The following is a 60,948-nucleotide window of genomic DNA, read 5'->3' on the forward strand; positions in this document are numbered from 1 at the left end:
AGTGACTCGGTCCCATTTCCATTCAGGTATGTTTATGGGCTGCAACAAACCTGATGGAACTTGATGTTCTGCTTTGACTTGTTGACATGTCAAACATCTAGTTACATAGTCAACTATGTTCTTCTTTATACCTGGCCACCAGTATCGCAGTTTCAGGTCATGGTACATTTTTGTGCTTCCTGGGTGCATAGCATGCACACTGTTATGTGCTTCTTTCAGAATATTAGTTTTCAACTCTTTATCATCTGGTACACATACTCTATCTTTATAGTACAGGCACCCATTTTCTTTCACTTCATATTCAGTTTCCTTTCCCTCAGTGATTTTGCCCATAACAGCCATTAATTTCCCATCTGTCTTCTGCCCATCCTCAGATCTGTCAGAATGATTCGGCTTCACTTGCAACTCAGCCAAAATAACTCCATCATGAGTTAAGGATAGTTGGGCATTCAGAGATCTTAATGCTACAATAGATTTTCTGCTTAAAGCGTCAGGACTATATTTGCCTTCCCAGGGTGATAGTAAATCACACAATCATAATCTTTCAGGAATTCAATCCATCGCCTCTGTCTCAAATTAAGTTCCTTCTGGGTTGGCAGATACTTCAGACTCTTATGGTCTGTGTATATGTAACATTTTTCTCCATATAAGTAATGCCTCCATATCTTCAATGCGAAGATAATTGCTGCTAACTCTAAATCATGAGTAGGGTAATTTTTTTCATGTGGCCTTAATTGCCTGGAAGCATATGCGGCCACTTTCCCTTCTTGCATGAGTACACACCCTAACCTATTGTGTAAGGCATCACTGTAGACTACAAAGTTTTTTCCAGATATTGGCTGTGTTAACACTGGTGCCTCTGTCAACATAGCCTTGACCTCTCAAAGCGGCTTGACACTTGTCATTCCACCAAATTTCATATTCTTGTGTAGTAATTTGGTCATTGGAGGCCATTTATCGGGAAAATTCCTTTACAAATCTTCTATAATATCTAGCTAACCCCAAGAAACTTCTGATCTCAGTTGTATTTCTGGGAGGCTTCCATTCCATCACTGCTTCAATCTTCTTGGGATCCACTCTAATCCCTTCAGCTGATACTACATGTCCAAGGAATGCAATCTCATTCAACCAGAACTCACACTTGGACAATTTAGCATACAATTTCTTCTCTTTTAGAGTCTGCAGAACAATTCTCAAATGCTCATCATGTTCTGCTTTATCCTTGGAATACACCAGGATGTCATCAATGAAGACCACTATGAACCGATCTAAATATGGATGGAAGATACGGTTCATAAGGTCCATGAATGCTGCTGGAGCGTTTCTTAACCCAAATGGCATCACCAGGAATTCATAATGCCCATACCGGGTTCTAAATGCAATCTTAGGCACATCTGCATCCTTAACCCTTAGCTGATGATACCCTGATCTGAGATCAATCTTAGAAAACACACCGGCTCCCTTCAACTGATCAAACAGATCATCAATTCTAGGCAATGGATACTTGTTCTTCACTATTACTGCTTAATCGCCAGAGTCAACACATAACCTCAGTGTCCCATCTTTCTTCTTTACAAATAGTACCGGAGCTCCCCAAGGCGACACACTGGGGCGTATGAACCCCTTGTCTAATAATTCTTGTAGCTGGATTTTTAACTCTTTCAATTTAGCAGGTGCCATCCTATACGGAGCAATTGAAATCGGAGCTGTACCCGGCATAATCTCAATGGCAAATTCAACTTCCCTTTCTAGTGGTAAACTAGGCAATTCCTCAGGAAATACCTCAGAGAAATCCCTTACTGTGGGTATGTCAGACAAGTTAAGTTTACCCTGTCTAGTGTCAACCACGTGTGCCAGATAGCCTTCACACCCTTTTCTCAGCCATCTCCTTGCAACTGTAGCTGAGATGACATTGGACAAGAAATCTGTCCTTTCACCCACTACTATTATTTCTTCGTTCTCAGCAGTTTTCAAAGAGATTCTCTTCAATTTACAATCTACTATTGCCTGGTGATGGGATAACCAGTCCATTCCCAAAATCACATCAAACTCATGGAAAGGCAATTCGATTAAGTCTGCTGAGAACTCTTTCCCTTGAATCTTCAATGGACAGCCCTTATACACCTTGTTTACTACCACACTGTGGCCTAGCGAATTTGTGACCAGGATGTCTTAGTCACTTTCCTCCACTGGTATTCCCTTTTCTACGGGCTTAATACAAATATATGAATGAGTAGATCCAGGATCCACTAATACATGCACGGAAGTATTATAAAGGAGGAACGTACCCTTGATAACATCTGGAGCATCCTGTTCCTCTTGTACCCTTATAGCATAGGCTTTGGCTGGTTTTACGCATACGCTCTCTCCACGCACTCGACACGTGTTTCTGTGAAGTACCGTGCCTCGGCCTTTACCCTACTTTCTACCCTTTGAGCTGGAGGGGCAGGCCTATCAGTTGATATCAGAGTGGATGTAGCAGTTCTGCGTGGACAATCTCGGACTAGGTGGTCTGTAGATCCACACCGTAAATAAGCATCTGTCATCCTCCAACATTCACCCTTATGCCGTTTTTGGCAATGTGGGCAACCAACAGATACCGTTGGGGCTGGTCCCCTGTACCCTGTCCCTGGAGAGCTAGCCATTGAAGGGGTGGACTGGCCTCTCCTTGGTGCAAACTGATATTTGGGCCTCTGTGACTGACCCGGACTTGGTGCTCTACTAAAACTCTGAGTAGGCGAACCTCTGAATTTCTTACTAGCGTAAGATGTACTAGTCGACTCGACCTCTTTTCTCATCTGTCCCTTCTGCTCGCTCATTCATTCTAACTTTTTCAACCTTCGGCAGCTTCCACTAACTTGGCAAACTCTGTAATCCCCAAGGCTGTAATCATTACTTTAATGTTATCATTGAGTCCTTCCTCAAATCTCTTGCATCTCTCTGCCTCATTAGGGACTATTTCCCGTCCATAGCGGCTCAGTCTGACCAAATCTCTTTCATATTCAGCCACTATCAGCTTTCTCTGGCGTAGGGTAATAAACTCCCTTCTCTTCTCTTCCAAGTATACATTGCCCACATACTTCTTTCTAAACTCAGTGAGAAAGAAATCCCAAGTTATCTGTTCTGGTGGCACCTCACTAGTTACTGTATCCCACCACTGGTATGCATCATCTTGCAATAGTGATACAGCAGCTTCCAAATTCTGCTCTGGAGTACAATGAAGTTGTTTCAAGACTCTTCCAGTTCTGTCCAACCAGTTACCATGATGTAGAATCATCTTCTTTTTGACCGTAAAGTCCACCGCTCCAAACTTCCGAGTCTCTCCATATGAGATTTTTGATGTGGAGGTGGTGGCATAACTCCCGCCATCTGTCTAAAGAACTCACCATTTGTCAAAATGTGGCTGATGCATTTGGTACTGGTGGAACAGGTTCCCTCCTGTCTCCTGGTTCAGTCATAGATGGAGCATTACTTTCCACCTCCTCATCGACCGCTCTCTGCGATGTGGAGTCCATATTCTGATCAAAACAACAAAACAAATCAAAAGATCTGCATTAGAGTCATCTTAACACTTACAATGCAATGCATGATGTGCAATCTATCTAGGTCCAGAAACGCCTAAACCGTGCTCTGATACCACTAAATGTAACACCCCTCACCCGTCTATAGTATAGCCGAGCAAGGCATGCTACACGGCGTGCCGGAACACCTAGTCTGTGATTATCTCATTTCTTGAACTCAATTTGATTTTAAGAAGTCATTTATGTAATATTCATATCATGTTGATACTATTGTCATACTTTGTTAAGATCAGTGTTTCAAAACTGGTAATAAAAATTTGGCAAGGTGCCGTCTATATTTAGGACAAACTATCCTTCCAAACCTGTTGAAAATAGTTTAATATTATGATATCAAAATCTCAAATATTTCACAGTCTCTATTTCTCAGTAAAGTCAATAGACTTTTACAGTCATTAAACAGTTCCATAATACAGTCCATAATAATTTAAATATATACAGAAAATTTTCATGTTATTTAATATGCACAAAATATTACAAACCGTAGAGCTTTCATAACATTATAAAATACAGGGCTGAATTTCCAATATACAACAAAAGTACAAAATACAAGATATCCTAAGTCCTACCATGTATGCAATGCAGTGCAGATGACTCTGGACTCCTGTGCAGATCTGATGTCCCACCCGGTCGTAGGTCTGCTGGGCTCCCCAGCTGTATCTCCAATATCTACGCGTTACAAAAGCAACGCGCTAAGCAATTTTGCTTAGTGGTGCCAAATATAAAGAAATATATACTAAAATAAAGTAAATAAAGTTGTCGCAGGGGATTTTGCGGTCGCCTGAACGATCCCTCACCGAAGTGGGAAAGAGTGAGGAGTCGCCACTTTAGTTTTGAGGGAAACTAAAGAAAACCATTTGTGAAAATAGATTGAAATGAAACCACTTCAAGACAGAGATTCTAGGTTCGGGGTCCGTAAACAGGTGGGGAAGGTGTTAGGCACCCCACCTCGTCCCTCAATAAGAGCAAGTAGATTTAACTTCGCGTTCTTCATAAATTAGTTAGGAGGGCTCGGATGGAAATGTTAATCCTTTTGTCAAAAGGAAATTTTAATTTTTTCACTAAATTCGGATCACCCAGATACATGAGTAAATGAGACAACCTTAGTGAGTTATTATTGTATGTTAATTTTATTTGAAAGGAATATTTTATTAAAATTTAATTTAAGAATCGGATAAGAACTCTTCTCCGAACTCTTTAATATTTGTTAAAATTCTGAGTTGAGACCGGATAAGGACTCTCCTCCGATCTCTTTTAAATCATTAAAAATTTTGAGTTGAGACCGGATAAGAACTCTCCTCCGATCTTTATTTAATGTTTATTAAAATTTTGAGTCGAGACCGGATAAGAACTCTCCTCCGATCTCTATTTAACGTTTATTAAAATTTTGAGTTGAGACCGGATAAGAACTCTCCTCCGATCTCTATTTAACGTTTATTAAAATTTTGAGTCGAGACCGGATAAGAACTCTCCTCCGATCTCTATTTAACGTTTATTAAAATTTTGAGTTGAGACCGGATAAGAACTCTCCTCCGATCTCTATTTTATGTTTATTAAAATTTTGAGTTGAGACCGGATAAGAACTCTCCTCCGATCTCTATTTAATGTTTATTAAAATTTTGAGTTGAGACCGGATAAGAACTCTCCTCCGATCTCTTTTAGATTAACAGGAGCCTAAAAGGGATTTTTCCAATCTCCCGAATTTTAATTTCAGCTACATGTCATAAGAGCCTAAAGCTAAGGATTCTGGCATTCAAAGATGCAGGGGATAAGGCTTCTTGATACCTTGTGACTAAACGGGGGATACTAGACTTGATTTATCGACCTTCCATGTAGTCATCTTACTAATACCTATTAATGTCCGATCTATTCTGTTTACTTTGGTTTTATTCCACTTTATGGCATCTTGCCAAATCGCTAATAATTTGGCTATTTTCGACGTGTTATTCAGCTCTCTTTAAAAGAGACCCTGTTGCGATTACCACGCTTTACCCAACCACTTACACTCTAATAGGAGCTAGAAAACTTGAATTAAGAAATGACGAAGATTAATAAAATGATGGACTAATCACTAAAGAGATAACTCGAGAGTAACATTCTTTGGGGTCCTTTTGCACAAAATGAACTTGGAGAAAATCGCATACGTAAGAAGAACAAAGAAAGTGCGAAAAGTAAACGTAAACACTTAATAAAAGCGCAATATGAGCTCAGCCAAATCTATTGAAATAACTACGGGTGACAAATAGTGATAAGACAATGATTGATTAGCCCGAGGGTGATGTTTGTCGTGAATCAAGGGTGCTTAGCTAAAATGCAATCGATTAAGATAAAAGAGTGGAAAGAAGTTGAGCTTGGACAATGGGAATGAAAAAGAGATGATAAATGAAAGTGAGAGTGTGACCAGATAATGAACAAGAAAATGTAGAGTTAATCCTTTTCAAGAAAACACTTAAAACTAGTTTCAAAAGTCTTTCTAATCAACACTTCTAAATAGAGTAACAAATGAATGAAATTTGAGTTCTTCCGCTATAATAACTACCTCTTTTTTTTGCCCGCCCCTTGAGCTTTTTCATGCAGTATTTATAGGAATCGAGTGCTCCCCATGAAGGGTCGATTTATTTTGAGGAGATGGAGGGTCAAGATTTGAAGGACATGATCGGATGTTCAGGAATTAAAGAGAATCAAAATGAATGGTGAGATCACTCTTAATATTTGTCCTTTTCTTCTTTCAAGGTCCCAAATCTTCTTGTCCGAACGATCCGAGGGCTAAGAGCGAAAGGTCTTGTCGTCTTCTCTCTTGATCCAAGGGTTCGTTTATCCTTACAAGTGAGATCAACGGTGGAGATTAGGATGTCATGACATACGGCGATTCTTAGGCGTGCGGTGGAGATCTCGTCTGCCACGCTTTAACTACCTCGGCTCTGATTCTAACGACGGTTATTTAGGATTTGTCTTATTCTTTTTGCATTCCAATCCCTCCCACGCTCTTATTCCGATCTCTCATGCTGATCTCCCATCTTCCGATCTCTTATTCTGATCTTTCCTTTCTCGAGTTCGGTCAAAGCATTAATTTCCCTCGATTCCAAGGCCCGTAGCAATAAATGCTCGTTTTCCAACTATATATACCCCTAACAAAAGAGACTTCACTTCATCCGATTCTACTCTCTTCCTCTTTACTTTTCGATATGCCGGTGGTCGTTAGGCCATGATTGTGGTTTTGATCCCTCTCCGATAAACTCCTTTGTTCCTCGACTAAAAATTTACGATCCGGTGATCGAATAATAGCAATAACCTTATCGATGATGGCGAGAATCAATTAACCGACCGATTGCGGACCTCGATCGTGCCGATCTCGAGTTGTTCCACCGCATAATCGAACCGATCTTGGCCAAGCAAATTGCGATGTTTCTTGGCGGTTGCTCTTCCGAGTTTATTCGGCTTCACCACATTGGGTGTTCTTCCCTCCACATTGGGTGTTAAGCTCGTCGGTGACACCCTTTGGATCGATCATAATGTTGACTATTGACATGGGCCTCTTTAGATAGGATGTTGGTCTTTAGTGATCGGCCTTTTGATGTAATCGATGTAATCCGATCTTCGACGCCAAATGATGTAATCGACTTTTGGAAATGTATTAGATCTCTTGAGATCGCCCAAATGATGTAATCCGATCTTTTAGAAATAAAGATTTTATTTTGTCAATTATTATCTTATTAATTATTTTTCGAGCTCTAATATGATTATCCGATTCGATTCTTTACGAATGACACTTATCCGACCGTAATGCTCTATAATTAACCGATCTCTTTATGGAATCTTGGGAATATTCGTGAGACGTGTCGAACATCAAGGAGTCCCGCTAACCGATGCTTGGAACCTCGTGAGCATTAAATGCTAGTATAAATAGGGGTGGGGTTAGCCATTTGCTCGTATGTCATTTTCAATCTCTTGCTCACAACTTCAAAGTTCTCTCGTTTTCTCAAGTTCTTGGGCTTTGATCTTCTTTTTAGTTTAAGTTCTTTGTTTCTTTGAAAATGAGCGGGCCGAGGGTCAAAGCGGTGAGTCCTCCTTCCATTCGAAGAAGAGGTGGTCAACCTCCTAGGGCTCGGGGCGGATCGGACCATCAAGGCACCTTCTTGGAGGAGAATCTCCTATGGACGAGCCGCCATCGATCTTACAAGAGTCCGATCTACAATCGCTTAGCCAGAGTACAATATTAACTAATCCGGTGCACGGCGATCACCGAGCCGATCACTTCTTTGAAGAGAATGACCGTTATGGTATACGAGAACAGTTAAAGGCTGGTCTTCGGTTCCCTCTGGATGACTTCTTCAAGGAGGTACTAAAACTTCACCGGGTGTGCATTGCTCAAGTTCATCCTAACTCGTGGCGGATCTTAGTAGCCTTCCGAGGTCTATGCCGAGCTAAGGGAATGGCTAAGGTGTTGTTCTTAAGCCTCATCTCTTCACCGACCGCCTCCTCCCTTAAAAATTGGAAGAACCGCTTCTTCATTCGAGGAGCAAAAATCGACTGCTTTGAGGACTTTCGTGGCACGCGCATTAACAACCAAGAGGAAAGCTGATGGATCTCAAGAATCAGCCGCCACTCAAAAGTATTCTGTTTAGATGCGGTGACCGCCGGCACCATTGGACCATACGTGCTCACCGGCCAAGATCGCGATCTTCCGCTCTCTGGTATTTTCTACATCTCGGATCTCGGACCTTAGCGATCTCGACTCTTCTTTGTGCGTATGGCGGGTGATGAGGGTTCTAGGAAGCGGAAGAAAGAAAGAGAGATCTCCAAAGTAAAGGAGATGAAGCATTAAATGCTTGAACTCCCGCCATGAACCAGGAGACGCAAGGAGGCCCGATCTCCTCCTCAACAGAAGAGGCTCCACCCCTCTTGCTCCAAGCACGTAAAGGGGTCCTTCTCAATCTTACGTGAGATCCTCTTCTCGTGGCGCTCAAACGTTGATCGAGTCCTCAAGAATAGAGAACCGGTTTTGCCAAAGTCTTGGGGTCTTCCATCGGAGGATCAAGACAGCTATCGACGATATCTTGACTCGTGCCATGAGCACGAACATTGAGTGCACAGTGAACCGGACCATAGTTCGAAAAGGCTCATCGCGGGCAAGGAGGTTGAGAAGAAGAATCGAAATGGCTTCCTCCGATCCCAACTCGCATCCGCTCGATTACATATCTCAAGTTGAAGGGCGGGCGGTTCTATGAAGACAGGTGGAATCATGTTGAAAGGGATCGTGCTCTGGGAAGTCCAGTGCTCCGCCAACGATGCTTCTGTCGCCCAACTTATCGAGGAGCTTAAGGCGAAAGACGAAGAAATGGTGACAGGATAGTGGTGCCTATGTGAATGCTCACAAGGACCTCTTGGCCGAAATCAAGAGGACTTCTCTTGGATGGCAGCGGCGAGGGTGAGGATAGTGAAGAGGAGGGAGAGGATGAATGAAATGTAGATCAGATCCCCCAGCCGAATAACTTGTACAAATTTTGCAATGAAATGAAATGAAATGACTCTTTTGTTCAATGAATGGTTGTGATCGGAAAATTTCTAAACACTTGATTGTCTGAGTATATTGAAATAACTGAAAGCAATTATTATCCTAAGTGTGAGAGATCGGAAAACACGACATGCATGAGACTGGTAAGGAACCAACGCTAAACGGAACTTAATTGAAAATTTGAACATCTAAGATCGGGATCTTCATTAAACCGGATTGGAACCTTAGCTGGATTATTCCTAAACTTTTAAAAGGGAGACCATGAATGTTCTAGTGTTAATTCGATTTGGTGACAAGAGAGATCGAATATAGTTAATCGTCGATATTTGACAATTGGCTTGAGAGATCGGTAAATGATTGAGAGACCGGTAAGGCTTAGCATTGACTCAATTCTCTGTGAAGAGAGATCGGAACTGTGGTTAAATAGCAAGGAGAGACTTAGTACTAGGGATCAGTTTCGAAGTTTATAGACTTAGTACTAGAGATCGGAACTGTGTTTACAAATTTTTGGTGGTGCTGTATGTCAGTAGACTGGATTTAGGTATTTGAATTTAATAGTACTTGAATTACTGCCCGTGTAGCCTATATACTGACCAGACTGGATAAACGGATATACTAGCACTGGGTACCTAGTACCTCGGGCCGTCACACCATCGGTCACAAAGTGTCTCCCGGTGTGCAAATAACGTGGCTAAAAAGCCATATAGTCAATCTGGCGATAAGCCAAAAATAAATACACAATATGTATAGCCGTAGGCTATTAAAGTCACAGTGCGGCATAATAAACCATACAAACACAGTATGGCATGAAGCCATTTACAGAACAGCTGTCAGAATCCTATTGGCATGCCAACCTATCCATACTAGTCAACTAGGCAAACTAGGGCACATTATAAATTAATTGTTTAATTCTTCAATTTTTGGAGTTTACTAACTATTATATAATTCACAAGTCAATGCATATGTTGACCCTTTTTTTTTTTTTGTAATATGGGTAAGTTGTTTCTAGCATCAATATGTCAAAATTTATATCTCAATATGCTGCCAATATAGTGCAATTTACCATTTTTACAAGTTGGTATTCATTGCCAAAATACTTCAAGCATCACTGTATGCAAAATGTCAAATTCTCAATTTTTGTGTGCTAGATTGGTCTAGCTTAAAGTCCTATTTCCCTTGGTTTTTAGCTTCTAGTCAAAGAAGAAAAATTGTAGCTCTATGTCTTATTGCACGCGGGGCAAAATTTCAGGTCATTCCGAGTTGTGTAGACCAAGATATGGTCAATTTGTTAAAGCTGGACAGATTGTACTTTTAGTGCACAATTTGGTCAATTTTCAGGTCACTTTTGGTTAGGCAGTTTTTGTGCCCGAACTTGTGCAAGCCATTTGACTTGGTTTTGGTCATTTATGGGCTTTGGTGTCTTCATAAGACTTGTAGATATAGGTCTTAACTATTCATGGTCAAAATTTCAGGTCAATTGGACCTGTTTTGAGTGAGTTATGGCCTAAACACTAACTGCTGCCCAAATAGTCAGTTTTCAGGCCTCAAATGCACTAATCCGGATTTGGTCACTTTTTAAGGTTCGTTTCTAGGTAGAATTTTGGCAACATTTCTACATGAAAGTTGGCCTATTTGGTGTCTAGTTTCACCCCATATTGGCCTCATACCAATTGGGTTCATAGTTTGGCACTTATGGCCTAATTTAGGTGTTGCCTCTAATACACAACCTGCACAAAGCACATACACTCCCAATTTGATGTTCCTTCTCCTCCTCATTACTACAATATTCAATCAATAACATTTCCATACATATATTGTACATAATTCCAGCAAAAATTCTGGACAGAATACTCAAGTGCACAAGGCACACAATACACCATTAAACTTCAATATTTACATCCACCCAAATTCAACATACTTCAATGTTAATATTACACATATACTTCAACATATTCATACTTCAATATCACTTACACTTTCTGCCCACAATTTAACATTAATATATATCATTAATAACCACATGTTCACACACAAATTCATGCTATTAGGGGCTGCCAAACATGGCAGTTTGCTCAAGGCATCAAGGTTCCATTTCACACCTTTAATCTAAACACTACATGCACATACTTAAATACAAACTTACTACAATTTTCATTTGAATTAATCAACCTTCATTTTAATTCATTAGAAGTAAAAATAACTCAAGCTCAATAAGGGTTCATGGCTGCCAAAAATGGACAAGTCCATTTCTCACAATTTCTTTCATTTCTCTTTACCAAAACACTCACCTCAACCTAAACACAAGCTTTACTAAAGCAAGGGAGAGGTTTTGGACACTTACCACTTGAAAGCTTCCTTCAAACTTCACCAAATCTTGCTTTTCTTGCTGCCAATATCTTCCCCAAGGTGAGTATGCAAGCTTTAATGAAGGAAGGAAGTAGAAAGGATGGCTAGAACATGCTTGCATGGAGGTGGAGCAAGGTGCGGCAATGGAGTCCTCCCATGGTGGAAATTCGGCTGGTTTGTGTTTTGGTGAAGAAGAAGTGGTTTCTGCCCACTAATGGCTTAGATAATGTCCCAAGGATTGAGTTAGTGGAGCACTAACTCTAAACTAATTGTTTAATTAGTTAAACTTTCATTAATTGCACCTTTAGCTCAATTATTTTACTATTTACATAATGTATCATCATTTAATTTTTCATGATATTTCTAAAGTTTAATATCATTTATTTTTAATGGAAATTGAGGTCAAAAGGCAACACTAGGTGTCAAATGACCAAAATATCCCACTTTGGGTTATATTCCTGATTTTTCGGTAACACCGATTTTTATCTGTTTCTCGATTTTTCATTTTTCTTTGTACTAATCTATTAATTTTTCTTTGATATTTCTAGTGTCAATTACATTTCAATAAACCTTTATTTATGTCTCAAAATTAAATTCAGAGGGTTCCCCGCTGTCCTGGGGTCGGCAACGGCCTTCCCGGTGCGGTCACCCATCGCTGTGGTGCCGGCTCGTTTAACTTAGCATCATTTTCTCTCTTTCATTTTTGTTTGATTTTTCTTGTATTTTCTTTTTATTTATTTCATCATTATATGTCTGTTTACTATCACCGAAGTGTAGTTCCAGACATACTGACTTGTCTGGACTGTTATTTGACTACTGGAGCAATAGAATGTACAAAATATGTATAGTGGGGATGTTACATATGGTATGTAGTATGATGAGCTATACTGATATGCCAATCTCCTTTTGGGGATTTGCATTAGAATCAGCTTTGTATATTCTGAATAGGATTCCATCAAAATCAGTTTCTTCCACACCTTATGAGATATGGCATGGAAGAAAACCAAGTCTTAAGCATGTTAAGATTTGGGGTTGTCCAGTTTATATCAAAAAGCTGAACACTGATAAATTAGAAACCAGATCAAAAAAGGGTCGATTTGTTGGATATCCAAAAGATAGTTTTGGATATTATTTTTATTTGCGTACTTCACAAAAGGTTGTGATAAGTAGAGATGCTACATTTCTTGAACAACAGTTTGTTCAAGAAAGAGGCAAAGGAAGGCAAATAGAGTTGGAATTGGAGAATTCTGACCAATCAACGGATCAGATGGATATAGATCCATCTAGTCAACCTGTACCCATTGATAAAACATCTATAGCTGTTCCTCGTAGAACAACCAGGGTATCTCACCCACCAGTGAGATATGGTTTCCTTCATGAAGAAGAACAAGAGTTGTCTACTCATGAAGAAGTAGATCATGGAGATGATCCACTCACCTATGAAGAAGCTATATCAGATATAGACTCTTTAAAATGGATTGATGCTATGAAATTCGATATTGATTCCATGTATAAGAATCAAGTTTGGGATCTTGTTGACCCACCTGAAGGTATTGTACCTATAGGGAACAAATAGGTTTTCAAGAAGAAAATTGGTTTTGATGGAAGGTAAAGACCTATAAGGCAAGGCTAGTAGCGAAAGGGTTTCGCCAAAGGCAAGGAATCGACTATGAGGAGACTTTCTCGCCTGTTGCCATGTTTAAATTAATTAGGATTCTATTATCAATAGCTGCATACTATGATTATGAGATTTGGCAGATGGATGTCAAAACAGCTTTTCTCAATGGATACATTGAAGAAAACATTTTTATGGAACAACCTAGGGGTTTTGAATCCCAAGATGGTTCCAAGGTATGCAAGCTAAAGCGATCCATTTATGGGTTGAAGCAAGCTTCGAGGAGTTGGAACATCCGTTTTGATGAAGCCATTAAATCTTTTAGTTTTATCAAAAATGAGGATGAGCCATGTGTATATAAGAAGGTTAGTGACATTGCTATCAATTTCCTTGTCTTATATGTGGATGACATACTGTTGATGGGTAATGACATAGGTATGTTGACAACTGTAAAGTTATGGTTGTCAAATACATTCTCCATGAAAGACTTAGGGGAGGCAACCTATATTCTTGGGATTCGCATCTATAGAGATAGAGCGAAAAGAATAATTGGTTTATCCCAAAGTCTATACTTTGAAAATGTGTTAAAGAGGTTTAACATGCTTGATTCCAAGAGAGGATTATTACCAGTGAGACATGGTATCCATCTTTCTAAAGAGATGTTTCCAAAGACACCTGAAGAAAGAGATAAGATGGCCAGGATTCCATATGCTTCGACTATTGGAAGTTTAATGTATGCAATATTATGTACTAGGCCGGATATCGCATATGCTGTTAGTTTGACTAGCAAGAATCAATCCAATCCAGATTTGGAACACTGGATAGCTGTCAAGAATATCTTTAAGTACTTGAGAAGAACTAAGGTTTTATTCTTGATCTATGGAGGTGGAGACTTGCGATTGGATGGTTATACTGATTCTGATTTCCAATCAGATATCGATGATAGAAAGTCTACCTCTGGATATGTGTTCATTTGTAATGGAGATGCAGTCAATTGGAAGAGTTTTAAACAGAGCACGATCAGAGATTCCACTCATCGAGGTCGAGTATATTCTCGCATCGATGTCGCAAAGGAAGCTGTTTGGATAAAGAAGTTCATGACAGAACTTAGAGTAGTTTCTTCTATTGAGTCAGCAGTTTCACTACACTGTGACAACAATGAAGTAGTCATACAGGCTAAGAAACTAAGGTCTCACAAAAAATCCAAACACATAGAAAGGCGCTACCACATTATCAGAGAAATAGTTGGGCAAGGCAATGTAGCCATACAGAAAATAGCATCAGCTGAAAATCCAGCTGATCCATTCACTAAGCCTATATCAAAGACTCAGCTAGACCGTCATCTTGAGAAGATGGGTCTAAGATATTGTAATGAATGGCTCTAGTGCTAGTGGGAGATTGTTAGTAGTATGCCCTAGAGCATATCATTTAGTATGTATCTTGTACATATTTTTATTAATAAAAGACATTTCCACTTTTCTGTTTACATAATATATTTATGTGTAATAGAAAAGGTCCATTGATATTTTGTTAGAAATTCTATTCTTAAGTTATTAAGAATATGAGTGACAGTATTTCTAGTACAAAATATCATAAATAGGTTCACAATCGAGGATACTTCATAATAAGGACATGACTTATCAAAAAAGATTGTATTCATGATTGTTACCAAGTTATTTATATGAGATATAAATAAGATGGAATGGTGAGTTTCATGCCATATAGCAAACATGATAGGCACTTATAAATGATAAGTAGGCCGAACCAGTGACACTTATGACAAGCACATGGAGTTTACTTTTGTCAATGCGTTGTCATAAATTATATCAGTGCATATAATCTTTAGACCTGAGATAGCACAGTTATCTTGTATATAGGTAGTTTGAGTTTGATACTGCTTTCATACTTGTACTGTGTATGGGTATATGGGCATGTGTTGGCTCCTACTAGTTATATATGAAGGTAGGTGTTGATCAAAATGGAATCTGTTCCTCTAAGTAAATAGAGATAAAATCCTATGTTCATTTAATTGTTCTTGATGTTTCAAGTTCCTGGCCAGGACAGATAGATTTAATCAGAAAATAGTTTCTGATGAGAAAATCATTTTAATCAAGAACTGGAATTAAAAGAGAACATAATATTCATAGCAAATGGAGTTTGACATGAACCATGACTCCAGCTTGAGTTGGGATTTTGTAACAGAGAGATTCTAGTACATGGTAACATATGATTATAGGTTCATTTAAGGTAAACCTTATTACTAATTGGGTGTCCATGGCATGTTATGCTAGGTGTTAACCATGGTCTATGAGGTGCATAAAATGATTTAGAGAAATCATTTATGGTAAGAAAGAGTTCTGATGGTATTAAGAGTTGATATCATATCTCATTGTCAATTAGTGATGAGCCTAGTAAGTCACACACATACACAAGTTATCACCTAATTAAATATGATTTAATTAATTATTAAAGAGTTTAATTGATTAATTAAATAGGTTTGATTTATAATTAGATTGCAAAGTCCCTAGCATGACTTGAAACCAAATCTAGATTATTGGAAGTACAGTATAAGTTAAATTTATATTTAAAGTGTTTAAATATGAATTTAATTAATGAGAAATTAATTAATAAAGATTAATTAATTAATTAATTTATATTTGATATAAATTAATTAGAAGAAGAGAAATAATTATTTTGGGTTAAGAACTCAAAATTAAGACACAAAGGTATTTTGGTCATTTCGCAGTGTGACACGTGGTACCATGAGATGGTGACACATGGCATTATACATAAGGTTGCCAAATGTCTTTTAATCATGTAAGATGATTAAAATTAAGATTAAATATAGGTTTGACACTTGGCACAATGTGATTGGGTCGCTTAAACCTAGAGCTAATCAAAGGGTGACATGTGGCAAGGGTTTAATGTGTTAACTTAGCTATATAAGTGTTGTTATGAGAAAAATAAAACACAAACAGCAACCACACTCCTTTGTCACGCCATTTTGAAGCTCTCCCTCTCTTCCTCTTCATCTCTCATCAATTCAAATAGATTAGCCATCAATCTCTTGAATTAAAAATACTAGAAATTATTTCTAGTGTCCTGTTTACATCTCTAATCTCTTAAAAGGCAGAACTTGAATTTCTAATTAATAGAAAAAGCTTTAGAAGCTGTTCAAGGGCTGCCATAGGTGTTCTTGGTATGGACAAGCTAGAGGGACAACATTTGGTATCCTAAAGACAAATCTCAAAGGCACAAATACGCTGCAGTGCATCAAGAGGTTAGTGTAATCATTCTTGATTTAATCTAGGGTTCTAAAATTAATCTGATTAATTTTAAAATCTTAAATGGCAAAATACAGATCCAAAAACATATTAAAAGAGTTTTAATATGTTGTTTATCATTGAAATCAAATAGATAAAAATAAATCTTGCATGATGCATGTGACCCTAGGTGAAATTTTTTTGAATTCAATGGTATAAACTTGTGTTTTTCATGCTTCCGTTCTTTCAATTTGATATCCATATACAAACTGAAAAGGTGAAAATCCTGTGGAAGAATGCACAACACGGTTATAAGCAAACTCAACAAATGGCAAACAAACTTCTCAGGATTTCAAGTTCTTTTGGATCATAGCACGCAATAGAGTGGTTAGTGTCCTATTCACTACCTCAGTTTGTCCATCAGTTTGTGGATGACAAGTAGTGAAAAATAGAAGTTTAGTGCCTAACTTACCCCACAAGACTTTTCAAAAGTGACTTAAGAACTTAACATCTCTATCACTAACTATCGTCCTAGGTATGCCATGTAATTTGACAACCTCCCGAAAGAACAAATCAGCAATATGAGTGGCATCATCAGTTTTATGGCATGGAATGAAATGTGCCATCTTAGAAAATCTATCAACAACCACAAATATGCTATTATATTTTCTTTGTGTCCTAGGTAACCCTAATATGAAATCCATGGAAATGTCAGTCCAAGGTTCCTTAGGCACAGGCAATGGTATATACAACTCATGTGGCATAACTCTAGACTTAGCCTTTTTACATTGCACACAACTAGAACATAATTTTTTAACATCTTTTCTCATCTTAGGCCAAAAGAAATGTTCATGCAAGATGTTCAAAGTTTTTACCACGCCAAAATGGCCCATTAAACCCCTACTATGTGATTCCAACACAAGCAAGTCACATATAGAATACTTAGGCACACAAAGTTTAGTCTCTTTAAACAAGTACTCATCATGTCTATAATATTTTTGAAATGCACCCTTCTCACAAGCATCAGTCAAACCAGCAAAGTCAACATCATTAGCATATAAATCTTTCATGAATTCAAACCCAAGCAACTTTACATCAAGTGTAGACAAAAGTGAGTACCTCCTAAAAAGTGCATCAACAACAACATTTTCCTTTCCTTACTTATATTTAATCACATATGGAAATGAATCAACGAAAGCAATCCATTTAGCATGCCTTTTACTCAACTTATTTTGACTCTTAAGATGCTTCAATGATTCATGATCAGAATATATGATAAACTCTTTAGGCCACAAATAATGTTGCTAAGTTTCCAAGGCTCTAACAAGTGCATACAATTCTTTGTCATAAGTAGAGTAATTCAAGGCGGCACCATTCAATTTCTCACTAAAATATGCAATAGGGTGTTTCTCTTGCATCAGAACCACACTTATACCTACACCACTAGCATCACATTCAATTTCAAACATTTTATCAAAATCAAGTAAGCTCAACAATGGTGCAGTGCATAATTTTTTTTCAATTCAGCAAATGCATTTTCATGCTTCTTTTTCCATTCAAATACAACATCCTTTTTCACAAGTTCATTCAAAGGAGCAGTAATAATACTAAAATTAGGCACAAATCTCTTATAGAAACTAGCCAATCCATGAAAATTCCTAACCTCATATGCATTTTAGGAGTTGGCCAATCCTTAATGGTTATGACCTTTTGCTCATCTACTTCCACACCTTTGCTACTCACAACATAACCAAGAAAGACAACTATATCTAAGCAAAAAGAACACTTCTTCATATTAGCATACAATTTTTCAGATCTCAACACATCAAACACATATCTCAAATGATGTAAATGCTCATCCATGTTTTTGCTATAGATGAAGATGTCATCAAAATAAACTATCACAAATCTGCCAATGAATTGTCTAAGCACATGGTTCATTAACCTCATGAAAGTACTAGGTGCATTGGTTAGCTCAAATGGCATAACCATCCACTCATACAACCCATATTTTATCTTGAATGCAGTTTGCCATTCATCCCCCTCTTTCATTCTAATCTAATGGTAACCGCTTTTCAAGTTAATCTTTGTAAACACACATGCACCAAACAACTCATCAAGCATATCATCCAATCGAGGAATGGGATGTTGATACTTTACCATGATTTTGTTGATAGCACGGCAATCTACACAAATTCTGAATGTCCCATCCTTCTTTGGTACAAGGAGCACTGAAACCGCACATGGACTCATACTTTCACACACATGGAGTTCCTCCACTTGCCTTTGTAGTTCTTTTGTCTCATTAGGATTACTCCTATATGCTGGTCTGTTTGGAATTGGAGCACCCGGAATGAGGTCAATTTGGTGTTCTATCCCCCGAATTAGTGGTAAACCCGAAGGAAGATCATCTGGAACACATCCTCAAATTCCTACAACAAAGAAACAACATCACTAGGCAAGTTTTGATCAATGTCAGATAAACATAAATTCACCTCCCGGTACATAAGCATACAATGAGGTCTCCCCCCTTGTAAGGCTTTCCTCACTTCTTTTCCTCTCACATACAAACTCATTTTCTTCTCTCTACTCTCCTTTTGCCCCGAGCCCTCACTCTTTTCTTTTTCTTTTACTTCTTTTGCTCTCACTCTCCTCTCATTTTTCCTCTCATCAAGCTCGGCCTCTTTCAAATTTTCTCTCCAATCTTTCTTTTCCTCAACTGATTTTAAGATCCTCACTTGGTCTTCACACACTTGAGATGGTGATACAAGAAGCAAGGTGTAGGTTTGGCCATCTTTCAAAACTGTATACTTGTTCTTTTTCCCATCATGAACCACACTTCTATCAAATTGCCATGGATGGCCCAACAACAAATGGGTAGCTACCATAGGCACCATATCACAAACTACCTCATCATTGTACTTGCCAATGCTAAAAGACACTACAACCTATTTGGTAACTCTCAAATTCCCACAGTCATTAACCCATTATATGGCTTTGGATGCAAAGTGGTGGGCAACTCCAATTTCTCAACCAATAAGCTACTAGCAATATTACAGCAACTACCACTATCCACAATCACACTACATAGTTGCTCATTCACCAAACATCTAGAATAAAAAATATTGTCCCTTTGCACCTCATCTCCATCACCCAAACTGACTTGTGCACTCAAGGTGCACATAGTGACAAGGACATTACCATCCATGGGAGCTTGCTCTCCCTCATCAAGATACTCATCATCACTATCATTACTAACACTCTCTTCGGCCTTTTTTCACCACTCTCCCATTCTCCATCTTCTCTAATAAACATCACTATCATGTTTAGACACTCATTGGAATAATGCCCCCTTCCCAAACACTTGAAGCACTTCACATTTCTTACTCTATTTTTCACCTTCTTATTTTTCTCTTCTACCTTTCCTTCTGTCTTGCCTTTTCCTTTCCACTCCTCCTTTTTCACTTTCGACACATCTTTTTCCGCTTTAGGTGTTCCACTCCAATTCTGTTTCCATGGTGCATTGGAAGCCGAATTGTATGATGATTGAGTGTTCCATTTACTTTTGGCAACACGCTTCCTCTTCATCTCCTTTTCTGTTTTAATGGCTACTTGCATCATTTGCTCTACTGTTCTACAATTTTGCAAGTCAACTATGTAAGCAATGTAGGTATTCAACCCATTTAAGAACCGAACCATGGTGGTCTCTTCATCCTCCTCTACTTCAACCCTAATCATGGCAATTTGCATGACTTTATAATACTCCTCCACACTCCTACTTCCCTGGGTAAGTTGCAACAACCTCAACTTCACCTCTCTTCCATAGTGTGGCGACACAAACCTTTCCCTCAAGATCTCCTTCATTTCGACCTAAGTAGTAACACCCCTCAAGCCATGTCTTCTCCTCTCTAGTAAGTAATTGATCCCACCAAACCAATGCATAATCCTTAAACTCAACTGCTGCCAACTTAACTTTCTTCTCCTCACTATAATTGTGGCACTCAAAAATCATCTTAATCTGCCTTTCCCATTCAATATAGGCTTCGGCATCCTCCTTGCCATGAAAAGGAGGTATTTTCATCTTTATGCTTCCCACATTGGCATCAACCCTCTCATAGTGTGTCTCTCTCTCACCATAGTCATCAAATCTAAGTTGTCTTCCTTCTCTCCTACCTCTAACACCCCTCCCCCTTGGTGGCCGAAACCTCTTACCATCAAAGTGATGGTTCCCATACTCAAACGCTTCCTCAAACTCATCATCATACCAATTAAACTCTTCTTGCTCCTCCATCCTAGGTTCTACCCGAATTCCCCTTCCAACTCTACCTCCATCTCCCACATGCACACCTACTTCCTCTCTCCTATTTATGTTCTCCCTCTTATTACCCATCATATATTCCATCATCCTATTCACATCAGCTCTCAAACCCTTCAACTCATTCAAGTCTCTTCTCATAGTTTGCAATTCTTCATTATGAGTGGTTGTTTGGAGAGAAAGTCTCTCAAATTGTTGTGCCATAGCCTCCTTATAAACTCTTTCATCTTCAAAATTCCTCCCCTCAACTCCATTACTACTACTTGTGTTTTGTTCCATTTTGCTACAAAGAAAACAAAGTTAGAAAATAAATGGCTTACTCTCTCAAGTGTTTAGCACACAATTAGGCTTTTACCTTCTTATGCACTCACCACTATTGCCTTTTACCACTCAAATTCCTTCCTTCGCTTCTTTTAAGAAACCAAATACAAAACAAATAAAATACTCACAAACTTTATCAAAATATTAAAAAATGAGACAAAACAAGACGTAAATAAAAATATGCAATAAGACACAAAATCAAAAAAAAGAAGACTCTAAAATTAAAGCAATTAATATAAGTAAAAAGATTTTATAGACTGGAAAAACTAACAACTTAAGGATCAAATATTAATCCAAAATCCCAGAAATCATAGCCAAGTCACACAACTTCCAACAATAGCACAATTTCACTATAAGATGCAATAATTCAGTTCACCAGTCAAATGAATGAGTTTTTCTCTAAAATTTTGTGGAAAAACCTATCTTAAAACTGAGTAATTACTGGTAAAATTTTAGAATTTTCTGGATGGGCTTGCTGTGTAAACCAAAAAATGCCCAGTTTGTATCAAAAAAATTTTTTTCCAATCCAAATGATGGAATTTTGAGCTGAAATTTTATCTAAAGGCTACTGAGATGGTATATAAATAGTGAAAAAATTTTCAAATTTTTCTGGATGGATTTACTGTATAAACTAGAAAATAACTGATTTGTGTCAAAAATTTTGTTTCCAATACAAATGATGAAATTTTGAGCTAAAATTTTATCTAGAGGCTACTAAGATGGTATCTAAATAGTAAAAAAATTTTCAGATTTTTCTGGACTAGTTTACTATATGAACAAAAAAATTGGCCGGTTTGTGATTAAAATTTAATTCAATAATCAAACAGCATCATCTACCCCCCAAAATTGATATGTGACGTCCCAAATACCTCAAAATATCATAGATTAAATTTTAAGATCAGCAACTAAGTGTAACCCCAGAAATCAATACAAGCAACTTATCACAATTTTTTAATTCCAGCCAAACAGCAACAATCACGAACCAAACATAACCAAACAACACCTATTTTTGTTCAAACTTAGATTTTAATTCAATCCAACAATCAAAATCAATTCCTAATCATCAGATGCATCATCAATAATTTTCTCAAAGCTTGATATTCAAATTAAAGCGGTAAAAGATAACAATAACAAACAGATTAGCTTGAATGATTACAACTATAAGACAAACACAGCAAAAACTCAATTTCAAGCAAAAATCAATTCTAAAACCCAATGTAGAGTGTTCAACTATGATGTATTAATATCATATTTGAATAAAAAATCACTAAGGAAATAAGAAATATTCAGCCAAACACATGAAAAATTTGAACAGATTTGAAGCTACTACAAAAAATCCGTAAAAAAATCACTTTAGTCGAATGATATTGTGATGAAAAACAAATAGAACGTGAATGAAGGATTCTAGACAGAAATTAAAAGAGTAGATCTAAGGATAAATACCTTATTTGATGCCCAATTGCTCTGATACCAAATGATGAACACCCTCAATATTCAGATTAGAGACATAACATCTAAAGATGGAATTAGATCTTTTAACAACAAACAAGGCAGAATTGATAACCAATCAATACACAATATTAGCTAGGCTAGAGCACCTTGATTTTAAAGATAAAATAAGTAAGTGGTTAATTTGCTTAAGTCTAAGTTCTATTCAAGAAACAAGGAAGAAATCATTAAACTTTCACAATTGACATCAATGGCCGAAAATCAATACTCTCTCAATGTTTGATCTTAGCTATCCCCATTTGATGTAAAAGACAAGTATTTATATGAGTTACAAATAACTAATCTGCCACATGGCATAAAAAATTAAAAATAAAATATTTTAGAGGCTAGGCTCTAAGGTCTAACTGTATGAAGCTGATTTATTTGTTCTCCAAAGGCCCAAGCCCAAGCTCAATCTGATCCTCTTGATGCTTCCAAAGTTTACTAACCAAGCTTTGCAACTCTCTTGTCCTTACTCTTGTAATTGAACCCTTAAACAATGGAAGTAGCTTCAGTGGTGGTGGCGTCTCCTCATCAGATATAGCATTTTGACCATGTTATTTTAAAATTTGTTACCGAATATGACCTCAACTTATAAATAAAAAAATTCTTATAAATAAATAAATCAATTAATATTTAGAGCTTATAACCCACATATAAGTTAAGAAAAATACCTCTAACTATAATAATTCATATACTAATATACTAATATGTTAATTTGGGAGAGGAAAAAAAAAAAGGAAAAAAAACTCCAATGATTACGGGTAGTCAAGGGCTAGTTTTAGATGAATTTCGAATTAAAATTGGTGGTTTAGATTTAAGATTTAGAAGATGAAATTCGGTTCTTTAAGATTTTTTTTTTAATTTTAATTCATTTTTAATAAATGTTTTTTTATAATATTTTTCATATAAAAAAGCTCAATTTAACTCTAAATTGAATTATTTTAATTTAATTTAATTAAATTTGATACTTTGTCCAAAAAATAAATTTACTTTTTTTTATCTATTTTAAATTATAGGCCATTTTTCTTTTTAAAAATAATAATTTATTAATTTGCTAATATATTTTATTAAAGATATATTGAAAAAATAAAATTTATTAATTTTAATAATAATTTAGTAATAAGATTTAAATAATTTTTAATAAAGTAACACAAATGGATTTTATATTAAAAATAAAGAAATATTATCAAATTAATTATTTTAACTAAATTAATTATATTTTTTAAAATTATTATATAAATATAGAAATAAATTATTTTGGTGAGGCGAGAGAATATTAATTTAATTCCTCGGGCCCAAGTCTAGCCACGGTTGGGATTACCATAAAAATTGACAACGCAGCTCAAGCGGGTAGGACCAACGAAAGGACTTCCAATCCGACTTGAGAGAGAATCCAGGTGTTAATTTCTAATAGGATAGAAATCACTAGTTGTTGACACGTTTCGTAAAACGTTTGGCTACCCCATCATTTATTATGGATTCTTCCATCCATCAACGATCGAATGTCCCGCTGCATCTACCATTCTACCGAACCCATTACTCCCTATTTGGTATTTATCTTTGCATCTCCACGTATTTTATTTTATTAATATGATATAATGAAAATTACGTAAAATTTAAATACAGAAAATATTTTATTTATCTAATTGTAATTATAAAAAATATTTACAGAAAATGAATGATTATTTTAATGGTCATTTCACTTAAAAATTTAACCAAAAGTAAAAGAATTGACTAGCCCCAAGCCTCCAACCATGTAAACCATTTTTTTCACCTCCTTCGTTTTTGTTATTTTGGACGTGACTGAAACTCAAAACGCAAGATAAAGACACAAACCTGAAAATGCGCGTGGAAAAGCGCGTGGGATTGAAACATTAAGGCGGCAGGTTGCAGAAACCATGCATAGAAGCAATGTGTGCACAGTTTGTTGCGTCTGCTACGTGTGACACCAGTGTGTATAAAGTACTAGTAGTATTGAAGCAATGAGGAGGAGGCATCTTCGGCGTGTAGTGTCTTGTCCATCAGAAAAAGCCCACTCGCCTCGAGACGCGTGTATAATACCAAATCCAGAAGACAGCGTAGTTTAGTGTGAACTTAGCAATTACTATGCACAGTTTATGGTTTCACAACACACATGCTTCGATAACATAACATTTTAAAGTAATTAATGTCAAATCTTATTCAACCTTCCAGTTAACTCTGTAAGAAATTTTCTTTAAATTTAAAAAAATCAAATAATTTCATTTTGAAATTTGTTTAAAAGGTTAAATTTTTGTAAAATTTTAATTTACAATTAAAAAATTATATAAAAATAAAAATGAAAAAGACAAGAAAGTACAGTTTTTACAACTCACATGGCACGTGGAGAAACCATGAAGCGCCAACTGGCACTGAGGTAACGAACTAACTAGTTTCTTGGCTTATATAACTGTACGACGTATTAGTTTCACGACTCTAATTTGGCGGCGAATACAATGCTTAAATTTTGAAATTAAAATAATGCTAGCGTCAGAATTTTGAAATAATAATAATAATAATAATAATAATAATAATAATAATAATAATAATAATTTTATCCCATTTCTTTAATAGGAAGCAATGAATTTTCTCTTTTTTTTTTAATTTCACATGAATATTTACGAGATATAATTAAATTTATAATTTAATTTTTGTTTTAATAAAAATAAATTAATGTATGAGATATATTTTTTTGTTAATTAATAATTTTTATATTAAAATTTGTTATTAGTTAGTCAATTTAAATTTAAGAACTAAATTAATATAAATATTAAAAGTAAAAAAATATAAAATTAAATTTTTATAAAAATAAAATATAATAATTAAATTGTTATAATTTTTAACTTATCAATATACAATAAATTTTAACAAAATAATTATTTTATTGATAAAAAGTATACCTTAATAATCAATTTTTTTTAAAAAAAAATTTTAAATTATAATTTTTTCGTCAGAAAATTTATAATTTTTATTACACTTCAAATACGAAATTATAAAATACCCTTATTTATATCCATTAAAAATGGGCTCTATCAAGACTTACTCTCTACACTCATCTTTTAAGAAGAAGAAATAGGGGCCTCTTCTTGGGGAATGGAGATTCCATGCCACATTGCCATATCCCTATAGGACTCACAGAGCTCACTCACCCCGAAAATGCAACAATTGGTTGATAAGATATGGCCTTAGATTGTTTTAAATAAAATAATTTGTATATAAAAATATTTTTGATAATTTTTTAAAATATTTTTAATATTTAACTGTAATATTAAATTAATAATATATATTTATATTATATATATATTTTTTAATATTTTAATAATATTATTAAAATTTAAAAAAAGATAATTTTTTTAAAAGAAAAAATTGTTTTTCTTAAAAATAATTTAATTTTTTTAATTAAAAATATTTCTATTGATTTATTTTTTGAATATTACATTAAAAACAAAAATATTTTCCACATGAAGCCTAAAAAGTCCAAAAGAATTATACCTATGGCATAGGTTATTTAATACTTCAAAAAATAGGCAAAGTATTTATTAAAGGATTGCCTCGATTCCATGTCCATTATTGAAATTATAGAATCCCGGGCAAGTTGAAATTGGCATCAACATAAATGAAATTGTATAACCTAATGGCTTATCCACTAACAGGTTGACTAAATGCATCAAACTTTGGGCTTAATACAATCGATATAATCGATAATCGATAATTGATGATAAATGCTTTATGTTAAGTGTTTGGTAAAATTATATTTAGCTGTTGCTGTTGATATGTGAAATGACTAATAAGGGTATATATCATATAATTTATTTTATTATTTAAATAAATATAAAATTATAAATTTATTACATTATATTAAATATATAATTATTAAATTAATATATTATATTATTTAAATAAATATATAATTATTAATCTTTTATATTATATCATTTATTTTATTATTGAAATAAGAAAATAATTATTTTTTAAGATAATTAAATAATTTTAAAAATATAAATAAAATAATAAAATAATTATTATTGTTAATAGAAAAATTTATAATTAATTTTAAGTTTTTAGATATAAATAAATATTTTATATTTTATGTTATTAATAAAAAAATATTTTATCAAAATTAAAATTAGTTAATTAAAATGTTAAAATTTAAAATGAAAAAATAAAAATATTAATAATATTAATTTTCTAGTTAAATAAAAAAGAATAATATAGTCAAAATAAAAAATAAAACCAAATCATTTATCACCGATGAGAACATTTCTAAAAATAGAGTGATGGTGATGGGTATCATATCGATACTCCATCCTCTATTTTTTGAGCTTGCCAAACACTATAGTTCACCTGTTTAGGTGTCTATCAGCTATCAGCTGCACCCAACAGGTAAACCAAACACCCCCTAATTCAGTAATATAAAAAATATTTTTAAGAGTATAAATTTCAAATTTAAATACTAATTGAAATTAATTGAAAAAAAATTAAAAATTAAGATTTTGGGTTTTGTTAAAAATATGAGTATGAACAATTAAGAAAGGAAAAAAATAATAAAGATAATTGTATTTTATTAATTCAATTTGTTTTTATATACACAAATAGGAAAAACTCTATAAGCCCTAACTAATTGTACATATCTAATTAATTTATAGTTTTCCTAACAAATTCATTCCTCCCATGGAAGCAAGTCCTTTAGACAGAAGATAAAATAAGTTTTTGTACTTTCAATCAAGAATCAAATTAGGTTTAAAATAAAGTTTTTAACTAAATAAGAATTAAACTTTTTTGTTAAGGCTGAATAAGCTTAATTTTTTTAAAACAAACAAAATTTATTATTTTTTAATAATAAAATATTAATTTTTTATTTTAAAAATAAATTATTGTTTGTTCATCATGTTTTTTATTTTTTTAATTTAATTAAAAATAATAAGTATTTCTAATATTTATAAATTAAAAAATTATATTTTATTAAGTATAGACTTATTTAGCAAAAAGTTCAATCATTATTTAATTCAAAATTTAATTTTAAACCTATTTTGCTGCCGATTGAAAGTACAAGAGCTTTTTTTTTTTTCCGAAATCTTTCCTTAACATCCTTAGCGCACCGGTTTACTTAGTACTCTTCTACACATCATTTTGCTCCTTTGAACCACTAAACCTTTTATTTCCTTATACGTAGCGTTTTCACTTAACTTATTCTACCTGCATTTGATCAATCAATAATTAGAATATATTCAACCTCTCTCAAGATGGAGTCCTGAAGCCCCATTTTGCACACTAGTTAATGAAATAAATAAGTTCTAAGGCGTTTGGTTCAACAAACTGATTTTTTTGGATGAAACATATACAATATTAATGAAATATCTAGAAGGGTTGATTGTAGACAACATGGCAATCAACTTCTAGATGGTTTATGCGCTCATGGAAGACGGGGTTTGCAATGATATGTTGCACCGCTTTGTTGTACAATGAAGGAAGATGGGAAAAAGATGGTTGAATTTGGAACTCTTGTAACAATAATGTGATCCATTGGAACTCACAGGTAGTAGATGTCATATTGCGATACTCTGCCTCTATAGAAGAACGATTGACTGTCGATTGTTTCTTGGCTTTCCAAGAAATTAATGAAGAACCAAGGAAGACATAAAATCCCATGAGTGATTTCTTGGACACGGGGTAAGTAGCCCAGTCTGCGTCACAAAAGGTAAAGATTTCAAAGTCATTATGAACTGGGAAGAAAATTCATTTTCATGGAAAACCCTTTAAATAACGAAGAACATGCAATTCATTTTCATATTGTTTAAAACCATATCACTGTAGTTTATGAGTGAGCTCTTTTTTCCATTGCCATTTTTCATAATCTTCTAAATCTGGATCTAGCATCTGACATCTCATCGATAAACCCCAGCTTACTCTTGGCCTTTAGAACAATCACCGTGGATGTGCTCCAAGTCAAGTAATTACTCCCATCCAATGGAGCACTCATAAGCATCATTCCAAGATGATCAGAGTTTTACCAGCCAATCATGTCACCTGCATCATCTTGATTCAACACTCAACCATCAATATTCACCATTTCAAAGTTGCAGTTACAGGAGTGAAGATATAAACATTGAATATGAGAAAAAAATTCTCATAAGTAGAATTTCAAAATCAATGTATGATAAGCAAAGTATTAATAGTACAGACGCTGCTCTAATACCATAAGCAATTTAGAAAAGGATAAAAAAAAAAAATGAAAGAAAGATAATCGTCATTTTATGGATTCAATATGCTATTCTTTTATATATAGAGAGAAATAAAAGGAACTAGAAGGAGCTATAACTAATTTGACATCTCTAACTAATTTACAACTAGTCTAACAAATTCACTCCATTGTTGGAATACAATGGAAGCAAATCTTTTCTTAGCATCCTTAACGCACTGTTTTACTTGAGTTCTCCTCAATCTTATCTATAGTTTTGTATTAATCAATTAGAATAAGATACTCAACACTAAATATAAAATTTATTTTTTAATTAGAATTTATTTTATTAAAAAAAATATTTTTAAATTATTTATTCTAAATTAATCTTCATAAATAAAAATAAATTTGAAAACTTCTCTATATTTTTTAAAAGAGAAAATAACAACAGCGCCTCAGTATAAAACGCATGCTTCATAAACCAAGTCACGGAAATCGGCATGAAAAAGTTAAGCAATGGGGCCATAACAAAATCCGCTTCATTCATTCAAATTGAAATCCAATTTTAAGTATGGAGAAATAAAAAACAGGATGATAATAGCAGCCCATATCCTCCCCCTCAAAATATACTGCTAAATTTAATTATAAAAATTAAAAAAAAAAGAAGTGAATTTTATATACATAATATTGCCTATCTGGCATTTTATGGACTTCCAAAAAGTGGTAAAAAGAAAGGATGATTTACCCAAATGAGGAAGATTTGCATGTTACATGTCCCTCTTTATCCTCTCATGATCATCTATTTCTATTTTTTTTAATCTATTTTTTGCCATCTCAGGAAATACCAAATATATATATATAGGTATATAATTAAATTTTTAGAATTTTAAAACTGTTTGTAATTTATTTATTTATTTATTTTATATCTAGAAATCATATTTTTTGGGTTGGGAGTGTCTTTTGGTGGAGGAATGCTTGTCACCTACTCCTTTCAAGTTCTCCAATCTTTCCATATGCTTCTTCTAGCTTTTTAGAGAGAGCTTTTGATCTTTGCTTGCTCTCTGCTTCAATGGAGAAGCACAAATGCAAGCTCTGCACTAGAACTTTCGCTAATGGCAGAGCTTTGGGTGGTCACATGAAGGCCCACTTAGCCACCCTCCCTCTCCCTCCAAAGACCACGTTGACGACCCAGCAGCAACTTGGGGACCGTACTGAGTCGGCATCGTCGTCGTATTCTTCCTCTGGTGCACAACGGGAACGAGAAATCAAGAACAGAGAAGTTGAAGAGAAGGCTTTGGTTTATGGGTTGAGAGAGAATCCCAAGAAGAGTTTCAGGTTCGCAGATCCTGAGTTCTCTTTTGCTGTTGATGCTGGGTCTCTTGTTCAAGATAGAGAAAGCGAGACCGAGTCAAGAAATCCAACTCGTATACGATCCAAGAGGACCCGGAAATCAGGTTTTGCAGAGAATCAGAAGCAGAATTTCGATATCAAGAAACTGAAGTTGAAGAATCCAAGTTCGGTGGAGGCGCCGGCGGAACCAGAACCGGTAAGCTCCGTGTCTGACACTTCCCCCGAAGAAGATGTTGCCATGTGTCTTATGATGCTTTCAAGAGATGTTTGGATGAGAAACAACGAAGAAGAAGATCAGGAACAAGGTAAAGATGGGGAAAGATCAACTGGCATGATGTTGCAAGAGGCAGAGGAGATCAAAGTGAGCAAGATTCGCGGGAAGTTGAGATGTGAAAAATGTATGAAACTGTTTCGATCTTCACAGGCATTGGGAACCCATAAGAGGATTTGCTCTCTAAATGGAACAGAGCTAAGAAACAATGAAGGTAACGAAAGAATTTTCGAGTGTCCATATTGCTTCAAGGTGTTTGGTTCGGGACAAGCACTTGGCGGACACAAAAGATCGCATCTTATGGGCACTTCAACTCCAAGTGCTGCTGAAAATTCTGTTAAACTCGACAACAATCTGATAGATCTTAACTTGCCAGCTCCAACGGAAGATGATGACTTTAGTGTGGTGTCTGATGCCTAATTCATGGACACGTACTGTGAAGCTCTCTCAACTCTCATCGTGAGATCTAAGTCCATTCCATATAATTAATTTTTTATTTTGTTATGTGCAATCGGATCAACAAGTCGGTATCTGTAGCTATAGATTTTATTTTACTTTTTATCCTTATTGCATTGATCAATGCTTTTTTTTCTCAAGATTTTGCATTGGTTTACTTCCATTCGTGGCTGACCTGACCATATTTAATCCATTTCTCCGCAGTTGTTAATTTTTGAGTTTAGCAGTCTGAACTCTGAAAATTCATTTCTTTATGAACTTACCAACTTATTTAATGCACAAAAATTCATTAGTTGGAGTTTAGTTTCCCCCAACTTCCTCTTTTCCATTTGTCTTGTTTGTTTGTTTGGTGTGTGAATTGTGCTTCTTCAGCAACTAACGTGCCTTGTAACAGCAAAATTTATGTGTAGTAGTTGCTTATATGTATATATTCTAACAACCCAAGTGAAGCAAACACTTACTGCTCTGCTTATAGACTTTTAAAGTTTTGCTCCAACTTCACTAGTGTTTCTAGTGTACGTTATACCCCCATTTCAGTGATAAAAAGCTAAAGCTTTCCTCGTTTTATTTTTTTGGCTTGTGATTGTGGACCTAAAACTTTGGTCTCTGCTTCTGCTAAGTACCAAAAGCGTTTCAATTCTGTTAATATGTCCTGTTTCTAGTCTCCAGCTGTTCTTTTACTCTATCTAGTACTACTACTGCTACTAATCCATTCCTATAGCTTGCACATTATCTTGACAATTATTCATTACATTACAAATTACATTGCAGTTTACAAGGTTTGTTTAACAGTGTATATTCTCTTGACATTTTCTTCTCATCTCTCCCTCTCTGTTTGCGGCTAGTAGTTTTAGCTATTGGAAAGCATTAAAATCAATGATTTGAAGAGGAACCCGAAAGGACAAAAACAACCTCCAAGCGTATTGTAATGGTTTTGCTCTTGCTTTTCTTGGGCTGCTGGGACCTCTTGGATATCTTTGAAGGTGACTAGAGAAAAACTGAGAAAGATCCAAATCCCTTCATTTTCTCAACAAAAATTTATCTGCCATGAAATGAACGAAATATCCGGGCAAAAGGAGTTGCCATGCTATTCTTATCGTAGAATCAGTCAGATTTATTATATATATATATAACTTTATTACGTGGGTATAGTAAATGCCTTTTTTTTATTCCAACAAAAGTATGGTTATTGACCACCGCATACAAAGACAATTTAGTCATTAGAATATTAGTCCCTGGGTTCCTTTCTTTGATGTCTGTGATTTCTTGTTTCAGAAGAATTCTGGTTAAAATTGCAGATTGGTTAAAACAAAAAAAAAAAAAAAAAACAAGCTTCATCTGCACATATCACTAACCCTTTTTTTTTTCAGTAATTAAAAAAAAAAAACCTCTCACAATGGTCAATAGAACCCCTAGTTAAGGGCACCATTATTTGCTTGTGCTGTTTTTGATGTCGTGCTTGGGTGGCATTATTGTGGCTGTGCATACTTGCTTTGACCAAATATTAAGGACAAAATCAAGTAGGGAAAATGTCGTCTGCTTAGGCAATTCTTTTTTCTATTATATAGGTTAATACTTTCTACTAATTGACTTAATTAGAGTAGATGATCATTACACATTTCCTAATCTATCCAATGCGTTTTCTGTCGTAAAAAGCCAAAAATCATTGCACATTTCTTGAGGTAACTTCTTATTATTCGTTCACACTTAATTTGAATGTTAGTATTACCACCGGCCAAAAAAAAAACAATGTGCATTTGGTCATTGAGCAAATTTTCGTTTTCTTCATGTTCTTTAACAAGCTTGTCATCTTTATTAAATTTGGTTCTTGTCCATTCTTTCGTTCTTGGAAGCTTTTTACTTTTTCAACTTCTTGGCCTCAACATTTATTTCATTTTGGGCATTTTTTTGATTTGGTAGTGTTCTTGTATAATTTCATCATCTTTCATCATGCTTATGGTGAAGGGTTGGTATAAGTGCCCAAATGATTAAATCGCATAAGAAATTGATACTTCTGGAATTCCAAACGAGCAATTTGCATTTTTTTAGGAGATCATAATGGGTCAAATTTTTACGGGTAGTCGATTTGATCAAATCTTAATAAGATGAGTTTGGATAGTATATAATCGATTAGTAATGAATTCAGGTGCAAAATTTAATACTCGTGACAGATTCGAATCGGATTTAGATTTTACATATTGAATATTCGTTACCCGAACACGTTTATATAAATATTTAATTAAATATAAAATATATATTTTTTATAATAATATTTATAAATTTTTGTATATTTTATTTTATATAAAATAAAATTAAAATATTTGATGAAATTATTAATTTTTTAAAATATAAATTATTAATAAAAATTATTTTTTATATAAATTATTAATTAAAATATATAAAATTAAATAAATTTGAATATTTACTGGGTAATAATAATCAAATTTAAAATGAGTTCAGATAATAAAAATAAATTTTAATCAAATTTAAAACAAATTTAAATTTTAAAAATATTAATTAAATTTAATATTAAATAAAATGCTTTTCACACATATTCTATCCTTTTTTATCTCTACCCCTTTCCTTCTCAAAACATGCATCACCGTAGGTGAAATATTTGGTTGGCAAATGACAAATCGGGAATTATTTTAGGAAGGACACCTAATCCAATTTATTTTAAATCCAATTAATTTTTTTTCAATTTTGTCTCATCTTAAATCCTGATATTACATGGGGGAGAACAGAAAAACTTTCTACTCATCCCAAATCCATTTCATACAAAAACATATTATTATTTTTTATTTAAAAATAATTTATTTCTATATATTTATATATTTAAATATTAAAAATATAAATATATTATTAAATTTATATTTAAAATTTATATTTCTAATTTAATAAATAAATTTATAATATATAATAATAAATTAAAATGAAAATATTAAAATATAAAAAAGGGGTCCACGTAAAGAAATTAGCCCACTCTACTTCAAGCGAAAAGTCCCCACTCTGACTTCAAGCTCCAATAAGACGAGCGCGAATGGGATAACCTTCGCCCGATCCGCTGTTGTTATTCCTAATCTTAACTTGCAGCTTGCAGTATAGGTGAAGATCGGAAGGAAAAGAGGAGCCAAAAGGAAACAAAGGATCGTCACTTTCAAAATGCGAACTGGAGCAATGTAATCGGGATATTTTTACTTGATTTATTGATTAATTATTATTAAAAAAAAAAAACTAATCCGGAGTGTCGTTATGGCATCAAGCCTTTGTTTTTTTTTTATTGTTTTCATTTATTTCTTCATTCCATATTCATTTGAGGACAAAAAAAATTTGGACTTTGAAGTAATTTACACTTGACCGATTAAATTTCAATAATCCACGACTGTCAAAAGTTTGAATATTTAAGATGGTCTTTGAATTATTAGTTTATTATTTTTTATGTGAAATTTGATCAAATTAATGAGTGTTTTTAAATTTTAATTTTTAAAAATATTTTTTTAAAAATTACTATTTCTCAATAAATTATTTTTCTAAAAAAATAGTAGTATATTTGTACTAAACGATGCCGTACTGCTGTAGGCGACATAAGGCAGGCACACTGTCAAAATTAGAGTGGCGGAAGGGTGTAATGGTAAATGGAATATAAGTGGATTCTCTGAAAAGGGTTCAAGTGGCAGACCTTTAAACCTTTTCGGTCAACCTCTCTTGGATAAATGCCGATGGTCCCCACTTCTCGATGTTCCTGTGAATTCCTATTGTGTGTGTTCGTTTACATATGCACTCTTAACAATTTTCATCCAATCATTATTCGTGTGCACTCCACGGCTGCTTCGATTAAAATTTATTTTGTTATAATTAAAATCTCATAATCTTGCATGCAACTGATATAGGCAAATTCCAGAAGCATGACTGCTGAATAGGAACATTTTATCTGTGGCGGAAAGAGAAGCATATATATGCAAATCAAAGGCAAAGTGGAGCATTAAGCTTTCCACCAATAATTGTTTTGTGAACGAAGCATCAATGTTCTTTGGGTATATATTTATAATCTCAAATTCCCTTTTTTTTTTTTTGCTACAGTAGAAAACATACACATGCTTAATGCTTTATCTTCAAATATACCACAATAGATTCTTTCCCCACATGCCAAGTTTTAGCCATGAATCAAGCAATTCCCACAACTCTAGCTAGTTTAACGCCCATCCTATCAAATACCAAACAAGATAGATTATTAAATTTTTTTTTATAAATAATAAATTAATTTTAAAACTAAATAATGCACCAACCATAATGCATTATTTCTATAATGAGTGTAGCTATATAGAGTACAAATTCATATGAAAATAAGTTTAACGATTAACTTTATTTGTTAAGTTCATTTTCATATGAACTCAAATTTATATTTAATACACCCAATAAAAAGTCAAATTTTCTTTGCGGTGATCATAATAACTAACTTCATTCATAAACTGGTCCCCTCCCTACGTGAGTATATGTCTGCCAATGGATAGTAAGCTTCAAGCTTTGCTCGTCTTCTAGCATATGCAGCATTCTTGTGGCTGTGACAATAGGATCCTACATTTGTGGTTAGCAACGGTGTCTATTCTATCTTAATTAGTATCAATAATTGTTAACAATAATTTCAAATATTATAATAATAATATAACGTTCACATCGTATATCAATATGTAAACGGATACACAAAGCGGCTGGGTATGACATACTCCAATTCCATAATATATATATATTTTGTATCAATTGACAACGAGCTTTAGAGCCTAAGAGGGTACTCAATTACCCATCAAACTTTACATATCTGTGAAGAACAGTGCAAGAGCATGGCAAACAGTAATTATTATTATTGTCCCATCTGGCTTTTAACACATTATCATGTTATTGAATTTGCATTATTTGACTATTAACCAATTAATCAAGGACTACTCGTGAAACCTGATCATTAGGGTGTGGATGCTGCTCTCTTAGTAATTGAGCACGCCTTCAATTGCCGTGCTCATGTATTTGGAGAAAACACTAGAATAGATTCATTTTATTAATGGCCAAGTAATTAATAATTACTTCAACTTAATTAGTATTTGATTATTTATTTTCATTTTTTTTATTAAAATCGCTGATATCATTTAACATGTGAAATGTTTACTGAAATAAAAAAAATCCCCATAAAAAAAAACTTTATTTTTTTTTAATCAACTAAAGTGCGTTGAACTTTGAAGTTCCAGCAAAGGGACGGCAAATTTTCATTGAGACTGTAACTCCCCTGAGCTCGACCCATTTAGATCTTGGGGATCTCTCATCATACGAACTCTATAAAACAAAAGGCTCTCGCTGATTTGGGCCCGAGTCCAGCCATTATAAGACAAGTTGAGTTAACCCTCATCAAGAAAATAATTAATATCCAAAGAAATTATCATTTGCTTGACGGATTCAGCTCTTTCAATTTCCTTATTAAAATAAAAGTTAAATCCTATCCCTTTTGACTTTATATTGCGAAGAATATTTTAATAATTTTACCTTTTAAATCCCAAAAATTTAAATCAGTAAATTATTTTATGTATTTATATTTAAGTAATTGATAATAAAAGAAGGCCAAAACATATGTGAATGTGTTTGGTGGGAGTGGCATAAACTCCCAACTAAATAAGAAGCTAATTAAGTGACAAAGATATATTATATAAATCCGTCATTGTCATATTTGACAACTAGTTTCTTTCCAGTTGTGTGGATCTATTGATTTTTCTTTTCTTTATATGCACACTCAACGTACACTAATTGTTCTTTGACATTAATGGTATCCCATAACAATAATCAACTATCGGAAATTATTTTGAAATTAATTATAACATATATTATGACATTTGCTTTAGATTTAAAAATTTAGATTTAACTTATTGAGATTTGAGATTCATTCCCTGTAAGGAAACAATTTTATCAGGCTCACTTTCCGGTTTAATAACAAAGAAATATAATTTTCTCTTAACCCCATTAAATCTTTTCTTTTATTGAGCATTGATATTAATTAAAAAGGATATTTAATTTAATTTATATATTAATTAAACTTATTTATAAGTAAAAAATTATAAAGATATTAAGGTAGTCAAACTTACTTTAAAAAATTACTTAAAATAAATTAGAAACTATAATTAAGAATATCTTATTTATTATTTATTTTAAAATTATTATTTAATCAAATAAAAAATTGTATTATTTTAATAAATTTTAAAAGTATTTACATTATTTTCATTTAGTTAATTATGACACTTAATTATATATATATTTTTAATAAATTTAATTAATTAAATTATTTTTAAACACTTTTTTAACTAAATAATTAAATTATTTAAAAATTATTTTTAAATAATTTTATCAAATAATTAACTATTTATTTTTAATTTCACTCATAAATTATAACATAGTTAATATACTCTGAGATTTGGCTATTAGAAATAGTACGCCACATATGCTAATGTGTACTTTATCCTAATCTATTTACATATAATATATATAAAAAATATAAATTAAAAATAATTTTATAAATTGATCAAAATATTTTTAATATTTGTATTATTTGTAAATTATTAAAAATTTATTGCCACAAATTAAGTTTAAAAAATATTTTTTTATAAATATAATCATATATAAAAATTGATAAGTTTTAGTTGTTTTTAACCTATGAAATGTGGACTAATATAGGCAATGAAATATTTTTAATATCCGTGGTTGGCTAATAATGTAATTATATCTGTATGGTGGTATTTTATTTTTCATATCTCAAATGCTCTACAGGTGGGAAGTGGGCATGATTTGAAGAAAAACAAAGATGGTATTTGTGATTAAGTCAAAGCATAGGGTGCCAGCATGAATGAAAACAATAAAATCCAGAAAAAAATAAGAAACGATTTCTCCTTTTCCCTCTAATCTCTCTCTCTCTCTGTGTCGTGGCTCCTCGATTTTGTTCCTGCAGAGCCCTACCTGGATCTGTAAGTTATTTTCATTTTTCTTATTATTTAACTTATCCGTATATTGTCGTAGAGATCGAATGCATTCAATTCAACCCAATTTTGATCTCTTTTGACGTTTTCACATTAAAGTTATGCATCTGCAACTTATGAGCGATCTCATAAACCCTAGATCTTGCTGTCTTCGCTTTTTTATGGATTTGATTTAGGGTTTTAATTTTTGGATCTCGAGGTTTTGGTTGCATTACAGCTCGAATTTTGGGGTATTGGAGGAGCGAGCTGTAAATTGGGAACAATTGAAGGGTATAGAGGTCGTATTTTTGTAGATCCTTGGGGTTAAGGTTGTTATTTTAGATGGCTTCCAACCCTCCATTTCATGTGATGGAGGATCAGACGGATGAGGATTTCTTTGATAAATTAGTCGACGATGATTTTGGTCCCACCAGTTCAGGGTCGGTCCCTAAGTTCACGGAGGGCAGCGATTCCGATGAGGCGAAAGCGTTTGCCAATATGAGTATTGAGGATGCAAGCGGTGAAGGTGGAGTTGATGGCAAAGATGAGAATGATTTGGTGCATGCAAGTGCAGGATTATCCAGTGCACATGCTTTAGAAAGTGATACATTGGATTTATCCAACTCATTGGGGTCCAATACTATAGTTGAGTCAAAAAATGATGGGATTGAATCAGAGGCTGTATTGGACCCAGTAATAAGTAAAACCAGCGCATCAACAAAATCAGGGGCTAAGGAGGTGGGGTGGAGTTCATTTTATGCTGATTCTGTACCTAACGGAAATCATGAATTTGGTACATATACAGATTTTTTTAATGATTTGGGAGATATGTCAGGGGATTTTCCCGGGAAAGTTGATGAAGCCTCTAATTTAGAGAAAAAGGATGGTGACGGATTGCATAATTCAGTTAGTTATGGGGAATATCAAGATAGCACACAAAGTTATGGAGGATCCATTGAAGAGAGTGTAAATTGGCAGGATTTGAATAACAAGCAGTGTTGGGAGAACATGTATCCTGGGTGGAAATATGATGTCAACACAGGGCAGTGGTATCAAGTGGATAATTTTGATGTAACGGCAAGTGTCCAAGGGAGTTCTAATGTTAATGCAGCAAATGAATTGGCGGCAGTTTCGGATGGGCAAATAGAAATGAATTATTTGCAGCAGACTTCACAATCTGTGGTTGGAACTGTGGCTGAGAATAGCTCATCTGAGAGTGTGTCTACTTGGAATCAGGTATCTCAGGGGACTAATAATGGTTACCCAGAGCATATGGTTTTTGATCCTCAATATCCTGGTTGGTATTATGACACAATGGTGCAGGAGTGGCGCTCCCTGGAAAGCTACACGTCATCTGTTCAATCAGCAACTGTTCAAAACCATGATCAGCAGAAACAAAATGAATTTGCCTTTGCTGATTCATATTCTCAGAATAGCAACAGTATTTATAGTGGATATGAGCAAGCTGACAAGTATGAGTCACAAGGCTATAATGACCAAGACAAGCATGGTCGCTGGGGTGAGTCTTATGGTGACTACAATCAGCAAGGTTTGAATATGTGGCAACCTGATACTGTTGCTAAGACTAATACTGTTTCAAATTTTGATACAAACCAGCAATTGCATAATTCCTATGATTCAAATGTGTCCATGAACAATCATTTGGAGCAGCACAAATCTCCTAATTCTCTGGGATCAGTTCTTTCATACGACGAACTGAGTCAGGGTCCTGTGGATCCTAATGGGTTTGTAGGATCACAAAATTTTATACCTAGTGGGAACTTTGGTCAGCAGTTTAATCGGGGAACTGTGAAGCAGAATGAACAAATTAACATTGCAAATGATTACTATAGCAGCCAGAAACCAGCAGATTTTGTGCCGAAATCATTTCATAACAACCAGCAGTTTTCTTATGCTCCCAAAACTGGGATGTCATCTGCTGGGCGTCCTCCACATGCCTTGGTTACGTTTGGATTTGGTGGAAAGCTCATAGTAATGAAAAATGGCAGTTCAAGTTCTCTGGGGAATGCATCATTCGCAAGTCAGGTGAGACACCTGAAATGTTCTCTTTGGTGTTTTTCTTTCAGACCCATTAGGCTGCCAAAACGCTAGAAATGAGTGAAATATAAATTCTCATTTATATGCGTTGATTATCTCACTTGTGTTAATTTTATTCAACTGTCTAAATTGTGATTGCTTATTTTGTAAAGGAACCTATAGGAGGCTCAATATCTGTTCTGAATTTGATGGAGGTTATCACAGGAAATACCAACAATGCTCTAAATATTGCAGGGAGCACATGTAATTATTTTCGTGCTCTCTGCCAACAATCCTTTCCAGTTCCACTGTTGGGAGGCAATGTTGGAAGTAAAGAGTTGAATAAGTGGATTGATGATAGAATTGCCAATTGTGAATCACCTGACATTGATTATAGAAAAGGCGGAGTACTGAAGTTGCTTCTCTCTTTGCTTAAAATTGCTTGTCAACATTATGGAAAACTTCGATCTCCTTTTGGCATTGATGCTTCTTTGAAGGTGAATCACATCTATCTTTTTCATTTATTTTTATTGTAACATGAATCTTATTTCATCGTTGACTCTATGAATATTCATGTATCTTGTCTACATAGTTTCACTTAGGCAAGGCATTATGACAAAGGAAGAAGACTTACATATATTTGCATATATGTTCTGTGTTAAAAACGTTTTTTATTTTTCATGCACCCTTTGTGAATGGGTGTTGTAAATGACCTCCTCCTGGTTCATAAGAGTTCATTACATTCATCAACATGCAAGTTGTCATATTACATAAATTCTTTCATGGTCCATTGTGAGCTGTGAGATGTTGAAAGAACCACTTCTTACAGTGCATCTCATCTACTTCAATAACTGCCCTTTTGTGGGAGCCTTTTGGCAGAAACTCTAATATATATGTCCCCATCCTCCCCAACCTGAGCACTCCCAGTATAATGTATTTTCTCTTTTTTCCTCTTAGATTCTCCCCTTTTGATGTTCCTTATATGTTGTATGTGATGTTTCTCTAAAAGAAATTCGGAATATCATGCTCTGGAAGACTCTTTCAAGTTCACTGAGGGTGAAATGACGTTTGAATGAATGAAGTATGCACATTTCATTCCATGAATTATCAGTGAAAGATTTAGATGGAAAAGAGTTGAAGGGCTATTAAGATCTAAAATAGAAAGATGATCGGTCCAGCAAATGACAGGACTATAGCTCGTGAGAATTTTGGGTTAATTTGCTCTGTTTTTTTAATACATCTCCAATCTGAATTCCTTAGCCCTTTTTTTTTGTTGGGGTCTGTGTGTGTAACACGTCATCCCAATATGGGTTTATAATTTTTCCTTTGTGATGATATTGTTGGAAAGCCAGATATAGAAATAAGTATGTAATTATTTTTGGTAGGAGAGTGATGCTCCAGAATCCGCAGTTGCAAAACTTTTTGCATCTGCCAGGAGAAATGGCACACAATTCAGTGATTATGGTGCTTTCAGCCACTGCTTGCAGAGTGTGCCATCTGAAGGACAAATTCAGGTATACTATTAATCATTCTGCAATCTTGCACTGTTTTATACGCGTTTTATTGTTTTGTAAAAGATTTTGATTCATGTTTTAGGCAACTGCTTCTGAGGTACAAAATCTTCTGGTTTCTGGTAGAAAAAAGGAGGCTTTACAGCGTGCACAAGTAGGCCAGTTGTGGGGACCTGCGCTTGTTCTTGCATCACAGCTCGGTGATCAGGTTTTTTTTTTTTTTTGTCTATTTTACTTTTTTATTTTTTAAGGTACTTTCTTGTTTTTGGAAAACTGTTAGATGTTTACTGCTCTTTGTATATGTTTGTGCACTTTTGGTGGCTGGATTGGGGGGGGAAAATGCAGTTCTATGTTGATACTGTGAAGCAAATGGCACTTCGCCAGCTGGTAGCAGGATCACCTTTGCGGACATTATGCCTGCTAATTGCAGGGCAACCGGCTGATGTATTTTCCAATGACACCACAACTGGTAGTGGTCTTCCTGGTGCTATATCTCAACAGCCTATCCAGGTGATACGTCATGCCTGTGTCATTTTTGCTACAGTGTATTGCCAGGTTGAGCATTTAGTGTCTGCAATGCTTTTGATTCTTTTAACGAAAAATCACATATTTTAGCATCAATGAATTAAGAGGTAATCTGCTATAGTTAAGAAAAAGTTTCTTACTGAGAGCAGAGTCAGAGAGAGAGGGTTTGAATTGTATTGGCACTGCTGCTAATTTTTATCTTCTTCTTCTTCTTCTCTCTCTCTTCTTCCTTTTTTTTTTTTTTTTTCTGTGCAACAACTATTTTGTTTTCTTTTGTGTTTTCAAGCTTTTAAGACTTCTCTATACCGTCTGCTAATGATTCTGAGAACTCATAGTCCTCGAATAGCTGTCAAGTGACTGCCATGCCATCTTTTAATTTTACAATGTTTCTTCCTGTAAATGCCTGTGTCTCTTGAAAAAGATAGGATGTTTGGCTTTTTTTTATATATTCAAAATTAATTTTCAATGTTTGGCAATGAACTGCAGCTTGAGGCAAATAGCATGCTTGATGATTGGGAAGAGAATTTGGCTGTAATAACTGCTAACAGAACCAAAGATGATGAGCTTGTGATTATTCATCTTGGAGATTGCCTATGGAAGGAAAGAAGTGAGGTAGCTTATCTTTTTATGTCATTTATTTGACTGGTTCTTTCCAAAGTTTTTGCCTTAAATCTTAATGAACACTGATTACTCAGATTACCGCTGCTCACATCTGCTATTTAGTGGCGGAAGCCAACTTTGAATCATATTCAGACAGTGCAAGACTTTGTCTTATTGGAGCGGATCACTGGAAGCATCCTCGGACCTATGCTAGTCCAGAAGCTATTCAGGTGATCTTTGTTTATTGTCTTCTTCTTCTTCTTCTTCTTCTTCTTCTTCTTTCTTTCTTTCTCTCTCTGTCTCTCTTTTTTCATCTGGTTCTTGTGCGTCTTTTATTTTTTATTTTTATTCTATTATTTTTCTATATTGTGGTGGCCTCTCATACACACTTGTATTAATGTAAATTTTTGTTTGATGTTTGGGAGATTTCCAATTATATATTTTACTTGGAGCATATTCTTTTAGTTGCCTGAAATGTTGTTCAAACTATATTAACAAAATTTAGAATGACAGAATCTGGAAATGCTCCCTCCTCTCTTTTTCTTTTTAACATGATTTCCTTAACACACTTTGTAAATTGTGCTTTTTGAGGAGTCTTACCAAGTTGGTTTAATGTGTGTTGACAGAGAACTGAATTGTATGAATATTCAAAGGTGCTTGGCAACTCCCAGTTTATCTTGCTGCCATTTCAGCCATATAAGCTGATATATGCACATATGCTGGCCGAAGTGGGAAAACTTTCTGATTCGCTAAAGTAGGTGGAAAATTTTCAAGTTCAATGCTTTACGTAATTCTTCCTGCATTTTTCTGAACCTGTTGAGTTGATTCAGGTACTGTCAGGCAATATTAAAATCTTTAAAAATTGGTCGCGCTCCAGAAGTAGAAACATGGAAACAATTAATATTATCCCTCGAGGAGAGGATTAGAACCCATCAACAGGTGTTTCCCTATCCAGCAATTCATAATTTTGTCACTTATTGTTATCGTGCCAACCAAACTTAACAAATATTGTGTTCAGGGTGGATATGCGGCAAATTTGGCTCCAGCAAAGTTAGTAGGTAAATTGCTGAACTTCTTTGATAGTACTGCACACCGTGTTGTTGGGGGTCTACCACCACCTGTACCGTCAACATCACTAGGAAGCATACAAGGTAATGAGCATCATCACCAGTCAATGGCGCCTAGGGTATTGGCTAGTCAGTCAACAATGGCCATGTCATCTTTGATGCCTTCTGCTTCGATGGAGCCCATAAGTGAATGGGCAGCTGATGGCAATAGAATGACAATGCATAACAGAAGTGTTTCTGAGCCAGATATTGGTAGAACTCCAAGACAGGTGGGTAACTATCTCCTAGTTGAAAGGAATATATGCTCCAACTGCTTGAAATTCATGATTATTATCTTGCAGAAATTTATTATGCCTTGCTGACTTGTGGGTTTGTCAGGTTGAGTCACCGAAGGAAGGGGCCTCATCTAGTGCACAAGGGAAAACATCAGGTTCAGGCACGGCATCTCGCTTTGGTCGTTTTGGTTTTGGTTCACAGCTTTTACAAAAGACAGTGGGGCTAGTCTTAAGGCCCCGTTCAGATCGACAGGTATATTGTTGTTTAATATTTGATTTTTTTAATGGAAAATTTGATAAGCCTGTTAATGATTATTGTTTGCATTACTGAAGGCTAAATTGGGTGAGAAGAACAAATTCTATTATGATGAAAAGCTTAAGAGATGGGTAGAGGAAGGTGCTGAACCTCCAGCTGAAGAAGCAGCCTTGCCACCCCCTCCTACAACTTCAGCCTTCCAGAATGGAATGTCCGACTACAACTTGAAATCTGCACTGAAGAGTGATGGATCTCCCACCAATGGGAGCCCAACATTTAAGACTCCAACTCCTTTGGAACACTCTTCAGGGATACCACCTATTCCAACCAGTTCAAATCAGTTCTCAGCTCGTGGGCGGATGGGTGTACGAGCAAGGTAATTTAGAAGCCTTTCTTTTAACTGCAGTTAACCTTCCTAGTTTCATGTCCTGATGGAAGTGGCATAATTCTCTCCTGAAAATTGAAAACCAGTTCACAGGGTCTCGGTCCGGGTCAAATTATTTCTCCCAACTTCCAGGAGTGTAATTTTTGTTGATCTGAAAAAGTTAGGATGCTACTAGCGGACAATGAATTAGCTGTTGTAGACAACTCCTGCAAAAATTTCAAACTTCTGAATGCATTATAATGTGAAGATACATCGAGTTCTCCTTAATTTTATTCATTTATTATTATTATTATCCAGTGGCATTGCAAGGCCAATTGATATTCATTGTTATGTGGCAGGTATGTTGACACCTTCAACCAAGGAGGTGTAAGCTCGGCAAAGTTATTCCAGTCCCCGTCGGTTCCATCTGTCAAACCTGCTGTTTCTGCAAATGCAAAGTTTTTTATTCCTACACCTCTGCCATCAAGTGAAAGTTCAACAGAAACTGTAGCAGAAAACGTGCAAGAAAGCACTGGATTTGCTGAATATCCTTCAACATCTACTAATGACTCTTCCCAATCTCCCTCATCTTTTTCAAAAATGAATATGCAAAGATTCCCAAGCATGGATAATATTACAAGAAGAGAGAGAACAGTAAATGGCAATGTCCCCATACCATCTCAATCTCGACGAACTGCATCATGGAGTGGAAGCTTCAGTGATTCCTTTAGCCCTCCCAAAATGATGGAAACTAAACCTTTAGGGGAGGCACTGGGCATGCGTCCATCATCTTTCATGCCTGGTGATCCTTCTATGACACGTATGCCAATGAATGGTAGCAGTGTTGGAGATGACCTTCATGAGGTGGAACTTTAGGAGTAAGGAAGATGTAAATACCAAGTTGTCCCTTGTGATCGATACAATACTTGGGATGGGAGTAATCGTGCACATCTCGAAAAGCCACAATGTTGGCATCAGCATCAAGATTCAGAAAGTAAAATATGATTTTCCCAAAATTTTCCCAGTCAACTGCCTCCTCTTAAATGTAAGTTGAAATATGGTTGGCATATATTTTACTGCAAACTAAGCTTAGCCTTTATTTTAAGGTCACAGGATTTGCCACCATCTAATGCTTGAGGAGCTGGTTTTTGTTTCTTAACTGCAAAACAAAGGCGGCCTTCACAGGCATTGATGTACAGTTAGTTCATTTGTTCATTTGTTGAAAACAGGAAAAGTCTCTTGGGCAAGATAGAAGCAATCCCCCGAAAGGCCTTCTCAAGGGACTAAAATAGTGTACTCATTTGGAAAAAAAAAAAAGAATAAAACGTTTTGTTTGCTCAATTTTGTTCCTGAAAATGCATTATCATGCCAAGATGGAAATTTGATTATGGCCTGAGTAGGCTTAAGATCTAAATTGTAGAGTCTCAAATGTCCTAATTGCTAGGTTAATTTATCTTACATTTAGTGCCTGTCATGTTCGTGTTGGTTTAATTTCTCTAATTAAACACTGGTTACGCACTCTCCGACAGCATCAGTGCGATACGAAGCCAAAGTTTGGCGGGAAGGTGGTTAGCCGAATGCTGACGCGGTGATGTTGAATGCCGTAGCGGTACTTTTGCCACGTGCATGAGGTTTTTTCGTTAACATGAGACAAAGCAATGATTTGAAAGCATAAAAGTTTAGCCAAATGCATAAAGAAACATATTAATTTGATGCCCGTATTACAAAATCTGAAACCCATTACATTAGACTGCACGCGTCTCAAAAACATAAATTGATTTGAGTTCAGATTTTGCAAGAATGAAATAAAGACAACAATAGATGCATAAATTTACAGTCAGTTAGATAAAATTTTACACAACATTAGCAATCCGCCAATCATGCCTGATAAGGGCAGTCATCATATCACCCGGGACAATATTTTACCTAAGAGGTTAAGCTATTATTTCAAAGCCAAAGACAGGGAGAGAAAGCCAACAGATTTAGCAAATAATTATCAAAAGGAGAGAGAGGGTAAAAGTCAGAAGAGAGAGAGGACGCAAGGAAGAATTAAATCATATCTTACAAATTTTGCCATCAAAATTCAGCTGAACCAGGTGCCCTAGGGAAAGGTATAGTATCTCTTATATTTTCTATTCCAGTTGCAAATTGCACCAGTCTTTCAAAGCCAAGTCCAAATCCCGCATGAGGAACTGGCAATACATGAAAAAAAAAAAAAAAAAAAAAAAAGAAAGAAGAAGAAATCAGAATACCAAAATTTGAATTAAAGATTTTAAATTTTCAGAGGATAGATACAGTCATATAATTATCATAGCATCAAAATTTTCTTTATTGATCCAACACCTATAACAATATACTGAGCCTGTTTGTTGACTAGGATTTAATGCCAGCATATTTGAACTGATACGAGCCTGGACCAGCATCTTGACCAGGAATAAAGCAAACATGCATAATTTAATCTAACCACATGGAAAGGCCTTTATGTGGAGCACTATGGATTCTCCACCTCCGCTTCAAGAACATTTGAGTTTATGCCCCTCCCCCTTGCAGGTTTATTTTCTCAAGAATCACTCTCTAGTTCCTCAAATCTGCCTCAATTTACACCTTGTGAGATCATTCATGCACAAGGCCTCTCCACACAAATGAGCCCTCAAAAAGAGAATTGCTGGCACGATAGTAAATTGGGGGACAACATTGCCCCCTACACTGCAGTGGGCCACGGAAAATGTATGAAAAAAAAGTGTGCTTTAGTAGTTATTCTTATTTAGTAGACATGTCGAAGAACTTGGAAGAAATTAGAATTTTTATGCAACGGACTTCAACAGATGCCAATCTCACCATCAATTTGAGAGAATCATTAGTTTAAATGAGTACAATTCTAACCTGAACCATACCGCCGCAGATCAAGATACCACCAGTAGCTGTCCTTGTTTAACTTCAAGTCATCCAAACGGTCTTCCAAATATTCAAGCCGTTCTTCTCTTTGACTTCCACCAATAAGCTCCCCAACCTAACAAACAAAAAGAAAAATGAAAACATTCTTATACAAGGCAGTTGCATTTGAGACCACATTTGTTAAAACCAGTTTTTGTGTCATTTGTTGATTTTCCCCAATTTACACCCAAATGATTTCATATTTCTCTCACTAAAAATTAAAATGGGATGGACAAGTGGGATCAAGTATATTGGAAGAAAATCTTATAATCTAATTTCAGAACTCTGCAATATGATATTATCAAAATTCCCATTACTTTGGCACTACTTTAAATCAGAATGATCATGTTATATATTAGTAGTTTAGTACACAAATTTTATGCTAACATCAACGATTTTATTTTTAATCTCAAAGAGACCATCTTGCTTTCGAGCATCCATGGAGGTTGCTAGAAGCTAAGGATCTTAGTTGTGGGTAATAATTATTGACTAAACTGAACTCATGAACAATGAGAAAGATATTTTAAATGTTACCCGAGGAACCAGCATATCCATGGCTGCGACAGTCTTCCCATCATCATTTTGCCTCATATAAAATGCCTTGATCTCCTGAGAGTTTTACAATGAGAGATTCAGAACAAGAACAATGATAGATTCTAAGATTAGGATTTTCCTTTGTGCTTCTGTAAAAGCAAAAGAAAAGAGAGCCTGAAAGGGTCATACCTTTGGATAATCTCTTATTATGACTGGGCATCCACCAAAAGCCCCTTCAGTTATATAACGCTCATGCTCACTTTGCAAATCACATCCCCATTTCACCTAGAGATGTGCAAGAACATTGTTTCATTAAAAAAAGACAAAAACCAATTTGCAACCTATGACCGAAGGGAGGAAAGAAGACAAATAGCAATACCGGGAAGTCAAATTTCTTATTTGTTCTGAGAAGAAGTTCAATGGCATCAGTATAAGTCAACTGGACAAAATCTTTGTCAACAACATTCTGTGCATCAAACACAGAAATTTCTGAGATGTCAAGGCATGCATAGCGATGTCAGTCAAATTTGGATATAAATGTATAAACCAGACCATCATATTTAGAACCAAGTCATAAAACAAAGTAACAGCAAAAGATTGAACATATAACAAAAAGGTTGAAGAAGGATAAGTTACACTTGAGAGCTCATACACTCAATCGATCAATGATTCCTTTCTCAATCCAAGTATTGAAGAAGTCCATGTCTTCCTTGCAATTTTCAAGGATATGCCTGACCTTTAATACATAAAAAATAAATGTCGAAAATCCAATGAGAAGAAGTGCTCTTGCTCATTTGCAAGCTTGCTTCCACTCCATAGAGTGTTGAATTAACACCAAAGATGATATGAAAGGTCACATACTACATACTGGAGATAGGCAGTTGCACAAGCCATATCATCATTCAGATCAGCAAATGCAAGTTCTGGTTCAATCATCTAAAATGGACAAACAGAAAAAGGGAGTAAGATATTCCAAGTCTCCAATAGCACGTGAGATGGAAGCATGAAACTTAATGATATGGCTACCAAAAATTAAGGATAAGAATAGAAAAAACCCTTAAACAAAGAATGTTTACCCAAAATTCAGCCAAGTGTCTAGAAGTATTAGAATTTTCTGCTCGAAATGTGGGACCAAATGTATAAACCTGACACAAAGTGAAAAATTGAGTCATAAAAAAGTTTCAAATAGCTTACATTGAGGATGTGACATTCAAATGAAGACAAACAAGAGTAGAAAATTTATACATCAGAAAGAGCAGTAGCATATGTTTCGGCATTGAGCTGGCCGGAGACTGTCAAAAATGCTGGTTTGCCAAAAAAATCCTGAAAAATGAATTGAAGAATTGAAAATGACATCAATAGATCTCTTAAAAATCAGAAAGCCAACCTGTTTTCATGATTCTGAAATTGTTGGCCATACACCAAGTCTAGTTCAGAAATAAAAGCAGAAATTGAAGAAGACAAATTTCAGCGCATAAATGAAGATGAGTCATGAAGATTTCTATTGTTCATAGGGTTACAATTTGTTGTGCATCTTAAATCATTTCTTTCGGGAGTTTCCATACAAATTCCTCAATATTCCCCCTTTTTACTGTAACAAATCTCTGGTTCCCTTAAGCACCATTTTTAGAAAGTAATTATCATAATAATAATAATTCACAATTCAACTTACCAACCAAAAGTGATTAATAACTAAACAATCTCCCAGAATAAGAGAAAAAACATGGAATCAAGACACCTGGTCACACTGAATAAAATACTTCTTTCTCATGACCAAGGACTATAAGGAAATTTATTTTTGAATAATTAGATCTAACCACAAGTTCACAACACAACATATGATTGTAAGCCAAACAAGAAGAATCATATCAACCCTGATTGCACCAGCTATAATAAATGAACAGAAAAATGCTCCACAGGGTTGCAGTATTCAATAACACACGGTAACACACATAAAGAAAAACTTCAATCAGCTCACCTGTGACCAATCAATTAACCCGTCCTTTGTTTTTGGAATGCCATCCACAAGAGAATCAGTTGCTTCCCGAGAGCTTGGAATCTGCAAAAGAACAAAAATTTACTGAAACATAATGAAATGCGTGAAGTACAAATTGCAATAGCAGTATTAAAAACCACTGTAGAATTAGTCATTAATAAATCTTGCATAACATTGTGTTTTTCTGAATCATATTATCTTTGCAAAATCATTAATGCCAACAAAATTTGTGCTAATTAGATTAGCAATCAGGAAGCATAAACAAAGATTCAGTTTGCAGTAAGAAATGGTCTCCTCAAAAACAGCAGAGGTACATGTACATACATGCATACATTTCACATGAATTATACACAATTAAAAAAAGGGGTTGAACCATATAAATATAAGATTGCCCAAAAAACACATTACTTGTGTACTCTTCACTAGTTTAATAGTAATTCCTCTACCAGAATTCACAAAAAGAAAGACCATATAAGATAATTTGGCCATTGGTGGAGAAAAAAAAGAGGAAAAAGTGGTTCATACCAGAAGTCATAAAGAATTGTTACAAAATTAGGCAAAATGAGAGAAATTCACCATTAAATGCCTTTGTTTTAGTGGTACATACCAAAGTAGTAACACAGAACTGTTCACCTGCTCCTTCACAATCTGAAGCTGTGATAATAGGACTTGAGACCCAGACAAACCCATTTTCTTGAAAGAACTTGTGTGTAGCATAGGCCAAAGCATTCCTTACCCTTGCAACCTAGAACCAATTTGCATTACTTTAAAAGATAAGAATCTAAAAGTTGGAACAGAAAACAGCAGCTGAACCATACCGCACCAAATGTGTTTGTTCTAGGACGAAGATGAGCTTTAGTTCTCAAAAATTCTCTGCTGACCCTTTTCTTTTGAATTGGATAGGAAGGATCACTCTTGCCAACCTATAAGAAGAACAATTATTTTAAGTGCAAAAGGGCAACAACATATTTATATAACATGCAGGTGGCACTTCGTGTCATAAGCAGCTTTTTGACATCCTTAATCTGAGCAGATTCTCCTTTTCTAGGTCCTGTGATTCAGTGCAACCAGAGCCTCATTGTGGTTCCTGTCCCTTGGTCCAGATACTAGGATGACATATTGTTACAATGTCTAAGAGAGTATTTGGCTTAACTTATGAAAATTAACTAATAAGCACTAAGAGCTTCTAAACTAATTTGAGCTTCTAAGCATTTAAAAATTTAAGTAGTTATATGTTTGGTTAAAGTGTTTATAAAAATTTGACAAGCAATTGACATGTTTGGTAAAAAAATGCTTATAATTATAGTTAACATGACTAAAAAGGACACTAAGTTCAAAAATTTAAAATAAGGGTACATAGTGAAACTTTTAAAAATTAAAAGGGAATAATGCGATAATGTACTTAGTCAAACTAGATTACAAGCATAGTATTTATAAGTACCAAAATGAAAAGTTAGTCTCTCTAGCTTTTTTTTTTTTTTTTTGGCTTATAAGTCTAGTTTTTAAGCCCAAAAAATGTTATAAATAAACGGATCACTTAATTTGAAAACTTATAAGTTAGTTTGACCAATTTAAAACACTCTCTAAATTGGGTTGGAGGTCCAAAAATGCCTAAAGCTTTTGTTTTAACTCCTTTTTATGCCTCAAGCTGACTATAAACATATATAACCATGCATATAGATAATTTGCGCATATAAACATGCCTATGAACTAAAATTTACTTAAAATGGAAAATGTATGATGCAAAACTAATGGGAAGAGTGAAATTCTATTATCAAATCATATCAAACTAATTCCACATTTAACTAGATGTCAAGAAATACCATACCGCTATAATTTTGTTGACATTCAGTTCCACCTTTTGTTTTGACCCTTGGCTCTTAACCACATTCCCTTGTACCCATATTGATGCACCAGTTGCCACCAAGCCAGATTCTACCTATTAACAAGCTCCAGGCTAAATAAAAAGAAAATGACAACGATATAGACCACTTATAATGTGAAAATATCAAAGTAGCAGACAAATTGTAAGAATTTTATATTTTAGTGAAGGACCACAAAAATGGTACAGGTTAGCTTTTGTAAAACAAAAACAAAAAAACTTAAAAAAAAAATTATAAAAAAAAAAAATAAAAAAAAAAAAAAAATAAAAATAAAAAAAAAAATATGTAGAAAAAAAATAAAAAAAAAAAAAAAAAAAAAAAAAAAAAAAAAATAAATATAAAAAAAAAAAAAAAAAAAAAAAAAAAAAAAAAAAAAAAAAAAAAAAAAAAAAAAAAAAAAAAAAAAAAAAAAAAAAAAAAAAAAAAAAAAAAAAAAAAAAAAAAAAAAAAAAAAAAAAAAAATAAAAAAAAAAAAAAAAAAAAAAAAAAAAAAAAAAAAATATAAAAAAACAAAACAACAACCACATATCCAACATTCATCACATATATATATCACACATCATATACCACATATAAAAATATAATCATCATAATAAAAAAAATATAATAAAAAAAAAAAAAATAATAAAAAAAATTAAAAAAAAAAAATAAAAAAAAAAAAAAAAAAAAAAAAAAAAAATAAAAAAAAAAATAAAAAAAAAAAAAAAAAAAAAAAAAAAAAAAAAAAAAAAAAAAAAAAAAAAAAAAAAAAAAAAAAAAAAAAAAAAAAAAAAAAAAAAAAAAAAAAAAAAAAAAAAAAAAAAAAAAAAAAAAAAAAAGAAAAAAAAAAAAAAAAAAAAAAAAAAAAAAAAAACAAAAAAAAAAACAAAACCTCACAAAACAATACTCAAATCCAATTCCCTTCCCTCCTCACACCCTTCCACCCCCATCCTCTATCTTCTTCCTCCATATCCCAACCTTTCGCCCATCCCTTATCCCCCTTCCTATATCTTCCCTTCTTTCGTCTTCCTCTCTTCCTTCTTCCTTTCCGGTCTTCTTTCTCTTCTTTTTTCCCTTCTGGTCTTCTCTTGGCGGGTGGCCTGACAGAGGGCATGGGGGGCGGGGAGAAGGGTTGGGGTGGGGGGGGGGAGGGGGAATTTTGGGGGGATTTTTGGGGGTTTTAGCAGGAGGGGGGGGGGGGGGGGGGGGGGGGAGGAGGGGGGGGGTGGGAGGAGGAGCGGGAGGGGAGGGAGGGGAGAGGGGGGAGAATTTGGAGATTTTTAGCTTTTTTTTTTTTTGTATTTTTTGGTTTTTTTTTTTTTTTTTTTTGTTTTTTCTGGTTTCATTTGGATATTATTGGTTTTATATTATTTTTTTGACCTTTTATATTTATTTTTTTTTATTTTATATTATTATTTTATTATTTATATTTTTTGAATTATTTTATATTTTTTTATTATATTAATGATTACCCCACCACTACCCCTTGCGATGCGACCCGAGACCCAACTTAGCACCTTGTTGAGGCACTGAGCAGCAGAGGAGCAGCAGCACCCCCCTCATCATCAGCCCAGAATCCCTTCTCAATCAATCAATCAAAAAAAATCATCCCAAAAATCAAAAAATCCTCAACCAATCATCAAATCAATCTCAACAAAACCAAAAAAAAAATCAAAACTCAAATCAAACTCAGCAACAAATTCCAAGCACAAAACTCACAACATCCATTCCACATTCATCAACAACTCACACACGCCCACCCACATTACCAACAGATTATTACTATCACCAAAAATACCACCACAATTATCAACAATTATTACCAACGCAATTACACACAACCGCAAACCAATATATCCGGCACTATTACAATCACGCATAACCCCGCACCCATGTTTCAGCACCACAGCAGCCAGCGCACGCACGCAGCACAGCGATGCATGCGGGCAGCTGTGCAGCAGCAGCACGAAGCAGCGCAGCAGCTGCAGGCAGCGGTGTGTGTGGTGGTGCAGTGGGGCGGTGTGGCAGCGGTGTGTGTGGTGATCAGGGCGGTCAGCAGTGGTGCAGCCGCTGTGGCGATCGCGGCGCTGGAGCAGCTGACACAGTTCGCGGGGTCGATGGATGCGGCGGAGAGGGCAATGGCCGGGTTGCCCACTAAGAGTCCTGTCTTTGGGCCCGTTCCCATGCATTCTCTGGTATGGTGTTTTTGATTTTGTTAAATTTAAATTGGAAGTAAGTGGCGTTTCACTGATGTTTATATTCAGAGTAACTGAACTCTTTCCTCCTACTTCTTTGTGTAGCTTTTCAAAATTTATCGATGTAATTGATTCACTTTTGCATTTGAGAATGCTGGTTTTATGGTTTCTATAAGTTTTGCCAGTTTTTTTGTTTCGCTATTTTTTTTTTTGTTTCAAGTTAATGTTGTCCCTGTAACATAAAGTAAAATTATGTGTTTTTTCAATTTCCTGCTTCTTTATAATGCGAAGGAAAGAATTATATCGGTCAAAATTCTGCACGAAATTGGTAGGAAATGAAGTAATAGAAAAATAGATGGGGAAACTTACTCAGTACTTCTTGATTATCTAGGCTACTCTTAACTATTGGCTTGTGAAACTAACAAGCAATCATAATGGTCGACGTTGAATCATAAGCAAATTCTGGTATCTGGGTTTGGTTTATGCAATCTCTCTCTCTCTCTCTCTCTCTCTCTCTCTCTCTCTCTCTCTCTATATATATATATATATATATATACACACACACGTGTGTGTGTGTGCGCGCGTGTGTAAGTTTGTGTGCGCACGCACTTTGGAAGGCTCATGTGTGGGTGAGAACTCCCATAAATACCAACATACATATACATGCCTACACAACATTTATGTAGAAATATAGTTTGGGTGACAATTCGTTTAGAGGGGGCCAAGAGGCATTTATTAATGTGCTTGCTTGGGCTTTTGATAGGTTGAGACCGACGAAAGTTTAATTACTTGTTTATTGTGGCCTAAAAGCCAGAAGTCAGATCTTTTGACATCTCAATTTTACTTTGTGATATGCCTCATTAATTGTTGAAGTTAGCCTATAGTTTTTATTTTTGTTTTTGTTTTTTTTATATCTGCTCCATCTCGCTACTAGGAGTCTAAGAATATACAATGTTTGGTAGCCTATCTTATGTTCAGTTTTTGGATTGCTGCTACTGAAGATCCTATAAATGATATTTATTAGATAGTTTACTTCATTTATGAAAAACCTTTTCTTTTTTTTTTAATTCTTAAGGGTGCTCTCTTTAAACTTGCTCTGTGTGTGTGTGTGTGTGTGTGTGTATTCTAGTACTCAGCATGACTGTTAAGTTATACCCAGTATTGTCAAGAGGCGCCTGGGCAAGGCAAAATCCATGCACTTCCCAGGTGAGGCGCCTTCAACTAGGCACTGCCTAGGCAATCAGGCGAGGCTTCACCAGGCGCCCCCAGACGAGAAAAAGGCAAGAAATTTAAAAAAAAAAGTTGAAAAGAAAAAAGCTGATCTGATTTGTTTTCACCTTTTGGCATCAGCACAATGACTAGAGAATTAGAATTTTGAGTTTACATGACATAATGAATGAAATTGAATAATGCATCTAGAATTTTAAATTATATTATGTGCTTTATGGTTTGAAATTCTGATTTTTCTTTTCTTGGTTACTTGGACGAAGGATTTAATACAAGAATTAAGATTTTGGGACCTAGAAATTGTGGTAGGTAACCAATATGTCTCAATGAAATATTAACATTCATTGGCTACCTATTCTAAAATTACATTCATTGTGGCCATAATTGCAAATTTGAGTAACAGTTTGGATTTGTTTTGACCATTGACCCTTAATAATATTCAGGGCGTTCTTCTTATGTCTTGTGCTAGCTAGTTTTGGTGTTTAATTTCCATTGATTGAAATGTTTCTGGCTTTATTATTTTCAACACAGATATGGATCAATTGTTCCTCTGTAGCCTCAGGTTATTTGTTGAAGGAGGTTTCGGTCTTAAGCACTTTTTGAAGCAGTTGTCTAGATTTTTAATGTGCTTGTCTCATCTCCCAATTGTATCCAAGTGTCCTTTAAGCACAATTTACCCTTCTCTTAGTCTTTTGTGTGCTTCTTTGAATCATCTATGATTTGGCTTAATTGAATAAAGTTTTTGTCTCTTTGAACTTCAACTTTTGATTATATATATTCAAAGGTTTAAGTGTGAGATAACAAAGAAGAACGCAAGGTCCTGTGTGTACGTAATGCTAAATTTTTAAGATGGATAAAATAGGAACAACATGAAATGGCAGTCCAACTCATGAACCATGAAATGCGAGTGAAAAGGGAAGGTTAGGTAGTTCTTGCTTGTTCTGAGTGTTATAACTTTCCTGAATACCTAGGTCACATACCGTGTGCTGATAGTTTGATAAAGGCTTGAGCAAAATACTGCTATAAACGAAAAATTGAACCAAACCTTAATACATGTGTTATGCTCTCTATATATTAAAATCCCTAATTTTCACTCACTTAGTTCTGTTTCACACAGATGGTGAAATGCAACCTCTCTTCCTCTCCTTTTCTGTCGACCTAACGTTTTCTCCTCCCCCTCCTGGCTCGATGTTGCTCACCTTCATCATCTCTTCTTTTTATGATCTCTATAACCTACACAAAACCAATCTCACCTGCCTCTCACTTTCTCTCACTAGAGCACAAAGGAGAATAGACAAAGGAACCCCCCTAATCTCGTCTTATGTTGTCTCGATGACTATGGCAGTTACACTACCTCCTCTTCTTTGTCTACTCACTGGGAGTCTCTTCCTTCTATTGTTATCGGCGGCTAGGTGATGGTTCACCATATGCCTATGATCTTTATTTTTCAAACTTGGCTTGATCCCCCTCTCAATCTTAAAAATTGGGTAATGGGTATTGCCATATGAGATTTCTTGGTCTTGATTTCTTTGGGAATCATTTTATTTCTTTCTTTTTGATTTTCATCAAAATTAAAATGTACTTCCGCTGTCCCACAAATATAGGTTTACTTCTATTTTTATATAGTTTAAGAAAATTTAGTTCCTAATATACCCTCCACTCATATTACTCCATTAAAAATTAAATAACTTATGTTACTAAATTATTATTGAAACTAATGAATTTTATTTTTAATGCGTGTTAAGTAGGGGCATATGGTAAACAAATAAATAAACTGTTATTTCAAAATAGAAAGTGGCCTATAATTTGTAAAAATAAAAAAGGAAAGTAAGTCTGTTTTTATGGGATAGAGGGAGTATATGCTTTTGAAATGTGATTATTATTCTTGCAATTGTGGATTTAAATTATTGCAAAATGTTGATTTAAATTGTTGCAATTGTAAGTTTGATGTTTGACTTGAGCTGAGTTTGATGTTTGATGAAGGAGATGAAAATGTGAGGATGAAAAGTTGGGTTACTCTGCTGAATGAGATGGCGGAAAAAGAACTGTTCAACTGAACTGAGCCAAATTATTTTGGTTTGGTTCGATTCGGTTATGGCTATATGTTCTAATAATTTGAGACTTCAGTTTTTTGGTTAACCGAATGCTCAACCCTAACTTGATGAGTTTGCAAATCTTATGATTTCTTCTCTATAAGGTTCACCTGAATATTTTATAAGGATTGCCTGATCAGCTTCTTGATTTGGCAAATCTTGGACTTTCTTCTCTTAGGACCTAATTGACAATAGGTTGCTTTTCCTATGAAGTTGATTGGCATATATTGGGTTTCACAAAATCTCTCAATTTAAATTGAACTTGGTAACCATATCTTATGTAGTCTGAATGGATCAGCTTATGAAACATGAATTGGGCTACATATCAAAAGAAAGTGATCATGGGTTGTTTTTGAAACGGAACTGAATTGTAGGGGTGGCAGCTGCTGAACATTTAATATAGTATTTGCTTGCTAAGATTGACAAGTACAATCTTGTCTTTATACATTTTAAAGCTTTATAGTTTCTAGTTAGTATAGCATGGGTCTGCTCTTTAAATTTATATAACTTATGGGCTAAGGGGTGTGAGATTTAGACTAAAAGCTGGACTGTGTCTGGCCAAGGTCAACTCATTGATTTTGCAAACAATTAATCTTAGGATGGGCTTGAACTTTTGTAAATCCTATCCCAGCAAATTCAACCCTCTGATGTTGCTAAACTATGACTTCCATTAGGCTAATGGAGTTGCTGAAAAATGTCATTTCCCAAATAGGAGAGGTTGAATGAGGAGGCATTTTCATTGGTCTTGGATTGTTTGCCCGGAAGAATAGGTATGGATATTTTAATTCACTTTTCTTGCGCGTGGTAAATACTCCGGTGACTAAATGAGGTTCAGGACAGCTTGGATAGTTTCATAAGTTTACTTCTGGAAGGTTTTAAACCTGGTTGAAAACATCTTGGATCATGTATGAAGTTTACCAGTTCAACCTGTGTTGCTCAGACTTGTGTACAAGTGTCAGGTGCATGACCATGACGGACATAAGTGCATACATTCATTTCTTTCATATTCTTCCTTTTATTTGGAGAATCATGCTTGAGTAACCTTGTCAATTCTAGGTATGTGGCAGGGTCCTTAGGTATTGAAAAGAGTCAGAGCAACAGAGGTTCTGACAGATTCAGGTTGAGTAGGCTGATGCTGGTTGATATGTAAGATTTAAGAAATATGTCCATCTCCTATATCATTTGAAGAAGGATGACTTTTGTTTCATAGCATGGGCAAGATCAATTCTCATGCTTTAGCAAATTAGTTTCCAATTTTCATTTATTTGTTTTTTGTTTAAGATAAATACTATTGATCTTGGCAAGGAATTTTTGGCAGGCCTAAGTTTATGCACAAGTTGCAATTGTGACAGTTAAAAACTTTTTGACCATGTGTTGGGGATTAGAACTGTGTTTCGTAATTTTAAAGGGACTAGCGTCATCAACTAAGAAGAGAACTGATGGTCAGGCATCAGATCTTATCATAAATTAGAGTTTACTGTGAATTATGTTGAGCCAAGAGATTGCCTGTATTTTGGCATAACATGCAGAGCAAGGTTCAGAGAAGGTGGTTTGTCTTTCTCCCATTTGCTGTTGGAATGAGTTACAATTTGATGATTGATTTTTTTTTGGTTTAAACATGATTACTGACACTTAATTTTGAAGCAGTAGGATTACTCAACTTTATTGACTCTTGATCATCTTAATGCCATAACATTTATGAAATTTTGTCTGATTTCAGGCTCTCTTCCTACTTGACACATGGAAAACAATACTGGCTGTTCTTTTTATCTTTGTTTTTTTTTTACCTTCTTGAAAACCCTTTTCAGTAAATTTTGCAGGATGTTCGACATCCACACAAGCGTGGTGGTAGAAGGGGAGGTGGACCATTCCGAGGGGGTGGCCAGGGAAATGTTGGCCGCCACCATGGTTCTGTCCCTTCTGTCCGTGGAAAGGGGCATGGTCGGGGTAAGGCTCGATCTAAGCGCTTCCAAATACAAGGTGTGAATTCAACATCTTCCCATACAGAACCTTCTGCTGCCAAGGAGCACACAGCTGATGTGGCCAAAAAGGTAGCTGAATCTGCTTCTGCACCAGAAAACGTAGCTCCTAACTGTCGACCTGTACAGCTTGCTTGGTGTGAACTTTGTAGGGTAGATTGTTCTGGTTTGGAAATTCTTGAGCAGCACAAAAATGGAAAGAAACATAAAAAGAACTTGCTAAGGTATGAAGAGATGAAAAATGCTATCAAACCAGCAGAAGAAATACAGAATCCTCAGGAACCTATAAATGATTCAAAGCCTGAAGAGTCTCAGCAGCCTCCATTTGCAGAGGATTGTGAAGAGCAGAAGTTGGCAGAAAACTTGCCCTCTGAAGCTGGAAGCATTGAACATAGAATGGAGAACAGTTGCAACAATGAACACAGAATGGAGAATAATCTGCAAAATAATGCTGGGGAAAAACCTCAAGTTCCTGTGGGGGAACCATCTGATCAGCAAGGAAGGAAGTTTAGGATGAATTTGTTTGATAATAGGAGACATGGAATGAAACGCAAAATGAAGGGTGGTCGGGGAGGGAAGCGTATAAAGACTTTTGAAGCTAGAAGAGCAGTGGAACCTCCCAAACCTAAAATTGTAGCTCCGCAATTATGTGATTTGTGCAATGTCAAGTGTGACACACGTGAGGTTCTTGACCGCCATCTTTCTGGTAAGAAGCATATTGCTAAGCTTAAACGATTTCAAGGTCATCAGGCAATGTATGGGCCAACAGGGCTTCAGGCACTTTACCCCCCTAATCCAATTGCACAAACTCATTCCCTCCCTCAAGGCCATCAACCTTTCTACAATCCTCAGGGCGCATTTCTCCCACAAGGGGCTTATTTTCCTTCCCAAGGATACCAATCTGCATCAGCAGCTGCAGGTTTGAATCCTCAATTCTCACAAAGTTCCATGCCTCAACAGTCAGAATCCACTTCAACTCTTTGAGGCAAATCCTGCAACAGCTGTCTGAGAATCTGGAGGCTATGGATCAGATCCTCCCCTCATTAGCATCACATATCTAACTTAGTATGTTTCTGGGAATAGATTTGCTGCCATTTACTGTCAATATGGAGTCTCCTCTACTGATGTTACTTGCATTGAAGTCGTGAAGTTAACATGGCTCAGTAGCAATGAATTTCACTTTCCACTAGTTCTCTTTATCGACTCTAAGAAAGTTTTTGTTTCTGCTTTTGAAAATATATTGATATTTTTATATATTGATATCATCTTATACTGCAATCTTATACCAAAGGATTGAGAGAATGTTTGCAGGTCAGGGACATGTAAGAACTGGGGAAAAAATTGAAAAAGTTTCAGATAGGAGTCCTTTTAAGATTCACTTTATGCTGCCCTAATCTATCTATATATATATAGGGGTGGCAATTTTGGACATGACCCACGAACACGATATAAAAATATAGGGTTTGAGTTAGGCTTATTCGTGTTAGTATCGGATTTATAACGACCCATTTATAATCGTGTCACGGTTTAACCCGCTAAACCGACTTGACACGCTTATGACATGATTTAATATCGTGTCATGTGTCGATGGTTACCCACTAACCCATTTTATGACTATGATTTAACCTACTTACGTGTTAAATGTTGAAAGTGACTCAAACCACTAACCCATTTTACCCACTATAACCCATGAACCCACTTATGTAGCGTGTTAAATAGGTTAAGTCGTGTCAAACCCTGTTAAATATGTTATTTCGTATTAAATGGTCGTGTTGTATTGAATATACCTA

At 35.0% G+C, this 60,948-nt stretch overlaps 4 protein-coding genes across 6 annotated transcripts; 3 read left to right on the forward strand and 1 right to left on the reverse strand.

The window, feature by feature from the left end:
- The first annotated feature begins 29,565 nt into the window (after positions 1 to 29,565).
- Positions 29,566 to 30,857, forward strand: LOC110672069 (zinc finger protein ZAT4). The gene has a single exon (XM_021834737.2). It carries the CDS (start codon positions 29,710 to 29,712, stop codon positions 30,679 to 30,681), a length of 972 nt encoding a protein of 323 aa, XP_021690429.1. The 5' UTR covers positions 29,566 to 29,709; the 3' UTR covers positions 30,682 to 30,857.
- Positions 30,858 to 37,509: 6,652 nt separating this feature from the next.
- LOC110672027 (protein transport protein SEC16B homolog) lies at positions 37,510 to 45,679 on the forward strand. 3 transcript variants are annotated; one of them, XM_058137486.1, is made up of 14 exons: positions 37,510 to 37,712; positions 37,901 to 39,749; positions 39,914 to 40,237; positions 41,126 to 41,254; positions 41,337 to 41,459; positions 41,597 to 41,761; positions 42,263 to 42,388; positions 42,472 to 42,606; positions 43,003 to 43,130; positions 43,207 to 43,315; positions 43,395 to 43,712; positions 43,822 to 43,971; positions 44,052 to 44,350; positions 44,698 to 45,679. In XM_058137486.1, the coding sequence occupies exons 2-14, from the start codon at positions 38,046 to 38,048 to the stop codon at positions 45,212 to 45,214; spliced, it is 4,227 nt and encodes a 1,408-aa protein (XP_057993469.1). In that variant the 5' UTR covers positions 37,510 to 37,712; positions 37,901 to 38,045; the 3' UTR covers positions 45,215 to 45,679. The 3 variants fall into 3 exon arrangements, with proteins under 3 accessions (XP_057993469.1, XP_057993470.1, XP_021690384.2); XM_058137487.1 differs by having other exon boundaries at positions 37,924 to 39,749; XM_021834692.2 differs by having other exon boundaries at positions 37,510 to 39,749.
- A 465-nt stretch (positions 45,680 to 46,144) lies between these two features.
- LOC110672033 (asparagine--tRNA ligase, chloroplastic/mitochondrial) lies at positions 46,145 to 53,544 on the reverse strand. The gene is made up of 14 exons (XM_058138475.1): positions 53,434 to 53,544; positions 51,631 to 51,741; positions 50,621 to 50,725; positions 50,410 to 50,547; positions 49,785 to 49,865; positions 49,052 to 49,129; positions 48,883 to 48,951; positions 48,668 to 48,742; positions 48,459 to 48,542; positions 48,186 to 48,272; positions 47,996 to 48,091; positions 47,807 to 47,881; positions 47,222 to 47,348; positions 46,145 to 46,530 (listed from the first exon to the last, which is right to left on the reverse strand). The coding sequence occupies exons 1-14, from the start codon at positions 53,542 to 53,544 to the stop codon at positions 46,415 to 46,417; spliced, it is 1,353 nt and encodes a 450-aa protein (XP_057994458.1). The 3' UTR covers positions 46,145 to 46,414.
- Positions 53,545 to 53,556: 12 nt separating this feature from the next.
- LOC131174700 (uncharacterized) lies at positions 53,557 to 60,436 on the forward strand. Its single transcript, XM_058138476.1, has 2 exons — positions 53,557 to 53,859; positions 59,000 to 60,436. The coding sequence occupies exons 1-2, from the start codon at positions 53,557 to 53,559 to the stop codon at positions 60,140 to 60,142; spliced, it is 1,446 nt and encodes a 481-aa protein (XP_057994459.1). The 3' UTR covers positions 60,143 to 60,436.
- The last annotated feature ends 512 nt before the right edge of the window (positions 60,437 to 60,948 follow it).

The sequence above is a fragment of the Hevea brasiliensis genome, chromosome 16 (assembly GCF_030052815.1).
Source record: "Hevea brasiliensis isolate MT/VB/25A 57/8 chromosome 16, ASM3005281v1, whole genome shotgun sequence".
Lineage (NCBI taxonomy): Eukaryota > Viridiplantae > Streptophyta > Magnoliopsida > Malpighiales > Euphorbiaceae > Hevea > Hevea brasiliensis.

What these genes read in the sequence shown, in the direction of transcription:
- LOC131174700 (XM_058138476.1), top strand. Translation starts at nt 53,557, where the DNA reads ATGTTTCAGCACCACAGCAGCCAGCGCACGCACGCAGCACAGCGATGC. An exon ending in CCGTTCCCATGCATTCTCTG is followed by an intron (nt 53,860 to 58,999) that starts GTATGGTGTTTT and finishes TAAATTTTGCAG; the next exon opens with GATGTTCGACATCCACACAA.
- LOC110672027 (XM_021834692.2), top strand. Translation starts at nt 38,046, where the DNA reads ATGGCTTCCAACCCTCCATTTCATGTGATGGAGGATCAGACGGATGAG. An exon ending in GCATTGATGCTTCTTTGAAG is followed by an intron (nt 40,238 to 41,125) that starts GTGAATCACATC and finishes TATTTTTGGTAG; the next exon opens with GAGAGTGATGCTCCAGAATC. An exon ending in TATCTCAACAGCCTATCCAG is followed by an intron (nt 41,762 to 42,262) that starts GTGATACGTCAT and finishes AATGAACTGCAG; the next exon opens with CTTGAGGCAAATAGCATGCT.
- LOC110672069 (XM_021834737.2), top strand. Translation starts at nt 29,710, where the DNA reads ATGGAGAAGCACAAATGCAAGCTCTGCACTAGAACTTTCGCTAATGGC.
- LOC110672033 (XM_058138475.1), bottom strand. Translation starts at nt 53,544, where the DNA reads ATGCGTGATTGTAATAGTGCCGGATATATTGGTTTGCGGTTGTGTGTA. An exon ending in AGTTCTGTGTTACTACTTTG is followed by an intron (nt 49,866 to 50,409) that starts GTATGTACCACT and finishes GTTCTTTTGCAG; the next exon opens with ATTCCAAGCTCTCGGGAAGC. An exon ending in CTGCCTATCTCCAGTATGTA is followed by an intron (nt 48,543 to 48,667) that starts GTATGTGACCTT and finishes TATGTATTAAAG; the next exon opens with GTCAGGCATATCCTTGAAAA.